A 52,041-nucleotide genomic window follows, 5' to 3' on the forward strand; every position below is an offset into this window, starting at 1 on the left:
GTCCGGAACTGCGAATTTGTCGACCATCTCCCACAATGCACTAGGAAAAATGAACTCTCCGTTGCAAACTTTCGGTGGCACATGAAACGCCCGAATTGCCCGGCCGTGGACATTCGAAAAGGGGGGGGGGGGAGGGGGCTGGACACCACATTATATTGGGACGCTCTCTATCAATGATGTATACTCGCGCTTACATTTTTAAAAGCTTTTGTACTTTGTTTCTCCACTTTGCTACTGAATACATTGTAGTTGCTGGGACGTTTGGAAAATACCTCAAAATCCTCAATTATATTTTTTCTCATCATAAAAAGGTGGGGGATGATTCAATGGCCCATCCCCCATTCAAAAAGTATGGGGGTATATACCTCCACCCAACGCCCACCCTGGGAATTACGCCCCTGATGACGGCGCACGGAGCCAACGAGCCTGCCACTCGCATGGTCTTTTTTTCGTGTCCGGGTTGCCATACGCCTTGATTCAAGTCTACGTTCATGAAAAGGCCTTTGAGATGAAACAAAGCAAATCCATGAACCTTTGGCGACTGAACGATCTAAATTGGAGTCGTATTGTGTACTTAACAGGCAAGTATCATTTTTACTAACACCTGAACATGTAATACGCCAATCATCATCGGGGGCGGCGGAACGTTTTTAAAACTGGGGGCATCACCAAAAAGAGGCATTTGCTCAGAAAAAAGGCACCTTTCGTCGGTGTGAATGAGAAGAAAATTGTGAAACTGTTTTCGTTTACATTGCAAGGAATATATGTTACCCAGAGCAAAATTTACTTCCAACATTGATATACACTTCTAAAAATGTTTGCATTAGTTACATTTTAACAACGTGAGGAGCACTATTATTTCTTTACAGGCCAGTTTTCCATTTTGAGAGGGGCACAATTTTTGTGTGTGTGTTTTTGAGGGATAGATTTCCATCTCGAGAAGGTTCACAATCTTGTTTATAATGTGTTTTTGAGGGGCACTTTTGCATTACAAGAGAGGAAATCATTTTTAAACGCGATCATAATGCTTTCATGTGCGTTTGAGGGCAGTTTTATTTTCATCTCGAGGGGGCTATTTTGTGACCTAATGTGGCAAAATGAGGAATGTCCCCTAAAACCATGCATGTTATGAGTAATCAACTCCTGAAGTTGGATACACTAGGAAAGAACCGGAAATGTCCCTGTTTAAAAAAAAAAACCACATAATAAAAATCTGTGGCTATAGATTAGGCCTATTGGGAGGGGGGGGGGTACAAGGACGGATCCAGAACCACTTTTGTTGGGGGGGGGGGGGCTGTGCAAATCAAGCCAGGCCAAACTGGTATAGGTCCTAGCTCTAACAGCCTGTTGGCACCAATTCTCGAGGGCGTCATTTGCTTCTCAAAGAGGGGGTGGAACGTACATGTGTATCTTGATCAGAGCGAATTGTGCGAGTGCGAAGCCTATAACCGGCGCGGGGTTCGGGGCTCGCTGAAGGGCCAATGAAAAAAAAATTGGATTCTAGGTGCCCTGTGGTGCAACCTGAGGAAATTTCTGACGACTGCCAAAGTTTTAGCACAAGATCATCATTTAAACATCTTTTTCGAGTTTGGAGCCATTAAATCAGCTGTTCTGAGCTATAAAATTAAATGTAGGCTACGTATTTATATTCAGGGACGAAAAACGTTGGAGAACGACATCAGTTCCCCCGTTCCCCACCGATCGACGCCCATGGTTGGCACCGTGCTTCACAACGACAGACTTTACACGTACATTTTATACGTACGGCCAATGCAGTATGCTGTACAGCGTCAGTTATGACACACTGCGGTATTTTCGTAGGCCCTCTCTCAAGTTTTCGTAGGCCCCCAAATTTTTCGTAGGCCCCCAAATTTGTCGTAGGCCGGCTCTAAAGGCACAGTGCCTACTGTGCTTATTGGGTAATCCGGGCCTGGTCATGTCCGACTCCTTCCCGTGAGTCACAAACCGACAGAGGGCGGTGTACGCCGAAGGCTCCTGCATCCATGGTGGAAAGGGGGGGATAGGCATCGGTGAATAGGGCACACTGAGACTAGTACAGCATCTGTCGAGAGAGCAGGGATGCAAAGAACTGTTTACGATATCCCCATTTAAAAAAATTCTACCTCGAGTGATCTCGGTCCATCTTCAATGATCCACTGCACACACTGCAGGGAGCAAACCTGCTTCACACCAACATGTCGATCAATGGCGGTCAGACATTTGGTTAGTTGGCGAAGCAACACACTGTATCCAGGATGGGAGTGGGCGTACGAAGGGGGCGTCATAGCCACGGAGGCAGATTCAGCAGGAGACTAATTTTATCAGGTCTTCTGTTTGTCAAGTACCTTCAATGAGATATTAATTATGAACACTTTTGCACAAACATCTCAGACCTGATAGTGATACTGCAGTTTCCATGATGTTCATGCACCTTAATTTGAAGACTTTAAAGGGCACATGTCATGTAATTTTTTTTAATGCCATGCTTATAATGCAGCTTTGTGTTCCATTTAATCTTATTTTCAATGATCGTTTTGTTTTTAAAAGGGTATTTTGGTGCCTTTTTGTTGTTTTATGCTGATGAAAATGCAAATTCATGAGCAAAAGTGTGATGTCATTTTAGGCAGAAACCTCAATGTACAGCTATTTCAGCATCAAAAGTTGCCAGAATTTTGGATGATTTGCTGTCGTAATTTTTATTTTCTTTGCCGATTGGTGGTGTCAGTACATGATAATAAACCAATGAGAAAATTTTTTTTTAACAATGAGGATTTTTTTTGTATACAATTTGAAAAGAAAATCCCTAAGCTAAACAGTGCAGGATCTTTGGCAGAATTTGTAATCAGACTGTCAACCGAAAGGTTCTCGGACTTAATTTCCCTTTCAAAAAGTCCTCCAAGGTCACAGATCACAAAGGAAAAAGAACAACAAAAGGTAGGGTTTGATTTAGCCCCATAAAAATGATAATTGATATAGATTCGAAATGGTGTATTTGCCTTGCCCTAATGACAGTAGTTGAACAATTAATGGCGTTACGGTGTAGTCACTACGTAACCGTTTAGTTTGTTTTCCCCGTAGTGCACACACTGCACTGCCACTTTTTACATCAATGTTTCCACTTTAATTTTCTCATACAGCCTTATAGGTGTCAACGGTTCCTGCACACCTCTAAAAATGTGTAATGGAGACGACACACCTCCAACGTCTGCTGCCGCTGCCACGACTGCCGGTGCATTGACTGTGGCCATTCCGTTTGTCGCATTCTGTTTGCCGAGCTATAGGCCCCTATCAAATTCGTATTTTTCCCCCAGCAACTTGGGTATAGGCCTGTAGATAGCCGCAGATTTCCCCCTTAATTCCTACATTTCCTTATAGCACAGTCTATTATGACACCGAATTTAGTTGCAACGATTTTTGCGGGACGCACGATTTTATCGCATTTCTTTTAGTCTTGGGCTAAGACGTTGATTGCGTATATTGGATTCACGATAACCCGCTGCCGCGAGAGGGCGTTATCACGACGAACCGCTACCACCCATGAACCATTACCTACTCTTCTGATCAGACATGGACATTTAAGTTTCTATCATGACGAATTGTCTAGTACTAGTGGTGATATACCACTAGTCGGGGCAAAATCTTTGCCTAAATGTTTTAATTAACAAAAAGGCGAGGCAAGCTCCATAATTATTTTCTTTCGTACACACAAATTATAGCTGATTTGATTTATTACGTTTTGATTTGATTATGTTACATGCCTTTTTTGTATTATCGAGCACGTTTTAAAATTATTATCGAACGATTACAGTAAGAGCTCTCAATATGATCACTTAATAATACTTGCAATTGTCCTCCGATAGAAAAAAATTAAACAAAAAGTTATGTGGCGATGGCCAAGTCTTCAGGAGTCGGACTTATGACCCTAACTCAATGAGCCCCTTACCGACTTCCATATAGAACTCTTCTGGGACTCGGTACCCGGCCCACCACACCTCCTTCCCTGTCCATCCATGTAACTCGAAAGTCAGGCACCATAGAGGGAGGAGACGAGGTGGCACCCTAAGCCTTGCTGCCGAGTCAGCAAAAGAACCCCGTACCTGTACGCAGATGCCAACCTGGACTTCGCAGACAGTCCCAACTTGTGAGTCAGCTTACCGACCGACCGAGCTAACTGCTGTTGGTAATTGACAACGGGAAATTGAAACTCTTAAATTAAATGACAAAACCGTCTACGCTGAAAACCAAAATATGACACCAAGTGGATTCGAACCCCTTACCTCGTGTTTCGCTGTCAGACAGCTTACCTCCTAGGCTATTTCAGTTGCTGCTTTTCTCTTTGCATTTAACGTAATACATTGTATTCTGTGGCAATAAGATCGTGCCATTCATTTCCGCAGTGGGAGAATTATTTTGTTTTTCACAGCTGCTCGAAAGATGCAACGCGCTATTCACATGAATGCTGTTACATAACTCTATTCTACATTCACTTTTATTTACAGCAGTTGAGCCACTTTAATGCAGAGTCACTACGAGCAATTAACCTTTCTCGCGCCATATTCTGTTTCCTATTGTTTTGCGTCGCGCGACCTTCGTCCGGCCGGCACTGGCATCGCGCTAATGGAGTTAAATTCTAGCAAATTTGTTATAATCCAGCCCTTATTTTTATTATAGCTGCTGACCCGTTTACAAATATTTACGAGTGAATTGTGTTTGTCTGATTCTAATTCAGCTCCCTTAGTGAAATGGAAAAGTCCAGATTTTACGGAGCGATAATATTCCTCCCATTCTATACTAAGCCACTCAATATATTTTGTATACTGCGCTGACAGTCCAATACGCATGTAGTGAGGCTGATAATCTAACAAAGAATCGCCGTCAACTGACTCAACTCGAACGTTGAACTGTAAACTTCTTCCAAACAGAACTATTTGCTAGCGAATCATCATAGTGAAGCTTGGCACAGTTGCCTGCGGTCACATTCGAATGCGCATGCGCCAAGTCTTTTCTATTCAGCACTTGCATTCAACTTGAAAGTTTAACCTGAAAGCTATTGTACTCACGCAGGGCCCAGAGCACGGTAGGCTTTTCCATTGTACCCATTACACCTGAACCCGCAGTGTTCGTGTACAATTGAATAAAGAGTACTGCATTTCCGCGTGCGCCATATTGAAAAACATCATTGCATGATACTGTGCAAAACCATATGCAGTAATAGACACGCCCGTACAGTACTTGCTTGTGCACGTAGTCATCTCTGTGATCAAGAAAACACTGGGATAGCACATGTAAGTAGTTTCAATTTGGAAACATCTCAACAAAGATGAGGGAGCTGTATTTCCTCCTAAAATGCAGGATTTAAGTGCATGGCTTTTGTTGAAGGTTTTTACATTTGCATTTGGGTTTCCTTTTTTGACACACCCTGCATTAGCACCAAGTGACATTACATTTCAAAGCGAATGCTGCATTTTGCAAATGGTACTTTAGTCTTGTAGTGAAATTCATCACACTAAATTTGCTTTGAATCACAGAGAACGAAATCAAGAAAGATATTATTTGTACTGTGTCCGCATCATAATTAAGTAATGCGGACATATACGTTTTTCCTAGTAGAACTCGTATAATTTTGACGTCGACAAGGATACTGATAATGAGTAGTAAGTTTGTCCAGTGACATGATATTATTAAAGTGACGTGTTTATTGCATAAATATTTGTTCTCTTTAGAGAATAATTGAAGCTCAGCACAGTTGCCAGTAGTCACATTTAAGTGCGCATGCGCCAAGGCTGTTCTATTCAGCACTTGCTTTTACCTTGAGCTTTAACCTGAAAGCCATTGTAATCATGAATGGCATTGTAGGCCTATCCCATTTTACCTATAACACCTGAACTCACAGTGTTCGTGTATACAAGTGAATAAGAAAGTACTGCATTTCCCTCTCCGCAATATTGAAAATCCACAATCCACATAGGCCTATTCTTTGTATGATTCTGTGTACGGCCATGCAGTTGACACGCCCGTCCAGTACTTGCTCGTGCACGTAGTCATCTATGTGATCAGGAAAACACTGGGATAAGACAAGTAATTTTAATTTGTCCTAAACTGAACAAAGGTGAAAAGCTGCATTCTTTCTGAAATGTGGAGTTTAACTGTAAGGCTATAATTGAAGTTACTATTATCGTTTTAGTGTGGGAAATCACAAACCTATATTTCTTATCTTTTAAAATTGCAAATATCTCATTATTTTCTCCGTGTTGAGCATAACCTTCTAGAATGGGTCTACAGAAATTGTTGCGCGTATTATCTCTTTCATGACCAGGGAATTTTTGGTCATAAGCCCGCCGCACACGAGAGCTATGCGTACTGAGCGAAAAGTTATTCGAGGCCGTTTGCTCAGCACGCCTAGCTCACAAAATATCTCCGTGTGCGGTGAATTTTTGCCGAGTTTACTGCCTCATATCTGAGCAAATATCTCCCCTGTTTGATTTCTTTCGCGTCGCGAGGCGAAAAACTCACCGTGCGCGGTCAACCTGAGCTACGTGCTGAACTAAGAAGATCAACTAGCCAATGAAATCGCGTACTCTGTACACGTGATTTTAAGATATTTGTGTGCAAATTGTTTAAAGCCTGCTGGCGGTTGACCCTTTTTTTTTCTTTTATTAATTCACTCGACCGACAAACAAGAACAATGTTATGAAGCCCGGGAAGGGACAGGTGGAATTCGTTCGCACGAATTACTCATTCGTTCCCACGAATTACGAATAGGAATTCGTGCGAACGAATTAGTAATTCGTGCGAACGAATTAGTAATTCGTGCTAACGAATTAGGAATTCGTGCGAACGAAATAGGAATTCGTGCGAACGAAATAGGAATTCGTGCGAACGAATTAGCAATTCGTGTGAACGAATTAGTAATTCGTGGGAACGAATTAGGAATTCGTGCGAACGAATTAGTAATTCGTGCGAACGAAATAGGAATTCGTGCGAACGAAATAGGAATTCGTGCGAACGAAATAGCAATTCGTGCGAACGAAATAGCAATTCGTGCGAACGAATTAGTAAGTCGTGCGAACGAATTAGGAAATTTCCAAAAATAATTCCACCCTGTTCCTTCCCGGGCTTCATACAATGTGCTTTCATTGGCGAGTTCTTGACCTTGCAAAGCGAAATAAATCAAACAGGAGGGAGATATTTGCCTCACGGCCATGCGAAGCAGAAAACTCAGCAAAAATTGACCGTACACGTGAATAATTGTGTGCAAATTTAGCGCAAAGAGCCTCGAATGACTTTTCTGCTCAGCAGGTAGCTCTCGGCCGAGTTTCCTATCGGATTGATTTTATTGTTTGTTGTCATGTCTTTAAACGATGACGTCATTTTTGTATGCTATGGCAATCACAGAAAGGCAGATAGTAATAAAATACAATAATGCGATTGCTGTTTTTTTTTCGGAAAAGGGCGGATACAGAACATATTTTTAAAAAGTGGTTTACCAAGAAGTAGGTTACAAAAAAAATGGCTTGGGGTTCGGGGCCCGCTGATGGGCCCCGAACGGTGCTTGATTCTAGATGCTCTGTGGTGGTGACATCTGAGGCAATTTCTGACCACCTTATTAACCATTTTTGTAGAAGAAAAGATTGCGATGTACGCAGTGTTTGCCTTTATTGCGAAGTCACGTAAAAATAAAATTGGTTCGTTTTTTAGGGTTGGGGTGGGGTCATGGCCCCGTTGCCCCCCCCCCCGATCCGCCCTTGGTTGAGATTGTCTGAACTAGCCTTCTCTTTATAACTGTTTAAAATTGATGTCTGGATTAAACTCCACATATATCAGTTCCTGGCATCGCAATAAAAGAGATTTCGTTTTTTTGTTTGATTTTAACAGATCAGCAGTCATGGCAGACAGTAGAATTCCTGGCAGTAATAGTATGTGTGAATGCAGCACCGCTGCGTCGACTGCACCTCTTATCTATGCTATCCCCGATGACTTAATAAAGACGATTTTGCAACGCCTCGGTGCATCTGACCTGTGTCACGTGGCATCATGCTGCCGTTGGCTACGTGATGCAACCAATCAGGATTCATTATGGCGCCCTCTTTGTCAAAGCAAAGGATGGGAGCACTACGGCACCACCACGGACCTGGCCAAGATAGCCTCCTATGGACCTTCTGAGCAGGCAGCTGATGCTAGTGAAGCAGGAGACGACAGCGTCACCTTCCAGAAAGATAGGATCGTGACTGATGACAACACAGCGGGTTTGACCAGCACTTGCAGGTGGAAAGGCGTCTACATGAGAGCTTACCATCTGGATAGAAACTGGGCTACAAATTCCTCTTATTCCAATACGTTTTACCTCGATGTGGAAAAAAATCCCAATCCTCAACACCGCATTGTTCTTGTCGATGGGGATCTTTTGTCACTTCACAACTTTGAGGAAGCGATCCAAGTCTTTGACATTCGGAAGAAAACCCTTCAGTGTGTTATTCCTACTATCAAACCAGCGGGCTTAGGAAAGTTCAAAGATGGCGTAATTGTGGTGCCGTTCGAAAGTGGGGTGGCCTGTGCATTTGAAGCAAGGACAGGGAAGCTGCTACAAACGATAGACGGAAAATGGCGCTATGAAAGGGTGTTATTGTTCTTTGATGGTGAACTGGTCATTACGTACGTGCGTACCTTCAGAGGGGTAGACAGCAAGAAGTTTCGTAACATTTACGTGTGGTGCGTGAAAGACGGCAAACTTCGACGGATCCTGAAATTGGATCCTACAGACGACGTCGGGGTTTGTTATAACGTGGACTATCGGGACAGGATGGTAGCAGCTGCCCTCGATGATGACTACATTCGCGTGTGGGATGTGAGGAGCGGAGAGTGTTTACACAAACTAAAATGCCCCGGGAAAAACTCCAAGGTTCAACTCGTCGATAATGTTATCGTTGGTTTCAGCACGAACGGCGACGTCTGCGTTACTAGTATTTGGAGCCAGGACACGGGAGAGTGCCAAAAAATGATAAATGTAGGCTTAACCGACCGTGGTATGAGGGGGTATACTGCAGAGATGGTGAATAATTTGATACTAATGCAGTTTTCAACCAGATGTTGCACTGCGATTTCTTCGGTGTACGCTTACAATCTAAATGGAGAATTGGTAACGAAAGTCGAGCGTAATTTCTATGCAATGAAAGGAAACGGAAGAAAGCGTCTTTTCTATCAACTACATGAGTCGGAGGAAGGGAAGGGTAGCGGAGATGATGGGCTATCAGTGACGTGTGAAATGAAACTGACAGAAGAAAGCAGTAGAAGGGAGTATGAATCACGGAAAAGGGTCATCTTCAACATCACTCCAATTGGCTTGGTACCACTCTTTGATGCCAGTCCTGCCCAACTCATCGGGATTGACGAAATCAGAATGATCCTATGTGACAATAAAGAACACAGAATTCTCATCCATCATTACTGGTAAACCAGTGGTGACGCCTAACCAATTAACAAACTCGCTGCACAGCTTTCCCAAATTGACAATTATCCCCTCAAAACACAGATGTCAAACCGGAGCTCTGCCAAAAAAAAAAAAAAACACTGGACCGTGATACCCTAAAACTCCAGGCATAACACAGCGATTGGAAACAGTGTGGTTTTAATCTTTTTTTTCACCTCTTAAAGCCCAGTCCTGCTATTTTTATTCCTGGAAATTTCATTGTAATCTTATATGCTTTGATTTATGCTCAATATGTTTTCCTCATTTTTTGTTATAATAATTACATACATAAACACCTTTCTGTACATGTCTCACCACGACCCAAATGTTTGTATTAGGCGTTGCCTCTGCAACCGGCTTTTGTTTTAGCATATCGTGTAGTTGAACATTCGCCCATAAATCTTATTTTGCTACCACAAAAAAAGAAGAAAAAAAGAACTGAGAATGCAGAGTCAAAAGAGACTCAATAGAATTCATCATTCGATTCCATCAATTTTGGATATACTGAGAGAGTTCTCGTTTTTGATTCTGTGTTTCTGCACGCATTTAGTAGCCAACTTCGCACGAATAGTGCGTTATTAAGTCGCCCACGACGGTATTCTCTTGTAAATATTAACGGCACAATTTCGACTCAATAACTGAGTTTGTAAATCTGAACCTGTGCATCAACGGGTTTTAGCATTAATGCAAATGAATTTTATGGAACAAGTGACATTTGTTTACCAATTTTCATGCTGCTGTCAGGTGATGCAAACTTTAAGCAAACGGTTCTTTACTGCACTGTATGCAATGTATATTGTTAACATATATGGCCTATATTGTTCAATATAGGCCATATAGCATGCAAATATATGCTTAACTGGTTGGCTTGCCCTGTGGTTTCTTGTCGGCATGACGTCACAGGGCACATGATCAGAATTATCCACGTCATGTTTCAGGGTTAAAATATATGTACATGTATATTTACTGGAACAATCCCTGCAGTTTAGCTCAGTTGCCTGCGATCACACTTCGTTGCGCATGCGCCCAGACTGATCTTTTGAATACTCATCAATGTGAACGTTTAACCTTCAAGCTATTGTTACCATGCAGAGAAATGCCTATTCAACTTATATAATACACCCAAAGTTCACGTGCAAGTTAATAAAAGTACTGAATTCTGTATGCCACAATTTGTAAATCAATATTTGAACTATAGTGACAAGATTCTGTCTGCAACTTAAACAGCCATTTTAACAGTAAGCCATTGATGGTTCTAAATTCGCATAACGCTGGGGTTTTGACATTGTAGTAGTGAGCTGAGATCTTTAACTTCATAAATGTACCAATTTAAAAAACAAATCTTGAATACTTAAATGTGATTCACTAATATACATTCAAAGCCATGTGCGGCACCCATGATTCATGCAAATTTTCGAAATGTCTTCCCGAAATGACATCACTGCAACAGCGCCCTCGGATGTCCGGAAAAGCGTGCACAATTTTAAATGTTTAAAGAAGTGCACTTTTCAATAAAATTCACCAAAAAGGGATGTAAAATATTGTTCATGATAGGAGTAGAAAGTTGCACAAGATGTGTTCCTAAGCAAAATTCGTCTTGAAGACCCTTTAAACTTCAGGTTTTTTTTATAAACAATATTCTACAAATTAATGGTACGATATAGTCATCAACACTGTAGCGTATAAAATCAGAAGTTGCTTTTACTGAACGCAAAATGTTCATCTAGTAATAGACAGATATCCGGATTATAACCGTGTAAAAGGCCTAATTTTTGTCATGCGTGACATTCTTATTAAAACATCGTAATGAAATATCGCATTGTATTTTTAGGAAGTTGTTGACATTCAACCTACAATCCCGGCCAAAATGGTTGGGACACTTCTTGAGCCTGCCACGGTCACCCACTCCCCCGCTCCTCCTGTCAATGTTGCTCCCAGCTGATGGAGCACACACCGCGCATTGAGAGACAAAATTGAACGGGGGCCGGGGGAGGGTGGGGGCCCAGCGAGATTTGGACAGGATTGTAGGTGCATGCCAGTAAATCAGTCTGAAATTGCCTACGCCGGCCAAATCACGACTTACATGCCCCTAAAATTATTCAGTATTTGAGCACATTGTGGGCCATGAACTTGAGGATTCGTACAAAATAAGGATGGTAGCCGTGCACTGGAACGTGAGCTTGTATTTCTGTGCAATTTGGATGAAATTGGGGCCCTAAAAGCGCTATCTTTTGCAATGGAGTGAATTCACCGTTTTTCAAAATGGCGATGGGCTTCAGGACTGTATTTTAAGGGATAATTATATTCGGTTGAAAAATTTCTCCCAAATTTCATTAAGTTAAAGAAAGACCATGAAATAAGCTATCAGTTTGATGGTGTCTCGAGCACCTTGGAGAGTAATTGTGAGTATATTTCCAGACCTTCTGAAGTGGAGTCATTTATCATTGGGGTCTTTATTGCACCCATAGGGACACTGTTAAAAGCGGGCCCTTATATGGACGCTCTCGGACAGTAGGTGGCGCTCTTCATCGCTGCCGACTGACGTGATTTGTTTTTTTTTCCCGATGATGTCGCCGGCCCCTTTGCGCTCCCCTCTCTCTCCCAGTTCGCTATAAAAATCTGTAGCCGGTTGCAATTTGCAACTGTGCACCCCCCCCCCCTTCCCCCGCTATGACACTGCCCTGAGGTGGGTATTATCGGCGCTAAGAATGTCGGTAAACGGAAGAACAACAAATATCAAGCAGCGGGATCCATTTTTAGAGATCTTCGAAATACTGCATCGTCACGCGCACACTTTTGTTTTATAAAGTATGACATTTTTAAAAGTTGGTATATATAGAGCCCACGTGCCTTTTAAAACTTTTGAATTTTCTTTTTGGAACGAAATATGAATTACTATTATGTCATGTAACAAATAAATTTGCTTGTTTGAGTTTGCAGGCTTTAACTGACGCGCTCCAGTTCTGAAATTGCGCACACTATTCAAAACGAATTAAGAGCGTCCCGCTCTTTCGAAACAATGCAAATTTTTATTTTTGCCCGGTGCAATATTGCATACTGTGTTTCTTACTTCAATTGAAAATTGCGACATTAATAATGGCATAGTCATATTGATCGAACAAAACTTCGTTTTGATTATAGTAAATTATTACAAATTCATTGATTTATTACATAGACCTTTGCTTTGTTTTTAATACTACCGTAGGCCTGCCGAGCAGATGTAATCATCAAACTCATTAAACCAAAGTGTTAAAAAATAAAGGATTTAAAAAAAATAAAAAAGTTATGTGCTGGCCAAGCTTTCAGGGATTGGATGGGCCATAACGATGCCCCATCACAATCCCCTAGTTCTCTTCCGGGCTCTCGGGGGTCCCGGCCAATACACACTTCCTTCCCTGTCCATCCATGTAACCCCGGAGGGCCAGTCACCATGTAAAAGCAAAGAGCTAAGGGAGGAACAGGGCGGCACCCTAAGCCCTGATCCTCCGAGTGGACCACATGCCCTGAACCTGTACGAAGGTGCCAACCTGGAACTCGCGGACAGTACCAGCAGCAGTGCTTACCGATTAAGCTAAGGTACTGTTGGTATTTTACGACGGGAAATTAAACATCTTATAATGACTGAATAGAACGCGTGTGGTGAAAAGCAAAAATGACACCGACGGGATTCGATCCCGGACTCCGCTATTTGTGGACGACGGCTCTAACCACTCGGCCACCAGGCTTCCTTAGAATTCTCCTCAAAAACAATTTGTCTTAATATTATAGGCGGAGAAACCTGGAACATTGCTGTGTGCATCTGTTTGGCTTCATGGAACAGAATTGAAGTCGGCAGTAATGAGTTTACTGTTTTCATTTGTTTGGACAATTGTATACGGCAGCCTCGTTAGTAGTAGGCCTGCACATGCGCTAAACATACTTATCGTTACGCAACAATGAACACTATTATTATGTATAGGCTATTTTGAATTTTTGGCGGTGTGGGGGGGGGGGGTTCAGGCCCATTAGATTTCTATATCCGATCTTATCATGTTTGTAATTTTTAGCCTATTCTGTGTGTGTCAGAGCAGGGGGGGGGGGGTCCAGCTGGCTGGGGGGTGGGGTTCGAACCCCCGTGGATCCGCGCCTGACTTCTACTGTTTGTATTTGGACAGATACAGATTATCAACTCCATCACTACTATTTCAACTAAGTTCGGATGTTTTGAAGGGAAAAAAAGGAAACGATAATTTCTGTTTACAGATTTGTTTGGTAACAATGTTAATCAGGCTTAATCCTATGCCTATTCTGTTCGCTGTTCCCAACAGTCCTTCACCAGGCTGTAATCAATCATTATTTTCCTGAAAAATAAAGTAAACATTACGTTCTCGTACTTAATTCTAAAATAAATAAATAAATAAATAAAAATACACGAAAACAACATTACACAAGAACACCACATTACACCAGGGGAGCTGTTCGCGATACCGATGTGCCTGCTTTATGATAGCGCTTCGTACGTACCCCCGCCCTGCAAACAGGGCCTAGGGCGCTGGGCCGGGAAGGGCTAGGCTTATGAGCTTCACAGAGTCTTGTAAAGGAAGTAGGGATGGCATTCTGGGTAAGTTACCATGCCCTATATATAAAGACATAATTAAAGCTGCTGTAGCTTTTAAAGGGTACAGGCTGGTCTGGTTCCCTGACCCCATTGACTTGACGGTGGGGCCGGGAAACAGTCTACAATCTCTGCCAAAATGATTGGGACACTTCCTGAGCCTAGCAACAGTCACCCACTCCGGCCCTGCTCCCCCGGTCAATGTTGTTCTCTCCAGCTGATGGAGCACACGTCGCGCAATGACAGACAACATTGAACGGGGGCGGGGGAGGGTGGGGGCCCAGTGTTTGCAATATGCATTTGATGTTTCCCTTTTCATTCGATGTTTCGTTAAGAGTCAAAGTCTGGTTACAAGACCGCGAAAGTCTGACTATTTTGCCTTAAGTCAGTGTATGAGACGTCAGGGGATCGCGTAAAGTGATTAGAGCCAGACCTAAACGGTAAAAACCGGAATTGTGGGTAATTCTGTAAGCATACGCAATGCGTTCATCATTGTTTGGGCAGTACCCCCAGCTGTGCCCGTGCTACCCGTAGTGTTATGTGCATCATCTATGCATTGAGGAGTGCATGACACATGGTCTGAGCTCCAAGGCCGATGTGCACCTGTCCCGTTTAATGATCCAGTTACCTGATAATTTGTTAGCATTAGCTGAATGTAAAAGTGGGCAAAGTTAGATGTTTATGAAAAAAATCAAATTGTAAGGCGTTAACCTTGCATTTTTTTTAGCAAAATCGGGAAAAATCAGATGTTTCTGGAAAATTGCAGATTGTATGGGGTTAGATGTTTATGAAACATTTCAAATTGTAAGGGGTGAACATTGCATACTTTAGCGAAATTTGGCAAAATCAGATGTTTCCGAAAAATTTCAGATGTAAGGGATTAAACCTTGCTTTTTTAGTGAAATTTTGCAAAGTTAGATGTTACGAAAATTTTCAAATTGAAAGGGGTTAACCTCGCATATTTTTAAAGCGAATATGGGAAAAAATCAAATGTTTCTGGAAAATTGCAGATTGTAAGGGGTTAACCTTGCTTTTTGAATAAGATTGGGAAAAATTAGATGTTCATGAAAAAAAATTCAATTTGTAAGGGGTTTAACCTTGCATATTTTTTTTGGCAAAATTTGGCAAAAAGAAATGTTTATGAAAAATTTAAATTGTAAGAGATGTACCTTGTATTTTTAGTAAAATTTGGCAAAATCAGATTTGTATGAAAAATCTAAAATGGTAAGGGGTTAACCTTGCTTTTTTAGCAAAATTAGATGCTTCTAAAAAATCCAGATGTAAAGATTCCGCAAAAACAGCTGTTGAAAAAGAGCCCAATGTTGAACTTTACTGAGTCTGAGGTCTATCGAGGGGACGATCCTTATTTCAACTCCCGGAGATTCGCTGACAGTCTCTATTTTTCTTTTTAAGAATGTCGAAATAGCTGAAGAGGGAGGTGAGAATCTATATGTGCCCAGATACAAAGAGTAGAAATCTACGCGTCTGCCTTTTGAAAATACACAATTGCGGTGTTCATAGTTGCGTAATGATCCGCCCAGCACACGACTGTTTTGCACATTAGGCTGTGTTATGCAGCTTCCTAACAAACCAAACACACTGGGCTCATTATATCGATCTTGTTTTTACCCATTAAGGTAAAGCAAATGGACCCAGTAATCTTCCTGGCGCGTTTGCTCACCTATATAGACAACTTTTCTCAGTTTAAGGACAATTCTAAGGTAACGAAATGGCCGAGTGATTACGATTTGTCGTCCACGGTTAGCGGGGTCCGAGTTCGAATCCCGCTGGTGTCTTTTTGGTTTTTAACGTATGAGTTCAATCATTTACTATAAGAGATTTAATTTCCCGTCGTCAAGTACCAACAGTACCTTAGCTTAATCGATAAGCACTGCTGCTGGTACTGTCCGCGAGTTCCAGGTTGGCGCCTTCGTACAGGTTCAGGGCATGTGGTCCACTCGGAGGATCAGGGCTTAGGGGCCGCCCTGTTCCTCCCTTAGCTCTCTGCTTTTACATGGTGCCTGGCCCTCCGGGGTTATATGGATGGATAGGGAAGGAAGTGTGTATTGGTCGGGGACGCCGAGACCCCGGAAGAGAACTAAAGGGATCGGCTGGGGCATTGTTATGGCTCAGACCGATCCCTGAAAGCTTGACTAGCACATAACTTTTTGATTTTTTTACCCTCTATCTTTTATACTTAGGTTTAGTTTGATATTTACAGCTGCTCGGCAGGTCTACGGGTAGTATCAAAATTGAAACAAAGGTGTATGTCACAAATCAATGAATATTTCATAATTGACCATAATCAAAACGGAGTTTCGTTTGATCAATTTGACTATCATTATATAATGACGCGATTGCCAATTGACGTAAGAAACGCCATAAACTATACCGGGAAAGAATAAAGATGTACATTGTAATATAAATATTATTTATACATCTTTCAAATAACGTGTATTTAATTGTGAGCATTCCAAACAATACAGTTATTTGCAATAGTAATAGAATGGTATATGATAGCACGATCAATGCGTCTCTATTTAATTTAAAAAAAATATAATTTAGGTCTCTATGTGTGAAATATTCTTTGATTGACTATGAGCATTCCATACGAATGAGTCAATTCGCAAAATATAGCAACAACAAAAGAGAAAGGAAAAAGAGAAAAATTCCTTTACCCTAAAAACTGGAAAAATAATTTGTTTTAAAAAAGTCAAATGGGACACTTCATGTATTGATTTAACAGTTTGCAAGGAGTTGGCCTTACATTTTTAGCAAAATTGGGGAAAATCAGATGTTTCTGGAAAATTGCAGCTTGTAAGGGGTTAACCTTGCATTTTTAGTAAAATTTAGATGTTTATGAAACATTTCAAATTGTAAGGGGTGAACCTTGCATTTTTTAGCGAAATTGGGCAAAATCAGATCTTTTTTGAAAATTTGAGATTGTAAGGGGTTAATCTTGCTTTTGTAGTAAAATTTGGCAAAATAAGGTGTATGAAAGATTTCAAATTGTCAGTGGTTAACCTTGTATTTTTTAGCAAAATAGGGCAAAATCAGGTGTTTATGGAAAATTTCAGATGGTAAGGGGTTAACTTTGCATTTTTAGCATAACTGGGCAATATCAGATTTATATGAAAAATCTCAAATTGTAAAGGGTGAATCTTGTATTTTTAGCGAAATTGGGCAAAATCAGATCTTTCTGAAAAATTTCAGATTGTAAGGGGTTAACCTTGCTTTTTTAGTGATATTTGGCAAAATAAGATGTGAAAGAAAAATTTCAAATTGTAAGGGGTTAACCTTTATTTTTTAGTAAAATTGGGCAAATTTAAATGTTTATGAACAATCTCGAATTGTAAGGGGTGAACCTTGCTTTTTTAGCAAAATAGCCTAGGGCAAAATCAGGTGTTTATGAAAAATGTCAGATTGTAAGGGGTTCACCTTGCATTTTTAGCAAAATTGGGCAAAATCAGATGTTTCTGAAAAAAATCCGATGTAAGGAATTAACCTTGCCAAATTAAGGCAAAATCAGAAGTTTCTAGATTGCAGATTGAAAGGGGTTAACCTTGCTTTTTTAGTAAAAATTGGCAAAGTTAGATGGCTATGAAAAAATGAAATTGTAAGGGGTTAACCTTGCATTTCCTTTTTTAGCAAAATATGACAATATCAGATGTTTTTGGAAAATTGCAGATTGTAAGGGGTGAACCTTGTATATTTAGCAAAATTTGTCAAAATCAGATTCGTATGAAAAATCTAAAATTGTAAGGGGTTAACCTTTTTTTTTAGCAAAATTCGGTGCATATTTTACGAAAATTGGGCAAAATCAGATGTTTCTGAAAAAATCCAGATGTAATGGATTAACCTTGCTTTGTTTTCTAAAATTGGGCAAAAAAAATTTCAAATTGCAATTAACACATTACATTCCATGGACCTATTTTGAGATAAAGCAGTCTTGCCCTTTACTATGTCTCCGTTACGTGAACTTGTAGTTGTAGATTAATATGAATTCATTACGATTAAATGAGCTACTATATTCTATGGCCCAACTATAACACCCGGGTTCAGTGTTCCTCACTGCACGGTCGTTGCTGGGGACCACCCCCCCCCCCTTGTCAGTTTTGTCGGCTAAAGCATGGTGCTTTCGGCAAAATAGAAAATGAAGAATGGAGAAGGAAGGGGAAAGGAAGAGGGAATAAGAAAAAATGTAAAAAGTAAACACCGCTGTCCAAAACCCCGCGTTCATAGCCCGTAAAAGCTGACAAGTAAAAGTAAATACTCTTGGTTCATTTTTATTCATACAAATACAAGTACATGCTTTAAAATGGGATGTGGAAGACCCTGGCCCCAGACCCAGGTAGAGGCACCCGAACATGTCAGCTGATGGATTGTTAATAAATAATTTTATTCTCAGACTGGGGGGGGGGGGGGGGGGGGGCTCGAAAATGTTACAGACACAAATAAAGGCACACATTTTTTTAATTCATTAAGATACCGCATATATACATAATATTGAGGGCGCAATTCAAAGGGTCCAGTTTTTTTTTAGCTGTTTCGGTGACCCACCGAAACAGCTGTTGTTTTCGTTAAGATTTTTTTTTTTTCTCTCTCCTTTTTCAGACTTTTTCTCCATAGGTTTAACACACGTTTCTTCTGGCAGTCCACTTTGCTACTTTTATTAATCCGATTGATTTCAGACTTGGTACATACTTAGACCACCACCCACAGATGGTGCTAGAATAAAATTTGTGATCGTGACGTCATCAGGTGTCAGGTTACGTCACATTAAAGATGCATTTTTCCCATATGTTTTGTACACGTTTTAAAACGCTCCAGTTTGGCATCTTCGTAAATCTGATCAACTTTAAACTTAATTCATACTTAGACCACCACCCACAGATGGTCCTTGAAGAAATTCGTGATCGTGACGTCATCAGGTGTTACGTTACTTCACATTAAAGATGCACATTTTCCCCATAGGTTTTGTACACGATTGAAAACGCTCCACTTCGACACTTTCGTAAATTTGATCGAATTTATACTTAGTACACACTTAGACCACTACCCATAGATGGTCCTAGAAGAAATTCGTCATCGTGGCGTCATGAGGTGTCAGGTTAAATCACATTAAAGATGCATTGTTTCCCTATTGGTTTTGTACACGTTTTTCTTCAAACTGAACTTCGGAAGTACAAGTCTGATTGGGTTAAAACTTGGTATGCATATCCACATGGATGTGTTATAGAAGGAAATTGAAGTGACATCATCATCAAATGTCATGTGAAGTCCCTTAAAGGGGCATTTCATTCTTTTATAGGTCTATATCTATAGAAATAAAATGTTCGATTTGGTTGTAACTTGAGATGTACATATTATAATGTGCTGTTATAGATGACATTTATAGTGACGTCACTGATTGTACATCCCGTGCTCAGAGTATTCCAAATATCCGAAACAGCTTGTGTTTGTCCACAAACACATCTCTAGTTTTTATTTTATTTTTGAGGATCCGGGCACGTGCAAGTTGGATAAAAAAAATACTTTTTGCGAAAGGATGTAGACGCCCAACAAATAGGGGAAACAATTAGTTTTTGTTTCATAAACTAAATAAAGTGAAGGTACGTAGAGAAAAAAAAATTGTTTTAATCACGAGGACAGCAACTTCAAAACACCGATTTGAGATTTGAGGCTTTGCGATCGCTGCAATCATGGGCAAGGGCGGATCCAGAACACAATTTTTTAGGGGGGGGGGCAAAAAAATTTCCGTCACCCAAAAAAGTCGGTCCAAAAAATTACGGCGTGGGGTTCGGGTCCCGCTTAAGGGCCCCGAACAATTTTTGGATTCTAAATGCTCTGTGGTGCGATCTGAGGCAATTTCTGACCACTTTAACCAATTTTTTTGAGGAAAAGATGCCGGTGTACTCATTGCCTGCCTTTATGGCGTTGTCACATAAAAAAAAAATGGTTTCGTTTTTTTTTGGGGGGGGGGGGCATGGCCCCCTTTGGCCCCCCCCCCCCCCCATCCGCCCTTGATCATGGGCACGAATTATTGTATTATTTAATTGGAGGCAGAAAGTAACCTATTTGGTGAAGAGGTTTTCACAAGTATTTTTGATAAAAAAAATATGTTTGTGAGCCGCTTGTGCTTAGTATAACTTGTCACATTCGGACGAATACACAAGCATTTGAAGCCTAAAGTAGCAAATGTGTTATCCTTTGACATTTAATAATAAATTGTGAAGGACAGCGTAAACATGCCTAGTAAACAATGTACCTATACAGCATCGTTCTAAATTCTGACCACTAAAGCCCAGGCCATCCCGAGGTTTGCCAAAATTTAGCATTCGGTTGTTGTTGTTGTTGTTGAAAACTAGCGTACCAGTGCTTTTCTGGTTTAATGGTCCCAGAGAATATTCATCAAACATGTTTTTGGAGAGGGCGGGCCAAAGAGCGCCCTCCCCAAAACTCCCTATGGGCGCATACCGGTAAATAGTCCTAAACCCATCCGACCTCATATTATACCAGTACCGTCAAAATATTCTACAAGGTTAACCCCTTATAAATTGAATTTTTTTCATAAACATCTAATTTTTCCCAATCTTATTCAAAAAGCAAGGTTAACCCTCACAATCTGCAATTTTCCCAGAAACATTTCATTTTTTTTCCCATTTTCGCTTTAAAAATATGCGAGGTTAACCCCTTTCAATTTGAAATTTTTCATAACATCTAACTTCGCAAAATTTCACTAAAAAAGCAAGGTTAATCCCTTACATCTGAAAGTTTTCGGAAACATCTGATTTTGCCCAATTTCGATAAAAATATGCAATGATCACCCCTTACAATTTGAAATGTTTCATAAACATCTAACCCCATACATTCTGCAATTTTCCAGAAACATCAGATTTTTCCCGATTTTGCTAAAAATGCAAGGATAACCCCTTACAATTTGATTTCTTTTTTCATAAACATCTAATTTTGCCAATTTTACATCTGAAATTTTTCAGAAACATCTGATTTTGCCCAATTTTAGTAAAATATGCACCAAATTTTGCTTAAAAAGCAAGGTTAACCCCTTACAATGTGAATTTTTTGATAAACATCTAATTTTTCCCAATCTTATTAAAAAAGAAAGTTAACCCCTTACAGTCTGCAATTTTCCAGAAACATCAGATTTTTTTCCCCAATTTCGCTTAAAAAATGCAAGGTTAACCCCTTATAATTTGAAATTTTTCATAAACATCTAACTTTGCCCAATTTTACTCAAATGCAAGGCTAACCCCTTACAATTTGAAATTTTTCATCCCATCTGATTTTGCCCTATTTTGCTAAAAACAATGCAATCTTAATCCCTTACAATTTGATATTTTTCATAAACACCTAATTTTTACCAAATTTCACTAAAGAAAAATGTAAGGTTAATTCCTTACATCGGAATTTTTTTCAGAAACATCTGATTTCTGAGTTTGCTAATATATGCAAAGTTCACCCCTCACAATTTGAGATTTTTCATAAAAATCTAATTTTGCCCAATTTTGCTTAAAATGCAAAGTTAACTTCTTTCAATCTGCAATTTTCCAGAAACGTCTGAATTTTGCCCTAATTTGGCGAAGGTTAACCCCTTACAATGTTTTGATTTTGCATACAAATCTGATTTTTCCCAATTTTGCTAAAAATGCAAAGTGAACCCTTTACAATCTGAAATTTTTCATGAACACCTGGTTTTGCCGTATTTTGCTAAAAAAAGCAAAGTTAACCCCTAACAATTAAAAAAATTTCATGCACATTAAACTTTGCCCAATTTTACTTAGAACCAAGTTTAACCCCCTTATATCTGAATTTTTTCAGAAACATCTGATTTTGCCCAACATCTGATTTTGCTAAAAATGCAAGGTTCACCCCTTACAATTTGAGATTTTTCATAAAAATCTGATATTGCCCAGTTTTGCTAAAAATGTCAGGTTAACCCCTTTCAATCTGCAATTTTCCTGAAACATCTGATTTTGCCCTAATTGGGCAAAGGTTAACCTCTTACAATTTTTGATTTTTCATACAAATCTGATTTTTCCCAATTTTGCTAAAAATGCAAGGTGAAGCCCTTACAATCTGACATTTTTCATTCACATCTAATTTTGCCAAATATCACTTAAAAAGCAAGGTTAACCCCTTACAATTTAAGATTTTTCATAAACATCTTATTTCGCCAAATATCACTTAAAAAGCAAGGTTAACCCCTTACAATCTGAAATTTTCCAGAAAGATCTGATTTTGCCCAATTTCGCTGAAAAAACAAGGTTAACCCCTTACAATTTGAAATATTTCATTCAAATCTTTTTTCGCCAAATATCACTTAAAAAGCAAGGTTAACCCCTTACAATCTGAAATTTTCCAGAAAGATCTGATTTTGCCCAATTTCGCTAAAAATACAAGGTTCACCCCTTACAATTTGAGATTTTTCATGAACATCTAACTTTGCCAAATTTCACTAAAAAAGCAAGGATAATCCCTTACATCTAAAATTGTCCAAAAACATCTGATTTTGACAAATTTTGCTTAAATGTAAGGTTAACCCTTACAATTTGAAATTTTCCATAAACATCTGATTTTGCCCTATTTTGCTAAACAAAATGCAATCTTAACCCCTTACAATTTGAAATGTTTCATTAACATCTAATTTTTACCAAATTTCACTAAAGAAAAAAGTAAGGTTAATTCCTTACATCGAAATTTTTGTCAGAAACATCTGTTTTTGCCCGATTTTGCTTATATAATGCAAGGTTCACCCCTTTCAATTTGAGATTTTTCCTAAAAATCTCATTTTGCCCAATTTTGCTTAAAATGCAAGGTTAACACCTTTCAAACTGCAGTTTTCCAGAAACGTCTGATTTTGCCCTAATTGGGCAAAGGTTAACCCCTTACAATTTTTGATTTTTCATACAAATCTGATTTTTCCCAATTTTGCTAAAAATGCAAGGTGAACCCCTTACCATCAGACGTTTTTCATAAACACCTGGTTTTGCCCTATTTTGCTAAAAAATGCAAGGTTCACCCCTTACAATTTGAGATTGTTCAAAAACATTTAAATTCGCCCAATTTTACTAAAAAGCAAGGTTAACCCCTTACAATCTGAAATTTTCTAGAAAGATCTGATTTTGCCCAGTTTCGCTAAAAAATGCAAGGTTCACCCCTTACAATTTGAAATGTTTCATAAACATCTAAATTTTACTAAAAATGCAAGGTTAACTCCTTACAAGCTGCAATTTTCCAGAAACATCCGATTTTCCCCAATTTTGCTAAAATGTAAGGTTAACCCCTTGCAAACTGTTAAATCAATACATGAAGTGTCCCGTTTGACTTTTTTAAAACAAATTATTTTTCCAGTTTTTAGGGTAAAGGAATTTTCTCTTTTTCCTTTCTCTTTTGTTGTTGCTATATTTTGCGAATTAACTCATTCGAATGGAATGCTCATAGTCAATCAAAGAATATTTCACACATAGGGGCCTAAATTATATTTTTTTTAAAATTAAGTAGAGACGCATTGATCATGCTATCATATACCATTCTATTACTATTGCGAATTACTGTATTGTTTGGAATGCTCACAATTAAAGACACGTTCTTTGAAAGATGTATAAATAATATTTATATTACAATGTACATCTTTATTCTTTCCCGATATAATTTATGGCGTTCTTACATCAATTGGCAATCGCGTCATTATGATAGTCAAATTGATCAAACGAAACTCCGTTTTGATTATAGTCAATTATGAAATATTCATTGATTTATGACATACACCTTTGTTTCAATTTTGATACTACCCGTAGACCTGCCGAGCAGCTGTAGATATCAATTAAACTAAACTAAAGTATAAAAGATAGAGGGTTAAAAAATCAAAAAGTTATGTGCTAGTCAAGCTTTCAGGGATCGGTCTGAGCCATAACAATGCCCCAGCCGATCCCTTAGTTCTCTTCCGGGGTCTCGGCGTCCCCGACCAATACACACTTCCTTCCCTATCCATCCATATAACCCCGGAGGGCCAGGCACCATGTAAAAGCAGAGAGCTAAGGGAGGAACAGGGCGGCCCCTAAGCCCTGATCCTCCGAGTGGACCACATGCCCTGAACCTGTACGAAGGCGCCAACCTGGAACTCGCGGACAGTACCAGCAGCAGTGCTTACCGATTAAGCTAAGGTACTGTTGGTACTTGACGACGGGAAATTAAATCTCTTATAGTAAATGATTGAACTCATACGTTAAAAACCAAAAAGACACCAGCGGGATTCGAACCCGGGACCCCGCTAACCGTGGACGACGAATAGTAACCACTTGGCCATTTCGTTACCTTAGAATCGTCCTTAAACTGAGAACAGTTGTCTTTATAGGTGAGCAAACGCGCCAGGAAGATTACTGGGTCCATTTGCTTTACCTTAATGGGTAAAAACAAGATCGATATAATGAGCCCAGTGTGTTTGGTTTGTTAGGAAGCTAACACAGCCTAATGTGCAAAACAGTCGTGTGCTAGGCGGATCATTACGCAACAATGAACACCGCAATTGTGTAGTTTCAAAAGGCAGACGCGTAGATTTCTACTCTTTGTATCTGGGCACATATAGATTCTCACCTCCCTCTTCAGCTATTTCGACTTTCTTAAAAAGAAAAATAGAGACTGTCAGCGAATCTCCGGGAGTTGAAATAAGGATCGTCCCCTCGATAGACCTCAGACTCAGTAAAGTTCAACATTGGGCTCTCTTTCCCAGGTGAAAATTCCAGTTGAAACCAGTTACAATTTCAACTGGTTTTAACTGGGATTAACTGGGATTAACTGGTGTCCAACTGGTACCTGTTCGATTCAACTGGTTTCAACTGGTAGCTCAACTGGATTCAGCAGAACCAGTTGAAACCAGTTGAACTTACCAGTTACCAACTGGCAATTCTTGTCGTGCCAACAGGAACCAGTTGAAACCAGTTGAAAAAAGAGTTATCAACTGGCAATTCTTGTTGTGTCAACATGCAGCCAGTTGAAACCTGTTGAAGAAACCATGGCAATTCTTGTTGTGCCATATCAATTAACTGGAACCAGTTGAAACCAGTGTTAAGAAACCATGCAGTTATCAACTGGCAATTCTTGTGGTGTTAATAGGAACCAGTTGAAACCAGTTGAATTAGCAACCAAACTGGTCACGGTAGTGGTATCCAAGTGTCAACATGTTCTGGACCAGTTGAAACCAGTTAACGTACCAGTTGCAGAAACCAGTGTCAACAGGAAATTTAAAACCAACAGCTATAGGGCCCGGACCATCAACAATTGAAACCAGTTGATGGAACCATATAAATGAAAAAAGTTATTACCAGCTGTTAATTATTTGCCATTTGCTCAATTGTTATATATATTTTTTTGCTTTGCGGTAGATGGTCGATCATTAATTGTTTTTCAGTTTTTGCATGGAGCTTATAATTGAGAACTGAAGAGAATAATTTCAATGGGAAATTGACTTAAGATTTTCAGTAGAAAACCAGCCAACATGATTCAAGACTGCACATCATGTTTGTTGTGGTTGCGGTTCAATAATATGATGGACTCTCCCCCCCCCCCCCCCCAACCCGTGCAGCGATATACTGTATGGGAATGCATTGTACATGTACATTCCACACAACATATACTGTACATGTATCTTGCGCAAGGTCACTTCATGCCCTTTGACACACGTACTGAGCTAGTGGTCAGCACACAGCATATACTGTACATGTAAATATGACCTTGCCTCAACCAGAAAAACCGTTAGGCCACATTGCGCTAGCCTGCATGCAGTTCAGTTCTACTACTCATTCAAAATGGTTAAAGACGGAGCAGGCACAAATGTACATCGTCTTCTCGAAAAAACACTGATTACATGTATTGTATTCAGTTCCAAATCCGCGTCCAAAAGCATCACACATGTCTGTAAACATACAGCTTATTAGTCAGAGTTAATATTCCTGCAGCACCATGGTCTTTGCGGAATGGGAGATAGTTTGGACAGAACCTTTCGTTTCTGGAGCCCTGTTCTTTCAAACCTACAGTTTGTTGTAGGCCTTACTGGTAAGTTTGTACTGAATGTTTCAAATACCCAGCTTTTTTTTATTCGTATCCGTTGTACAGCATAGATTCTGTCACATTTGTACTACATTTTATGTTTGATATCATTATTTGCTTAACATGCTTATAAGCTTTGTTTGTGAACAGCTGGCCATGCTGGTGAGAAAATAAAGCTCATAGTCATATCCAAGTATTATACATTTTGTACATTTACTAGCACGACTAGTCCTACATAATACTCGAAGCAATCACAATGAGGAATATATGAGTTTGGACTCCTGGTTAATTCTGTCGTATTCCTATAAAATGCAAGAAACAGCACACCTTTAATAATTTCAGGAATCAGGAAAGTATTGCATAAAGCAAGGTAAATGAAATATTGGTGGTATTAGGATACAAATTAATTGCAGATCACAATTTCTTCGGCATTGCAGAAGTTAATCAGGTTACTTTTAATAATGTTAAGACTGAACATATTAAAAGCAAAATCCTGACAAAGTAGTGGTTTCTGAAAGTACAACTAGAGCTGTTTTATTCAGCCCAGACCATCTTTGTTCTTGAGGGTTTTTTGGAGGGTTTGCTTTTCTTACTTTTTAATTTGTTTTCGGTTTGTTCTCAATGACAGGGAGCCATGGACACAATGGAACAGTCAATCAATACGTGAGGAGAGGAGTTTTGCAACAGAGACGGGTGCGACAGTGACGGGAAAAGGCACAGGAGACACTGGAGAAGCGCGTATATATAGGAACAATCTGCAGCAAATTAAGTGACTCGGAGTGTAATTGTTATAACCATTTGAAGCACGCGAACTGGATATCAAAACAGTGACGTTATTTCTGCAAGGCTTCAGTGTTACAGCTTTGATGTTTTTCATCTTTGATTCGATAAAACTTGACCAGTACATGAAAGTTCTGTGCTTCCCAGGACCTGTTTCCCCAGGTCTATACATTTCTCCATTTTTTTGTCAATATTATGATGATCTGAGACTGAATGTTAATTGCCCTGGATTTATCAAGCCATTGAAGTTTCCTGTAAATTTACTCACCGAGATATTGAGACGAGTTTCATAATTTAAACGAATAGGCTAGCTTTACTGTTTTAGCGTGGATTGTGGCCTAATTATGAAACGAGAGGCATTAAACTCAAACCAAAACCTTCCCTCTTTTATCCTCAACATTCAAATTTACATGTAAGTTGAATTGTGGAAAATCATCTAGCCATCAAAAAAATCTTGTAAAAATCAAGTGTAAAATAACTTCCACCACCATCTTGATAGTTTTTCATGGTTCAAGACTTCTGCATCTATTTATTTGAAAAGCCAATTATAATATTTCATTGATTATGATGATACACATTTTGTAAATAGTGTCAAATATATACAACGTACAGTATTTGCCAAAACATTTTGCTCCCCTTTGTCTCATTTGTAATACTTGTTTCCGGATAATCACTCTTTATTATCAATTGCAAAATATGTATCTGGATATATTCAACAAACTACATGTATTCGCCCTTGAAGCAACCCACAGATCTCAGCCCGCCTGTTCAAGACCATTTCAACCCGCTAACGACAGTTTGATGCCAACTACAGACCAACTCAAAACGACTTAACAGTTCCAAACCAGTTGGCAACAGCTCATGTCATTTGTGAACCAGTTGGAAACCAGTTGGAAACCATGTACACCAGTTAAACCAGTTGGAAACCAGTTGAACCAGTTGGAAACTTCATACCAGTTATACCAGTTCATACCAGTTAACCAGTTGAAAACCAGTTACACCAGTTGCCCAGTTCATACCAGTTAAACTGATTTGGCACCAGTTGAAACCAGTTAGAAACCAGTTCAACCAGTGGCCCAGTTAGAACCAGTTACACCAGTTGCCCAGTTCATACCAGTTTGAAACCAGTTAGAAACCAGTTAAACCAGTTGCCCAGTTAGAAACCAGTTAAACCAGTTGCCCAGTTCATACCAGTTAAACCAGTTCAAAACCAGTTCATACCAGTTGAACCAGTTAATACCAGTTAAACCAGTTAAAACCAGTCACCAATTCCCAGTTCAACTGGGACCAGTTGAAACCAGTTCAACTGGTTTCAACTGGAATTTTCACCTGGGTTCAACAGCTGTTTTTGCGGAAACTTTACATCTGGATTTTTTAGAAGCATCTGATTTTGCCCAATATTAGTAAAATATGCTCCAAATTTTGCTTAAAAAGTAAGGTTAACCCCTTACCATTTTAGATTTTTCATACAAACCTGATTTTGCCAAATTTTACTAAATATACAAGGTACCTCTTTACAATTTAATTTTTTTTATAAACATTTCTTTTCGCCCAATGTTGCTAGAAATACAAGGTTAAGCCCTAATAATCTGCAATTTTCCAGAATTATCTGATTGTGTCCTATTTTGCAAAAAAAAATGCAAGGTTAACCCCTTACTATTTGAATTTTTTTAATGAGCATCTGTTTATTTGCATACGACGCGGCAGCCATTTTGATGCCTGGACTATATACCTACTTCCAGTGATGAGCCTAAGCGGTCAACATCAGAGCGGTGCCGCATGTTGATTAACCCTGTCAGGATAGGACCGGTCTTCTTACTAGCATGACGGGGAGGGGGGGGGGGGGGGAATCCTAATATCCATACGCGACCGTCGATTTTCCTAAAATGTAAACTGGAATATTGGTTAGCCGATAATCTATACTATGACGTCATTTTGTTAAGATGCGGTTAATTGTTGCCTATTTTGGGATGATCGAAAAAAGCATTTTTAGGGGCACAAATTATAAAGTTTTCCAATACTTTTAAATTTTGCGCAAACATTCTAATGGTCAGTATACGTCCAATGAAGAACAACATTGACACACAAAGTCACCGCCAGAGGGCGCTATATCTACTTTTGGAACAATGCCATACTTTTGGTGATTTCAACCCCAAATGGGCACTTATGAATTACTTATGGTACAGTATATAATTTTTTTTTTTATAAATTCTATACATTTTTAATGTAAGAACTGTATGACATAGCCTACTGTATAACTGTATAACATACCATAAAAGAAACCGCAAACAAAACCCCCAACAAAGAAACTTTGGAAACAGCTTAGGGGTGCACCCCTATTTTAAAAAGAAATCCAATAGACACCAGTGATAAATCCCCGTACTTCCGAATGCTTTTACAAATACTCCGAACTCTCAAAGGTGTTCAGGCTGCACAGACAAATGATGATCAACGTGTTATCTGTCATTTTCTCTTCAAGTTTTGGTGGGTTGACGATTTTGAGATATTCCCATCCAAAGAAGACCACCCCAACAACGAAATGCTGTTTCCCAAACTGGAAAAGTAGCCACTTTGAACTAAAAAAAATCCTTCAACAACATGGCTAAATAGTGTCACTTTCGGACCCAACTGCATCCAAATTTTAAGAACTGCAAACCCCAAGTCATGGTCAGAGGTTCAGTGCCATATGTCTTCCATTCCCCCACTCCGTGGCTCTCAGAATAAATTCTCTAATATAGAATAATAAAGTGAATAACGTTTATTCATGAGCTCGGCGACGGATTTTTCAATTTACTGATGAGGTTTACCCTAATTAGTACACGGAAGGCGACCATATTGGATTCGAAGCATGCATGCCTGAGGGCGGCGGAATTAACCGGGGGGGGGGGGGCACTTCCCCCCCCCCCCCCGATTTACCCAAGTGCCCCTTTTGTGGACATTGTTATGTGCCCCCTCAAGAAAAAAACAGCTGGGCGTAAAATTTCGGATTATTTGTTTCCAGTAACCATTTCCCAAAATGGTATAGGAAGTTCTGATATGAACGAGACATGAAAACCAATTCCAAAAACCCTTACAATGCGCCATGAAATTGCCGGTTTTGAAGAGCGCCCCCTATTTTGGACTTGAAGATGTTACCAGCATCCCCCTTTGTTTTGACTGTGAACGAAACAATCATACTTCGAGGGAACGAAGCAGTATTTCGAAGGAATTACATTTTCGTGGGAACAAATTTGAAGAGATGATCGGACAAATACAACCTTCCACTCAGCCGCCGCTAACTGGCATGTAGGCCTATGTTATGTAACAAGTAAAACAGGGCCAAAAAATAAATGCAATGCGAAATATTTTCTAATTGTATTAGGGGGTATCAAGGGCGTACTACAACAAAATAATTTCCAAATGTTCAGATACACCGACTTACCACGCAAGTTTTGCAAATTCGAAGGGGCCGCGGGGGTTTCTTGTCATGTTGTCGAGATAAAAAAAAAAAATAATCCGTAGTGAAGTGAACAATTATAGTACTTTAATCACATTCCTCTTCTGTTTTTTTTTTTTTTTTTTACTAAAAAATACACCTACTGGACGAGGGAAATTTTTAGGGGGGGGGGGGGTGGGCGTCGGCACTGGCAATTTTGTTGGGAGGGGCTATACGCCTTTGCGCCAACACCTCTCCCCAATCTACACCAGGTGATCCAATCCAGTCCCTGACGAAGAACGCACATTTTGGAACACTTTACGACCCAGAAAGCACTGTTTAATACTTTTTTTCTACCATTCTACCATGCACATGATTATCTGTACATGGAAAAGACCTACCAGGTCGCGGCTGGAATAAAGACTAGACATTATTTACATATATGAATATTTGAATTCGCCAACGTTGCCTCACATCTACCGCGCGTAGTACGTTCAATGTGATTGGCCAAACTCTGTCTGGAACACTACAGTATAATTACACTTTTTATTTAACATTTATCCTTTGAAGAATGTTACGTCCCATTTTGATTTTCACAATAGTTTTGTCAAAAACTGTTAAGATAATTTATCTAAAAAAATACAAATATAACAGGAAATGCCGCCCTTCTTTGTCTAATGATGTGCGGTTTTGGACCAATCACAACGCTTGTTATAGAATCAGAGCCACGCAGAAAATAAAATAGGCGCAAACATCTCTCCGACGGAGGTACCAGGTAACTTTGAATGTGCATTTCTTTTTGACAAAATGAGTAAACAATTTGTTGTGTTATTAAGCAAATGTTGAAACAGCGTTTACATGTCTTCATCTATTTTAAAGAAAATAATGAAATTAAATCATTACATTTCGAGAATTTGGTCATAAATATGTCGCAAATTTTCGTGCACCCTGCCGCCGTTTTCAACACACCCGAGTTTTTTATGCTTTGTTCTGCAGCGTGTAAATATTCTCAAAAAACAACGGAAATATCCCTTGTTAACACTGCTAAGTTAGATTAAACCAGTCTTAAATTACCCTGTTTCCAGATTGTGTCACATTTTGTGAGTTACTGCCGCGTTTTCATGCAGTATTTTTGCTGCAAATATTGGCCATTTCGGCTGAGAGGGGAGGTCGCGTCCATTCAAAATGGCGGCGCGGTGAACGTATTCGTCGCGTAGGGGTCGAATTAATAATGATCATTTTTCAGCACTCGTGTGGCCTTGTTCTATCAAATCACCGCAGATTGGCACACTTTCCATCACCTAGATCCTGTGTTTTTCTCACATCGGCTATGTTAACGTATCGGCATCATTCGTGGTGATTTGTGCGATCATTTTTGCAATCCTTACGGGCCCCTCAGACCACAATTTTACGGAGGGGTAAGTGGTGGTCCCTTTTTTTACATGGACACAATGCACAAGGCTACCCCGTGCGGTTTGCATGCACGCGTTTTGTATGGAAGCGTGGGCCATGTCCACTGTACCGTGGGGCCAGGAGTGAATGGAGTGTGCCAAAATGGGCTTTACCACTTTGGATTCGGAGCCCGGATCCATATACATCACATTGCATTGCATAGCTAATCCTTTCAATTTCAAAAGTACCGGGCAGGCGGGTTGTGGGAAAAGTTACAATGAGATGCAAGAAAAAATGGGTTAGCCCGGGGCAGTCCAACGAAATTGTTTCTAAATCTGTTTGCTGAATGTTTCTGTGCATAGGTCTATGTGTGCTGACTATAGGTTACCTATAGTGTACTATGAGTATCACGTTGATTTGTTACAATCAATTACAAATAATAATAGGCCTACAAACAACACCCTCCAACCCCCCTTACAAATGATGAGACCCTTGATAAGATACAAATGAAACGGTTGAAAGTATTGAAAAGAAGTAAACAATTAAAAAAATAAATAAATAATGTCCACTCTTCAACAAATTCTCTGTTTTCCCTTCACAGTGCACACATTCACAATTTATTATTTTTTTTTTTTGGGGGGGGGGGAGATTACGCTTCGAAAATGTAAATATGAAAGGAACTGCAACATGTTCCCCAATTTGCGAATGTACATTTACAGTAAAAGATAATCATTTTCAATATTTGTCGGCACATTCAATAATCTCAAAACATTACCAACAATTGGAAATGTGATTTGAATACATTTATTGACTATATGTTGAAATTGTTTGCTGATAAAAATATGTATTTCTACAATGGAGTTTAACTACAATGTAGTTTGGATGCTGGCGTAAAAATTATGATCAAGGTAATTATTTTGTTATCAGTGAAATATTAATCCCAATTTTGTTTTTTACAGAAATGTTTCCATTTGTTCAATGTAGTACTAGCAATGCTTAAAGATCCAAACTATCCTTTCATAAAGAAAACGTTATTCCATAAATATGTATAGCATCTCTTATTTAAAATTCACTATGTAAAATATGTCATTATCATGATTAAAAATGTCATTATCATGATTATTTCTGCAAAAGGATAGTCTTGGTTTTTTTTTGTTACTCTCCGATCACTAATTCATCCTATGCGCCCCCCCCCCCCAACCCCCCCCCCCCCAACTTCACAGGGGGAAAAGGTATACATACACAATTATACATATGTTCATCAACATGTAAATGTTGAATGTTGAGACAGATAATATTTTTTATATTTTTTTAATTGTAATCTTTAACAAGGGAAGTCCATTTAGTAAGAAAACTGCTTGTCCAAAGGAGCACTCACATTAAAATTACATGGAAATAAAAGAACACAAAGAAAATAAAATTGCAAAAGTAGACAAGACGTTTCATTCAAACTTTACACAAAACATACAATATGAGTAAAAAAACTAACAGGTGTGTGGAGAGAGCAATTAAAAAACACTTGCTGCACATTCATACAAAAAAAAGATCTGCATAGTAAAGAAAAAAGAAGATAAGGCCAAAAAAAAGAATAAGTCGGCCTCTGATCAGCGCGCGCGTCGATTTTAATCATGCGCGTCGACCTTTTTTTTTCTCCAAAATGTTCTGCGGTAGCTCCAACAGCGCCCTCTATTTCCGCACCTCCTCAATTTTTTTTACCAAAGAGCACCAAGGAATGGGAAATTGCACCAAGGCAAATGATCAAAAGCACCAAGGCAAATTATGGAGGACACCAATGAACATGAGGACACCAAAAAAGCAAAACAGTACCCCACCTTGTCTGTACAATCCAAGCTTGAAGAAAAAAAAGAAAGGAAATAAAAAAAAAAAAAGCCGCGTGGCCGCGTCAATTCCGGAACTTTGGTCTGACCAGAGACCAAATATTTTTTTTTTGTGCCTTATTCTTGATGCTGAACATTACATGGAGTCCCCCAACAGACCTAGTAAAAAATCAGGTTAGGATAAAACTCTGCAAAGATAAAAAAAAAAACAATAAAAGTAAAAAAAGCAAAATGTTACAGTATTCCCGAATTACACATTGAAATCCCACCACTACTTTCAAATGGTGGCCAGTTTCATGAAAAAGTAAGTGGCTTGAATTTAACTCGAAGTTCAGCTCTGTTGAAAGTTACTTTAAAGTTGGTCTCCATATGTGCTAATTTTCGAGTTTAACCAAAAACTTGGATTCTGTTTTTCAAATTGCTAGCATTGCAAAAGTTATTCGCTTTTGAATGATACATGGAACCAAAATATGTGCCTACGTTAATTTATAGAACACAGAAAATTTACTTTGGCAAACTTTGAATCAATCATGGCCCGACAATAATTTAGGCATATTGTTTTGTGATTGATGGGCGCAAAAGCAATTAAAAAAAAAAGAGTTTTTTAAGAGGGTTAAAAACTTCCAAAATAGGAAAAAGTAGCCTTTTCTCGTTTAAATGAAACATACAAAATAAATTGAACATTACTTTGGAGAAATAATATTGAAAATGTTTGAAGTTCTCGAGAAGACCTGTACATGTACAAGTAAATATAGATGACATCACCATATTTCTGTCTTGTACTTGCACTTATTCAGGGGATTATGACAGATATTTAAACAACTACGTTTCAATACATTCTTACAGGGGAGGCCTGATGCTTGGAAGAAAAGCTGTGTACATGACAGTGACCTGACACTAATTCACTTTGGAAAATATTCATTCTTTTTGTGTTATATCAGCAGCCTAAGCGCATCATGGAACAAGATGGCCGCCAACCTGTTTGGCCGCCACACTATGTAGTGGACAGCGGGAATAATGTGGAGAACTACCGACAAGCTAGGCAGGATGACGAAATGCAGCACAATGGCGTCTCCAGCTCGGAGGGAGTGGGCGAGGTAGGCTGAATAGCTGTTGCTCTGACCAAGAGATTGTGGCATCCAGGGTAGTCCGACGTACCATTGGTCCAACATCCCAATGATGCGACGTGTCATTGGTCTGACATGGTCCGATGAAACATAATAATGTGTACATAGATCCACTGGTTCAAGATACTGACCCTTACCCTGACCCTAATCCTATGGGGCGTATGACCAATGGGACGTCGTAGCAATGGTCGTCGGACCAATGGGACATATAGACCAATGAAACATATAGACCAATGGAACGTATAGACCAATATGCCGTCGGACCAATGGTATGTCAGACCAAGGGGACGTCGGACCAATTGGGCGTACAGACCAGTGGAATGTATAGACCAATGTGCCTTCGGACCAATGGGTCGTCGGACCAATGAGACGTCGGACCAATTGGGTCGTCGGACCAATGGGTCGTCGGACCAATGGGACGTTGGACCAGTGGGACATGCAAAGGACCCATAGCACCAAGACGATATGATGCACATAGACCAGTCAGCATTCCCAGGCTGTTCCCAGTTGGAACAACGTATGTTTCTAATAGGAACAGGCCATTTTCCAACTTGCGACGTTCCCGTAAGTGGCGATTATGCCCTCTAATATCCCCAATTTTGTGTCGGAAGCTCTTGAAAAGCAATAAAGTTGTATCTCGCTTGAGTATGCTCCGTGCAACAAGGTCGTATCTTGACGTCCATGGACTTTGTGTGTACATCCGGGTTAGTTCAAGTGAGATATTACCTTTTGACATTCTGAAACTCGCGCTTCATGTACGGCCCATTTTAGGAGATACGACCTTGTTGCACGGACACAACGTTATATGTCATCAGTCAAGGGCAAAATTCTATAATTGAAGTTTGCAATTCAATGTTGTTGCTTTGCAGAGGCCACGTGAGTTCCGCCCCTACATGGCAGGCTACGAACCTGAACCTAGTGGACAAGCCTTCAGCGACAACGAACCCCAATCCACTGTCAGGGAGAGCGACATTGCCGTGGTCAGTTACCAGGATCAACCCTTGCCTGCCACTCCAGGTGAGGAAAATGTCTGTCTTGGGAATTGAACCGGAATTTCAGTCAAGTACTCACAAGTTAATTACTCACAAGTTAAAGTCAACAAATTAATTCTAAAGTCAAGTTGTAAGCTATTCAAAATTATCTGACTAAGGATTTTGAAAAAAAAAAAAAATCAAGGCTGAGAGTGCATACAATAGTGATTCACCACACATACTGGAATTTGTATCCTTGTGGAGACATTTTTCGTTCTCGTGTAGGAAAGTTTTCGAGTTTGAAATTGAAGTTTCAAAATGCTCCTATTTTAACCAGAATTAATTTCCTGGGCTGAAATTTGGACTAAATATCCCTTTTCTAAAACTCTTCCATTTGCGACAGATCAACCTACCTTGGAAATTCCTAGTTTTTGAGTAAAATCCATATATCTATTTCGTGAAATTCTTGTGGAGACGTATTCATCTATAGAAATGTTCTTGTGGAGACGTATACAATCTTTTGTTCCCTATTGTGTGCATGTCTCCGTAAGGTAGTAAATTCCAGCACACCCTACCTATCACCCCCCCCCCCCCCCACACACACATACACACAAGTGTGCATTTGCCTGCAATCGGGGACCCCTATTGTCCCTCTTTTGTTTGTACTATAAGTTTTTAGGAATACCTCCCATATGATTTGTACACGAATCCAAATAGGGGATCTCTCGGGAATTGGGGACCCTATTGTTCTCAATTGTTCAACGTCCCCTATTGTATTGAATGCAGAAACAAACTCACATACACACAGGTTTGTTTATGGTGTAAATGGAGGATTTTCTATTGTTCCTCATCATCAATCTTTTGTTCATAAGTAGCTTTTGTGCAACAACTACCATTGGTTTTGTACACGTTTTGTAATCGAGGTCGTCCTCGATTTTACTCCAGTCCTCAATTATGATGTAAAGCTTCACGTGGGTGTCCTCAATTTACACCATAAACATGCACACACACACTGAGGCAAGAAAAAAATATATAGTCGGTCTCTGGTCAGCGCGCTACAACAACGCCCTCTTTTGCCGCACCGCCTCAAATTTTCGTAGGCAGCTCGATTGCAAATGATGGGGGGCACCAAGGCAATTGATGGAGGACAACAAGGAATATGAGGACACAAAAAACCAAAATAGTACCTACCTTGTCTGTACAATCTAAGCTTGAAAAAGTAAAAAAAAAAATCCCAAAAACGTATCGCCTCATCAATTCCGGAAATTTGGTCTGACCAGAGACCGACTATTTTTTGTTTTGGTCTGACTACAAAAGTTTGGAATTCATCCAATGCTGAAAGAACATGTACAACACTCTTGAAAAATGTGTGCCATGTGCAAACATATAGTCATTTTTTAGCTTCCCCAACCCTGACTGAAAAGTTCCCCCAACCTTAAAACTTGGTTAAAAGCCACCGGTTTGACTTTTTAAGTGAAAGTATATGTTGAATCCCATTCTGCCAGACAATGAAGCAGTCCCAGTGCAGCACCCCCTCACGCCGGACTCCAGCTTACCACCGGATTCCCCCGTTCTCCATCAAATGGAACCTCCCGCCCAGTCGGCGAGCCAATCCCTGCCGCAAGTGGTCCAGGTGTACAATCTGCCCGCACCACTGGAGACCAGGATAAGGGGTGCAGATGACACAGTGGATCATGCAAGTGGAGGGGATGTCCTGGCGATGATGGCTGAAGGAGGTCGTGGGTTGGCAGAGCAAGTGGGCCCAGGACCGTCAGGTGCTTCTACATCAGCAGCAGCAGCAGCAGCAGCAGCAGCAGAGCAAAACTTTGAAGGGAGGCGATCGACTAGGCTGTCGCAGCTGTCTCAACTCCCGAGCACTTCGGGGAAGTACTTTGGGGATGAAGATGAGTCATTGGGTAAGTGGTTGTGATGTTCTTCTTGTGTCAGCTACCATCTGAATCTATGGAAATTGGGAACTATGCTTGAAACCAGGACAAAAGATGCTGGCTGTTGGCCCGTCGGCAACCTCCATATGATGCTACAAATGCCCAAAAATGTCTGCTTTTTAGGCACAAAGGAGTCATATCAATGGAGTTTTATCTGCAAAAGGCCCATTGTTTCCTATATATTCACAGTTGAGAACAATTTCCTTGTAATCTTCCAACAATGAAGTTATCAGTTTGTAAGGAATGCTGACGACTTCATGGCAGGAAGATTCCTCTGATGTTGTCCAGAATCCTGCAACTGATACTCGTTAAAACGGGCCTATTGTGCATAAACTGTTCACAACTTAACCCAGATATTGCATGAGATGACTCCTAAGTGGCACTTGAAAGCATCTCAAATACCAGCTTGGCATGTTGCAGCTGCTTCTACACATCATTATTATGATCTCCCACTTTTGGCAGACGATGTCGGCAATCTGTTGGATGAGGAGGAATTCCTGAAGCAAGGAGCTCTCCAGACCATCTCTGATAACCCTGTCATCTCCAGGGCCAGGGCCAGCCTCCCGAGTCAGCTGCAGATCTTCAAGGTGGACAACAACCAAGTTGGTAAGAACTGCAGATCAGAAAAAACAGTTCAGTTTCCTGCAGCTGATTTCACAAAACTTCTTTTTCTTCTTTGGGGATGAAGATGAGTCACAACCTCTTCCTTATAAGTGCTGCCTTCATATGGTTGAACAAAAATGCACTGCGTTGGGCGCATGCATTGTCTAAAGACAACAGAAACTTGTACTCAGGTACAGTACTGTATAGTGCAAGTAAAAAATCTGTTGGTGAGGTAGCTTCAGGCAGAGGTCCCTCAGCGCAGATTTGAAGACGTTGAGGGATGGGTATGCAGCAGGATCAACTGGGAGGTTTTTCCCGTTACGGATGGTACGTGGGATGGTGAATAGATTGTGTAGATGGTGAATGAGTTACAAAAAGCATAATAATGAGTTATGAAAAGCACAATATTACTTGCACAACATTTCAGTAATGACACATCTCAGGAAAGTTTTATGCGTGTATGAATGATACACAATAAATTATGGTGTGACTCGTAACCAGCCATTTTAACCAGTTCACGTCGGATGACGTTTATACATGCAAAGGTTTTGAGGTATTGGAACGGATGGCAGATAAACGTGCAACGAGCGAGGCCGGAAATATCTGTCTGCGACCTGCTTGAAGTGAGCGAGGCAGGAAACATCGGGGTGTGCTACCCGCAGATGACGGCCTGAACCCGTCTTGCATTGAGGTTCTGAAAAACGATCCCGCGCCTGGGTCCGGTCAATGTCAAAATAATCCCTGCGCGAACTGCTTAAGTGACGTAAAGTAAGGACGTAATGGACTATTTTACTAGAGGGGGTACTGGTATTGATATGCTCACGATGCATATGCGATGTATGCGTAGGACACCCTTTTTGGACACCGATGCATGCAGCGATCACGGGCCGTGCGAATCCACTTTTCACTTCACACTCTGCCAACCGCAGTACAGGAAGTCAATGCAAATGCGTGATTTGTTGAATGCCGACTTGCGCAAAGGATTTTGTAATGCTTTTTATGGAAAGGGACCGACAGTAACACGACGACTTGAGCGAAATGGCGGCTTATAAAAGCCGACTTAAATAAAAAACTTCAATGGAAATGCATTACGGACAATCGGGACTTTAGTCAGACGGCCGACTTGAGCGATTTGACGAGTTGTACAATGTTGGTTTAGCCGGAGTTTACTATAGATTAACTGCAAGTTGTTTTTTTTGCACTCTGAATATTTTAGGAGTATTTGCCAAGCGATCCATCCCCAAGCGAACCCAGTTTGGGCCTTTGGAAGGCAAGCATATCCGGGCAGAGTTTCTGCCTAAAGGGTCCATGAAGTGGCTGGTGAGTTTGGATATTTGTATTTTAAATGATCTGTTGACCAAAATTTATGCGACATTATTATATGAAATTCAAACTGGGCTGCGACTAGAAACTACAATCTGAAAGGTGAAGATGGTGAATGAGTTGCCAAGAATGTGCCAACAGAAGTCTAGATCTGCAGCTGACTTTGGAGGCTGCCACTGGCATACCATAAAGTGATACCATAAAGGCATCACTTTCGTGTCTTCGATCTGCTGATCAAGACCTACTTTGGGAATCACGGGTGCGTACGTCATGGGGACACAGATCTTTCCAGTCTTGCGAAGCAAACTTTTGGGATGGGTTGTCACACTCTTTCAGAAATGCTTCCACAACTTCTTGCTTTAAATTGGCTCTGTAGACCTATTTGTTCTCAGAGGCAACGTCCACATAAATTGTGAATTTATGTTTGGACTCTATAATTGTACTAGCTTTACAAGTCTTCATTATCATTATCACCATGAAAGATGGAAAGAATCAGATATTTTCTGAATACAAAATGACAAATGACTGCATGCATTACAATAATGTTGAACAAGGAAACTGACTGAACCTACATCCTCTGGATTACCTTACCCATGCTGCGCTGTGCCAACTGAGCTTTTTTTGCGCTTTGTCACCTGTGGGCGTTTCATAATTCGTAATGTCTTTATGCAAGGGTGTCAGAGGTCATAAGGCCATATACACGTATTTACCGTGCAGCAGGGGTTAGCACCCAAAGTCATGATGCTTGCTACATTAGAAAATAGCAAACAGAAATCACTGTAACAGCTGAAATTTGACTGTAAAACGTTTCGTGTCTAATTTAAAAATCTGGAAGACTCATAACCTACACAAGGTTATAATAACAATGGGGAAGGTTCTCTTTACTCATTTTCTTTTGTCCGTGCCACCTCGTTCAGGTCAAGCAAGATGGCATGGATGCCTACTTGGACTGCAGCGACGAACAGGAGAGCAACTGGATGGGCTTCATCCGGCCAGCCAAGCGCTACAGCGAGCAGAACCTGATTGCTTTCCAGATGGAGAACGCCATGTACTTTGCTACCATCAAGACAGTGGAAGCCAAGTCGGAGCTGAAGGTGTGGTACGCCAAGTCTTACGCCGAGCTGATTGGGGAGAAGGTGCTGGAGATCACAGCAGAGGAGGCAGCAGGTAGGAGACCCCTCATCAATGGGGAGTATGAAAGGGGGCATGCCCAGTACAAGCTTCTACTAAGTGAAAGAATACAACTTCCAAAAACCCTTTTTGGTTGGGGGAAGGAAAAGGGGCATTATCAGTATTTTTTAACAATTATATTTTGCTGAAATTGCATCATGGGCATCAAGCACGGCATGAAATACCATGTTGACTTGCATGGCTTGCATCGTGGAACTTTAAAAAAAATATCTAATTAATTTAGGGCCGAGTCAATTCGAATAATTGAATATTCGAATATTCGACCTTCCAATCGATCGAATATTCGAATATTCGGTTATTTGGCCATTCCTAATTCCCTCAAAAGCAAAAATATGCCATACATGTACATGTAGTCAACGTACGTGAGCACGTCAGCATGCTATGCATGATTTCTTCACAGGTAAGTCAGGTATTTGACAATAATCAGTTGTTCTTCAGTCGTCAGTAATTTAAAGATTAACAATAACCAGAGAAGCTAGAGTGAAGGATTCCTTGTTTGCATGGGGGACGTATTAAGCCGTGAACCCCAAACACGGCGGGTGGCGTCAGCTATTGTGACTCTCCGACCCTTAACTCCGAGCATATCTATTACTGGAAGCTTCTTGAAGTCTACAAAACGGTGTACTTCCTAGTCACAGTATTGAGGATAAAAAAATCACTTATATAATAATAACTCGCACTTTTGTCACCAAGAATTGAGGAAATGATTTTATATCATTTTAAATAAACTTATTCTCAACAACCAAAAACTCCAAGAAAAAAACCTATGATATTTAATGTCTTTATTCAATGAAATATGGGTCTTTGAATTGTAAATGCATATTTAAGTTTATGCAAATAATGGGCGTGGGCGCGGCATACACACGCCCCAGCTTGACACGTGCAAAGCAGTATTTCCTTGTTTGCCCACACGGGATGTATTATAAGCTGTGTACCCAAAACACGAAGGGTGACATTTCAGCAAAAACAAATAAAATCGCCAGCCGAGCTCCGGCGGGCGCATTGTTGGCGGGCTAATTAGGGCACAGGTGCGCTGACCCGGTTCTTTTGTCTGGCTAAGTGCGTGCTCTGGAGATAATTTTCTAACAAATAGGCCACTAAAAGGTTTGGATATTCCAACTTGCAACATTTTGATACATTTTGTCTAGCTGTGGTTTTCTATGCTGGGAATCAGGGGTACGGTGCGGTGAGTTGACCGCAAAGTCTGTCTGGCGAAATAAATGAGAGCTCTTTTGAGTTTGAAATCCTTTCTGTTGTCTGCCCTTTTTCTTGCGTTTTGCTCGACTTGGAGGACATAAGCCAGAGGTTCCCGCTATTATTACTGAAAGTATAATTGCTGAACTAGTTTTTGAAGTGTTTATGTATGTTTTATTTGTGCAAATATTGGGTGCAATTAGCAGACTAACCCAGCGAACAAAGCTGACGGACAGCGAACGAAAATGTGTTCGATAAAAGGGTGCTCTGATCAGTTGAGAGAACTAGATTATTTTGTACATGTACATGTACATGTATATAATTACGGAGGCATTGAGGCGAACATCTAACAGCCATAATAAATTTACCCCTAAAAGTAAACAAGAAATTCTTTTAGAAAAATCCCAGAGTCCGTAACGTAAATGAACCAAGGTTTTCAAAACGTTTTAATGTAATGTTGGGGTTCATGACAAGTTTTATACAACACCGCCACGTGCTGTGGGCAGCATACTGCGTGCAAGGCGATTCCCTATAACCACGTGCATTCGACACGATTGAACAGGCGAAGGAAAACTTTGGGGGGAATTGGCTTCGCTGTATCAGTGTGATGTACCGCTTCTTGTGCGACCCTGTGCGAGCAGTACGTCCTCAAAATAAGTACATGAAAACGGAAAATACAAAGGCCCACACAGAAAAAAGAAATCAAGTTCTTTGCATGAGATTGCAGAGGTCTTCTACATCGATCGATGTTGGCATGCCATTTTCACGATGTCAATAGCCGATCCAGTAAGCCCCTCCCACTGCGCACGTGGGCAAATTAACACGTGCTCCTCTCCAATGCCACGCTGCATTTTCCTATGCTGCACACATGTACATGTAACACCAACGCGCGGGGAAACTTGCCAGGATCGCATCGGGGAAAACAGCGGCAATTTTCTTTTGAAAATAGGGATTGTAAGTAGGACAACAACAAACAAAAATATGGACAACGGAAACGTTACTACTCATGCTAGAAGTTTGATATGAAAAGGTGTCAGAAAGTGTTTTGTGAAGACATGAAAGACAAAATGTCTTGTTTATCTTGTCGGAAGCATCAGCGATTGGTGTTGCAGTCCGGCGTTAAAAAAATGGGTTGGCTTTACTGCAAGCACTCCCAAAACAGAATTAATATATGTATGGCATTATTGCTTGGCATATATACAAGCTACTTTCATGTTTTGTTTTTGCAGCAACTTGAAACTTAACTTTGAGAATACACTTTTGTTGTTAAAAAAAAGTTTTTTCTAACTTTTTATTTCATTGCATATCACCACCGAATATTCTTATTCGAAAATAAATATTCGAATATTTGATTATCGATCGAATATTCGAATATTCGAATATTCGGCACAGCCCTACTAATTATGAGAGCAAATTGAAAACCTTTTATTTATTTATTTTTTTTTTTTGTCCCAGCAGAGCTCCAAGACAAAGAAAATTCCTGGCCCTGCTTTGAGTGCAGCCGCAAATTCCGCACATCGGACCTCCTTCAGAAACATTTGGCAACCCACGATGCTGTGCACAGTCGGCCATCCCGGGGCCGGACCAGGGGCCGGCGAGGCCGCCCTCGCAAGTACCCCGAGGGATACCAGCGGAAGCAGATGGTGGCCCAGGCTAAGCTGCGGCAGTCCCGTCGCATCCAGCGCAAAAAGCCTGAGCAGTACCACTGCAACATGTGCCCCAAGGCCTTTCCACGGCTGTACAGTCTCCAACGCCACATGGTCATGCACTCAGGTGAAAAGAACTTTACCTGCAATGTTTGCAACAAGACCTTTGCCCACATCTATAACCGCACGCGTCACTTGCGGCGTCACGAAGAGAAGGGTGAGTACCCTGGCATGCCGCTGAGCAAGCAGTCGGTACAGTCAAGCTGGGGCTGTGACAGCTGCGATTTGGAGTTTGAGAGTGAAGAGCTCTTGAACCTGCATGAGCTAACACACTCGCCATTGCTGACTGACCCAGAGTGGGACGAAGGGGAAGAAGGTCCCATGGCAGTGGCAGCGCGTCTTTTGGTAGATGCCTCTGCGATAGTTGGAAACAACCCATCAGGAGAAGGTACCTCTGCACAGCCATTTGATCTCCAGGCCCCATCAGCTGTGCCTGTCCACATCCATATTTCAGGGCAGCCATCAGCCAGTCCGAATTCCCAAGCACCTGGTGGAATTACCCCCATAGTCCAACCTCCTGCTCAGGCATCCAACCAACCGAGATCAACAGCTCAGCAGACTCTCCAGCTGCCGACATCTGCTCAACAGACGACTATGTCTGTGTCCTATCCTCAAGCCCCCAACCAGCCAACTATTCAGGGACTAGCCCCACAGGTTTCGGCGCCACCTCAGTATCCATCACATAATCAGGTTGCTACTATGCCTCAGGCACCCACACAGCCCCAGACCCAGTCCAGGTCCCAAGCCCAACAACTGGCATCAGGAAATCTCCCCGGGTCCGGTGGGATTTTTCAAGGTGATGGCTCTGCAGGATCCAACCAAGCTGGACAAAGTCAGGAAGTAAACCTGGTCCCTGAGAGCCCTCTGTGCTGCCCAGAGTGCAATGAAACCTTCCAAAGTAGAAAATTCCTGGCTCTCCATGCATCTGGTCATGGAAAGAATCGCCCTAATGTGGAGAAGCAACCACCTATTCACCGGTGTGGGCAGTGCAGCAAGGTCTTCAAGGACAAGGCAAAATTTGAGCGACATCTCAACGTCCACTCTAGTGATGCTGTCAAGCCACTGCAGTGTAATATCTGCTTTAAGCGCTTCATGAGCAACTCGGCCATTGCCTGCCACATGAAGGTCCACACAGTGCAGAAGTACTACAAGTGTCCCTTCTGTGAAGAGGGCTTTGACAGAATGGAGTTGCTGCGCAGCCATGTGCCCTACCACACTGTCAACGGCCTCTACACTTGCCCTCATTGTAACAAGCAGTTCAGAGATTACCCCCAGATCCGGAAGCATATCCGGGGCTTCCACTCCCAGAAGGAGTTCCCCTGCCCACACTGCGAACGGATCTTTCCCAGGCCTGATAAGCTCAAGCTTCACATGCTACGCCACTCAGATCACAAGGACTTTTTGTGTGCCAATTGTGGCAAGCAGTTCAAGCGCAAGGACAAACTGAAGGAACATATGCATCGGATGCACAACCCAAAGCGGGAGGCGGCAAACCTGACCATGGGCAAGCAGCCTAAGAAGACACCCTTCAAGCCTAAGTTTGCCCCAACAGACATCAACGCTTTCACCTTTAAATGCCGCTTGTGTTCCATAGGGTTCAAGAGGCGTGGGATGCTGGTCAACCACCTCGCCAAACAGCATCCTGAGACACCACCAGAGTCTGTGCCCGAGCTAAACCTGCCCATTGTGAAGCCCAACCGCAACTATTTCTGTGCTTACTGCGAGAAGATTTACAAGAGCAGCAGTAAACGGAAGATCCACATCTTGAAGAATCACCCAGGGGCAACAGTTCCACCGAGTCTGCGGAAGACCAAGGGTGATCCCAACAGTCCCCTAGGGGACCCCCACACAGCACCTGCGGGTACAACCACGACCCACTACTTTGCTTGTGCCCACTGTCCACGTCAGTACAGCACCAAAGCCAAGATGATGGATCATGTACGGAAAAAGCACATGGATCCGGTGCCGCAGACCATGACATCCACTACTCCTGCCACAGTGACTGTCCTACAGCAGCCAGATGGTCAGTTGTATCAGGACGGTCAGCAGGTTACCCAGATAGCTGTTGTGGCCCATGTCCAGGATGGCATGCCTGATACAGTCTACATCCAAGAAGCTCCAGACTTCCCGCACAGTAGCGAGGTCCAAACCATCACGCCAGTTGCACTCACCAATAACATCACGGGACAAACCAACCAGCCAATCCTATCTTCACTTCATGGCCAAGCTGCCCAGGTCATTGCAACGATTGCTGCAGCAGCTCAAGAAGCCGCCCAGCAACAACAGCAGCAGCAGCAGCAGCAGCAGCAGCAGCAGACCAATCAGGATCCGCAGATCATTCGTCAGCCAGAGCAACTGATCCGTTACATTGACACCAGCAATGCCACCCCTGTCCAGACAGAGCCAGTCCAAGCAGCTGATCTCCTGACTCAAGCCATGTCTGAGCTATCTCAGTCCATCGAGTTCCGTCAGCAGCCAGTTGGTGACTATCAGCAGCTTACCCAGCGCATTATCCAGCAAGTTCAACCTGGCGGGATCCAGCTTCAGCCCCAGACCATCCAAGTCTCCCAGATCCCCGTCTCTCAGATACCCGTTTCTCAGATCTCAGCCACACAGATTCCTGTCACCCAGATCCCTGTCTCCCACATAACGCAGGCAGGCATCGCTGTGACGCAGATACCCATCACATACGTCACACAGACCACGACATCGAGTGGCGGTATCACAACGACACAGCCCGTGGTTGATGTCAGCCAGCTACGCCAGACGGACTCTCCATACCAACCCCAGCTTCTAAGTTTGCAGAATAGCACACAGCCAATGAGTTCTCCTACCACAATACAGAGCCAGCCGCAAGACCAACAACAGCAGCAGCAGCAGCAACAACAGCAACAACAGCAACAACAGCAACAACAGCAGCAAACAGTATTCATTCCTCGCTCTTGGGCAAATTATACCCCTCAGTATCGTTAAACTACAGTTTTGATTCATTCATAGAAATGAAGGAAGCAGTAGGGCTGTATTAACTTGTAAAGCAAATTGTTTTCGTAGTTGGCAGTTGATAAATCTCAGCCTTAACCCTAAAACCCTCCCAGACACTTCAAAAGTCTCACGCCCTCGATGAGGGTTTGCGTAGTGTATACGCACAGCATTTTGTGAACAGTTTTGAAAGCCAATGTCGAGTCTAGGTTTTATTTCATCTCTATACCCGTTGTTTTACAAAAAACATGGCATCAAACTTGACCAATCAACAGCTTTACACATTTCTGATCGAAATGATGTCACAGTTTTGTAAAGTTGACTCCGATTGGCTGGCGCGCGGGGTCGCATAAATTTGCATGCTTAGATTCATAAGATGTTGGACCCGAAACAGAGGGAGCTCCGTTGGACAACGGGTGATGCTCAGAAAGTTTCTGAAAGGTTCACTGAACCTGCCAGACACTTTTGTTTAAAATCATGTGCTAGGTTTGGAGGATTTTGATGATTAACCCTGACCATTCCAGACACTTGATACCCCAAAAGATGTCATTTGATTACTTTATTATTTATTGGTAGCTTTTCTCGGTGCCAGGAGGGTCTGTGTGCGCTTATCCTAGCAGAATTTTAGAGTTTGGGTAACATTTTTAATTCACCTTGAAGCCACTTCACTTGAAATGGAAATCAATTTTTAATTTTCTTTTTATTTTGTACATTGTATTTTGAAATGTGCTTTTTTGGGGAATGTCAGTGTCAAAAAAAAAAAAGAAGTAAAAAGTAATTGGTTTTATTTTGAGTAATTATTTCATGCTTGAGCATTTTTAGCCTCTTGTGCACGGAGTCCGTATCTTGTGTAAACAATTATAGTTAGAAAGGGATCACCTTAAAAATTCATTTGTAAGTACAAAATGTAGCCCCTTTCCATTTCCATCGTTTGTTTCACTTTTCTGTGAAATTTGAGCCGTTGCGTAATAGTTATATACATGTACCTTCTTTGCATTGTTTGTATATAAATGTCATTGTAAATTACATACACAAGGAAGGAATGCTAAATTTAACAAGTGTTAAAGGGAATATACAACATTTGCAAACATCGAAAAATAACCATGTTTTTACGAAATACCTTACTAGTATGTTGGTAAATGACAGTCTCAAGCATCTTGTAAAAGTATGGCACCTGGTGTGAAGTCATTTTCAAGAAAATGGTATTTTTGTAAACATTTCCAACAGTGGTCGGCCGACCAGCGTTGGAAAAACCTAACTATTTTTCAACTACTGCTCCAAATTAACCATTTTTTCAGTCCAAATTGTGTTTGCTATTGGTTACATGTTCATGAAAGGGTGCAGGCCAGCTAGACTGGTTCCATTGCCTTACAATTTTCAATCATCTATACATTGATCCATTTTATCTTTTGTGGAGTCAGGGAACCAGACTACTTGAACATTTTTTTTCTTGGTTTTTCCAACCTTTTCGAACACAAAACTTCAAAAGTGTCAGTGTAACAATATTTGATCTATTATACTAACCTCTCAAATAGTTCATTTCTGAAAATTACAGCAAAAGCCAATGATGTACATTCCCTTTAACTCCAGGATCAACCCTTATAGGTAACCCAGAAAACCTTGTCAGGGTAAACGCCTGTTTAACTTCGCAATCTCTCCCAATACTGGAAACAAGTTATTAATGAATTACATGTTGTATAATAGTGGAATCGATGTATATGAAAATCACATCAAATGTGATTGGAATGGGGCCAATCAGTTCTGCAGAGAACCCGATGCTATGGTTTGGCACAGTGAATGTGTGTTGCATCCCGATGTTGTTATTTGTAAAAAGAGTTTGACGTTTGATGAACAATGTGTACATGTATTTAAATTGAATTGTTAACATCTTGTTATATATCACAAATCTAGCACAACTTGCTGTTACATGTAGTCACGAGAAAGGCATGAAATATATATAAATGTTCATGATTCTTTACTGCTTAGATGTGGAGTGTAGATTTTCAACATTTGTTGGCACAATATTATATACATGTACATAAATGTACATGTCAAAGCCAGTTCGGTGTCTCGATGAAGTAGTCCAGGTCAAAGGTCATTCGGGATAAAATTCTGGATAAAATTGCTGATGCATTGTTACGCGATGTTATGCAAACGCCCATTCTCAGGGGTGTGAGCGACCACTTCAGCTGAAAAAGGTGTAAAAAAGCTGAACTTTGGAAATCTCCTATACTTTTGTACACAGCAAGTGAGGAGAAAAAGCTGAAATCCACAACAAAACAAGCTGAAATCAGCTTTAAAGCTGAGATTTCACACCCCTGCATTCTGCTCCTAATTAATATACGCGTGAGCGTTGTGCGACCATCTCCATGTGGGTTCATGCGCCTTCAATGATCGTTTGATTTTCCGGAATGGCCCGTGACTCATAATTATTGTGCCCATCGCAGTTGAAATACCGCGCTGGCTTTTATTGGAACAGTGCATTAACTACCAGAATGGGTATTTGTTTGTTGTAACAGTTTGAAAATCCAGCTTGCATCTCTAAGTTTGGGCTTTTCGGTAATAGTAAAAAGTACAGACTAAAACGTCTACATGTAGTCACTTTACCGCCCCAAACTGCCCTACTTAAAATACCCCCTGCATCAAACAAGATCGCCAAAAGTGCTCAATAGTTTTATGGATTAACCAGTGTATAATGTAATGTCACCATATGTGACCTGTTCTGTCAAAAGCAGACGCTTCTGGGCAGAGGTTGAAATTAAGATAGGGCCAAAAAACGCTGTGGGGGTGATTTTTTTCCATTTTCTAATATTTGCATATTTGTAATCCTGAGCATGTCTAAAATATACTATAAAAGTTTGAAACCCTAATTTGATCTCTAATTATAGTATTTTTGATGATTTGTTAAGGTATATCAGTTAAAGAAATGTCTGTTTTGTGATGTTCGTGTCCATTTTCTCTGTTTTCTACTTTTCGACCCAATGAACTTCAAAATGGCATAACTTTGCGCAGGAATGACTGGTTTCAAAACTTAAACCACCTATTAAAAGGAAAAAAAACATATTTTAGCAATATGCAAAAATCTCATTTTTGACCTTATGCCCAGAAAAGTCTGATTTTGACAGAACAGGTCACATATGTGACCAGTCATTACAAACTAAGCTTCAAGTCCGACCCTTTTTAAAAAGTAAGATATTTATATTTCTGGATTCTGCAGAACGAGAGCTTTCCAATGGTATCCATCATTCGGGGGTACTGGGTTCAGTAATGGAAATATAGACCGCCAACTTAAAGGGAATATACAACATTTGCAAACATCAAAAAATAAAACTACCAAGTTTTTACGAAATACCTTACTAGGATGTTGGTAAATGACAGTCTAAAGCATCCTGTTAAATTATGGCACCTGGTGTGAAGTCATTTTCAAGAAAATGGTATTTTTGTATACATTTCCAATGGTGGTCGGCCGACCACCATTGGAAAAACCTAACTATTTTTCAACTACTCCAACTTTACACTTTTTTCAGTCCAAATTTTGTTTGCTATTGGTTACATGTTCATAAACGGGTGCAGGCCAGCTGGACTGGTTCCCTTACCTTACAATTTTCCTGCATCTATAAATTGATCCATTTTATCTTTAGTGGAGTCAAGGAACCAGACTACTTGAACATTTTTGTTTTTCTTTTTTTTTTTCCAGCATTTTCGAACACAAAACTTCAAAAAAGGCAGTGTAACTGTATTTCCTATATATTTCCAACCCCCCAATACCATCCATTCCTGAAAATTACAGCAAAAGCAAATGATGTATATTCCCTTTAAATGAAATTGTAACACAATTTTTGAGAAAATGGCATTTAAAAATCTGGCTGTTTCGTTACATTGAATGAACAGTCCACTAAACTAAAATGGAATAAAAATGGATGGGTTTTGAAAACGTTTGCTAGAAGAAAAATATTGGCGAAAGGGAGAACAGGACTTAGAGATTAAAGGGAATATACAACATTTGCAAACATCGAAAAATAAAACTACCAAGTTTTTGCGAAATACCTTAATAGGATGTTGGTAAATGACAGTCTAAAGCATCCTGTAAAATTATGGCACATGGTATACTGTCATTTTCAAGAAAAGTGGTATTTTTGTATCAATTTCCAACGCTGATCGGCCGATCAGCGTTGGAAACAATTGGCTTTTTTTTCAAATACTGGCCCCAATTGACCATTGCACTTGTTTGCAATCGATTACAAACCTATGAATGGGTACGAGCCAGCTAGACTGGTTCCCTGACCTTACAATTCCCCAATGAATGTAAACTGCTCTGTTTCTTCTTATATGGAGTCAGGGAACCAGACTACAGGAAAATGATCGTTTTTCTTGGTTTTTATAGCATTTTCGAACCAAAACCTCCAAAAAGTCAGTGTAACTATATTTGCTTTATATTTCCAACCCCCCAATTCCATCCATTCCTGAAAATTACAGCAAAAGCAAATGATGTATATTCCCTTTAAATGAACAATTTTGGAGAAAATGGCATTTAAAAATCTGGCTGTTTCGTTACAGTGAATGAACAGTCCACTAAACTAAAATGGAATAAAAATGGATGGGTTTTGAAAACGTTTGCTAGAAGAAAAATATTGGCGAAAGGAGAACAGGACTTGGAGATTAAGATTCACCTAGAAACCATAAATCGACCACATCTTTAAGTTTTAGCTCTGCCACCATGTATTGCAAAATAGCAAACTTAATAAGACAGGTCACATTATGGTGAATATTTGTGACATGTTGTCAAAATCAGACTTTTCTGGGCATAAGGTCAAAAATGAGAATTTTGCGTATTGTTTAAATATGTTCTTTTTTCCTTTTATAGGTGGTTCAATTTTTGAAACCGATCATTCGTGGGCAGAGTTATGCTATTTTGAAGTTCATTGTGTCGAAAAGTAGAAAACGGCCACAAATGTCACAAAACAGTTATTTCTTAACTGATATACCTTAACAAATCATCAAAATACTATATATTTAGAGTTTAAATTAGGGTTTCAAACTTTTGTAGTATATTTTAGACATGTTCAGGATTACAAATATGCAAAAATTTGAAAATCAAAAAAAAAATCACTCCCACAGCGTTTTTTGGCCCTATCTTAATTTCAACCTCTGCCCAGAAGCGTCTGCTTTTGACAGAACAGGTCACATTTGTATTTGCAACTAGTCTCAACAGCCAGCCAACATTTGTGTGCACAGCCACGATAACAAGTACACGTTTCATCACAAACACACCATTGTGAACAAAACAGCCACGACCAATAATTATTTGTGTGTTGAGAATTTGACAGGTGGACTGCACGTTTTAGATTATGAATTGAATCATATACATTGTATATTGTAACCATGATTGTTAATGTGTACATGTACAGTTGACTCTCGTTAATACAAACACTGTTGATACACATTTTGGT

General features: G+C 40.5%; 2 protein-coding genes and 1 long non-coding RNA gene across 7 annotated transcripts; all 3 read left to right on the forward strand.

Annotated features, from left to right (window-relative positions):
- The first annotated feature begins 5,073 nt into the window (after positions 1-5,073).
- Positions 5,074-10,236, forward strand: LOC119735483. The gene is made up of 2 exons (XM_038209188.1): positions 5,074-5,285; positions 7,876-10,236. Exon 2 carries the CDS (start codon positions 7,886-7,888, stop codon positions 9,449-9,451), a length of 1,566 nt encoding a protein of 521 aa, XP_038065116.1. The 5' UTR covers positions 5,074-5,285; positions 7,876-7,885; the 3' UTR covers positions 9,452-10,236.
- A 15,506-nt stretch (positions 10,237-25,742) lies between these two features.
- Positions 25,743-27,532, forward strand: LOC119736294. The gene is made up of 2 exons (XR_005272303.1): positions 25,743-26,132; positions 26,755-27,532. It is a non-coding gene; the product is annotated as an uncharacterized LOC119736294 (long non-coding RNA).
- Positions 27,533-31,014: 3,482 nt separating this feature from the next.
- On the forward strand, positions 31,015-47,355 carry LOC119735571 (PR domain zinc finger protein 10-like). 5 transcript variants are annotated; one of them, XM_038209331.1, is made up of 8 exons: positions 31,015-31,096; positions 34,493-34,648; positions 35,548-35,695; positions 37,155-37,565; positions 38,058-38,201; positions 39,415-39,518; positions 40,439-40,688; positions 43,362-47,355. In XM_038209331.1, the coding sequence occupies exons 2-8, from the start codon at positions 34,508-34,510 to the stop codon at positions 46,583-46,585; spliced, it is 4,422 nt and encodes a 1,473-aa protein (XP_038065259.1). In that variant the 5' UTR covers positions 31,015-31,096; positions 34,493-34,507; the 3' UTR covers positions 46,586-47,355. The 5 variants fall into 5 exon arrangements, with proteins under 5 accessions (XP_038065259.1, XP_038065260.1, XP_038065256.1 ...); XM_038209332.1 differs by having other exon boundaries at positions 31,029-31,096; positions 34,496-34,648; XM_038209328.1 differs by lacking the exon at positions 31,015-31,096 and adding an exon at positions 31,834-32,011.
- Positions 47,356-52,041: the final 4,686 nt, after the last annotated feature.

Source organism: Patiria miniata, unplaced genomic scaffold (assembly GCF_015706575.1).
Source record: "Patiria miniata isolate m_02_andy unplaced genomic scaffold, ASM1570657v1 HiC_scaffold_29, whole genome shotgun sequence".
Lineage (NCBI taxonomy): Eukaryota > Metazoa > Echinodermata > Asteroidea > Valvatida > Asterinidae > Patiria > Patiria miniata.

Excerpts from the sequence above, each read along its gene's own strand:
- LOC119735571 (XM_038209328.1), top strand. The coding sequence starts at position 31,991 with ATGAGATGCAAGAAAAAATGG. Across the intron at positions 32,012-34,492 it reads TGAGATGCAAGAAAAAATGG|CAGCCTAAGCGCATCATGGA; the intron begins GTTAGCCCGGGG and ends GTGTTATATCAG. Across the intron at positions 34,649-35,547 it reads GCTCGGAGGGAGTGGGCGAG|AGGCCACGTGAGTTCCGCCC; the intron begins GTAGGCTGAATA and ends GTTGCTTTGCAG.
- LOC119735483 (XM_038209188.1), top strand. The coding sequence starts at position 7,886 with ATGGCAGACAGTAGAATTCCTGGCAGTAATAGTATGTGTGAATGCAGC.